This window comes from Myotis daubentonii, chromosome 5, assembly GCF_963259705.1.
Source record: "Myotis daubentonii chromosome 5, mMyoDau2.1, whole genome shotgun sequence".
Taxonomy (NCBI): domain Eukaryota; kingdom Metazoa; phylum Chordata; class Mammalia; order Chiroptera; family Vespertilionidae; genus Myotis; species Myotis daubentonii.
The window spans coordinates 45,304,585-45,371,185 of record NC_081844.1 but is presented as its reverse complement, the minus strand read 5'-3'; the positions used below and the strand labels follow the sequence as shown (position 1 = coordinate 45,371,185).

The window sequence follows — 66,601 nt, the reverse complement described above, 5'->3', positions numbered from 1 at the left end:
GTGTCCTGAGAGACCTGCTTAAACTCTATCCGTTTTGACATGGTGGAGCTTGTATTTCGCGGCTCAGAGGTAAGTTAAAGTAAATATAGGTGTAGGCCAACATTTTTGGTTATTTTGTTGTGGTGTGAGAAGAGAATGGGGTTTAAATCTCCAAGACCAATTAGAATTGATTGAGACAGATTTTTCCAGAGTTAAGGGTTATGAGCTAATAAGAAAGAAGATTAAGTACTGCAAAAGTTATTCAACAATTTCCACAATGTCATCAGTGATTATTCCCACAATAGTATCTAACACCTTTTATGCAAATCCAGTCTTTCATCAGGTCTTACACATCTGCATTAATTAAAACCTTAGAAAGAAGACTGTAAGTAAACAAAGGATTAGCTCAAATGATTCAAATGTCTACTTTAAGTGACATTTAAAATTTATATGCGTTAACAAACCACAGTATACAATTCAATTAAACATTACTTCTACCAGTGGCCATTCAATTGTCCTGAATATATTTATATATCTTTCTAATGCACTGGCAACATTTCTGTCCTATTAAGAGCAAATCAAAACCACCTTTCGGCTATTCTTTTTTGTTGTTCTTTTGTTGTTTGTCATTAATCCTTGCCAGAGGATATTTTTCCCATTGATTTTTAGAGAGGGAGGAAGGGAGTGAGGGAAAAAGGAAGAGCGAGCATGAGAGCAAGAGTGAGAGAAACATTGATGTGAAAGAGACACACCGATTGGTTGCCTTCCACACGGGCCAGGGATCAAACCTGCAACCCAGATACATGCCCTTGAACGGGGATTGGAACCTGAGACCCTTCGGTGTGGGCCTATGCTCTAACCAGTGAGAAACATATGGCCAGGACTAGGCTATTCTAATCCTCTGGAGCCCAAAGTGATCTTTCTTACAACAAAGTACTCTAGGTCAGTGGTCAGCAAACCGCAGCTCGAGAGCCACATGCGGCTCTTTGGCCCCTTGAGTGTGGCTCTTCCACAAAATACCACGTGCGGGCGCAAACGTACAATGCCATTGAAACTTCGTGGCCCATACGCAGAAGTCGGTTTTCGGAAAGGAGATAGACGAAACAAGTATACAAGACGAGTGTGGATGGGAGAGTTAGAGGGGTCGACCTCAGCAAACGTACCTCAATCAGATTGAGGACGTTTTTAGCAAAGGCCAGCTTAGTAGTACCCTAATTAAGTTAATAACAATGCACCTACCTATATAGTTTAAGTTTAAAAAAACTTAAAAAATTTGGTTCTCAAAAGAAATTTCAATCGTTGTACTGTTGATATTTGGCTCTGTTGACTAATGAGTTTGCCAACCACTGCTCTAGGTCATTCTTGTTTTGAGAGAGAGAGAGAGCGAGAAAAGCCATATATGATTAAGTTTCAGAATATTTATTAAACAAAATACAAATTCAGAGAAGGTGAAGAGAAATAAATCTTCAAATTGTTGGGGATATCAAAACAGAATCGAATCTTGCAGACAAGATTGGGAGACCTTGTATATGCTACTGGGCCTTTAGCATAGAAGCTTAGAACAAAGTGTTACAGGTGTGAATTTGCATAGTGTGTTTTCACACATTAAGAAGATTTTACGGAGTAGAAGTGAAATAAATTGAATTGGAAATTCTTTTGAATAAAAAGACACTGGTCACATTATAGGAATCCTTGTAGTTTATCCAAGGTAATCGCTGTAGCAAATTGAGAAATAGCCCTATAGTGTCCTAAACAAGGTGATTGAAGATAAAGAAGAAAAATAGGCTTTGCAGTGCCAACTATTGGCACAGAATAGAGGAGTAATCATGTGCTGGTGATAATAATATCAACAGGTACCACTATTCTAGATATAAATGTGCAAATATGTAGTCAAATTAAATAATTATGACCCAGTAATTTTACTCTTGGAGATATAAACATCTACACTAATAAAAGAGAAACATGGTAATTGGTGTACGATCGCTACCCTTTTCATTGGCTAATCAGTGAGATATGCAAATTAACTGTCAGCCAAGATGGCGACCGGCAGCCAGGCAGCTTGAAACTAACATGAGGCTTGGTTGCCTCAGTGACGGAGGAAACCAACATTCCCCGCCTGAGGCTCCAGGCCTCTGAGCCTGCAGTTTCAAACATTGTAACAAATACCACCGGACTTCAGCCAGCAGATTCGCAACATTGTATGCAAAGGCCAGAAACCTACTTTCAGCAGCGGAGGCCTAAGAGCTGGAGCCAAGCCTCAAAGCTAAAGCTGGCCCAGAATAAAAAAAAAAAAAAAAAGGAAAAAAGGAGTGGTTGGGAGTTCAGTCACCCCCAGCCTGAAAACAGCCCTCAGCCCCTCACCCAGACTGGCCAGGCACCCCAGTGGGGACCCCACCCTGATTCAGGACACCCTTCAGGGCAAACCAGCTGGCCCCCACCCGTGCACCAGGCATCTACCCTATATAGTAAAAGGGTAATATGCCTCCCAGCACTGGGATCAGCGGAGCTGTGAGGCCTCCTGGCACCGGGATCAGCGTGACAGGGGGCAGCGCCCAAATCCCCTGATCGCCCTGCAGCTCTGTGTGTGACAGGATGCGGTGCCCCAAACCCCCTCCCCCCACGGGCCCTGCTCTGTGTGTGACGGGGTAGAGCCATAACCTCCCCATCGGCCCTGCCCTGAGTGTGACAGTGGTGGTGCCCCAACCCCCTGATTGGCCCTGCTCTGTGGGTGATAGAGGGTGGCGCCCCATCTCTCCTATCGGCCCTACTCTCTGAGTGACAGGGGGGAGCTCCTCAACCCCCTGATGGGCCCTGCTCTGTGCGTGACAGGGGGGAGCTCCCCAACCCCCTGATGGGCCCTGCTCTGTGTGTGACAGGGGGGAGCTCCCCAACCCCCTGATGGGCCCTGCTGTGTGTGTGACAGGGAGCAGTGCCCCAACCCCTTGATTGGCCCTGCTCTGTGCGTGACAGGGGGTGGCGCCACAACCTCCCCATTGACCCTGCCTTGAGTGTGACAGGGGGTGGTGCCCCAACCCGCCAATCAGCCCTACCCTGAGCATGACTGAGTGTGGCATCGCAACCTCCCAATCTGCCCTCCTCTGTGCATGACAGGGGGTGGCGCCCCAACTCCCCAATTGGCCCTGCTCTGAGCCCGACCAGGGGCTGCACCTAGGGATTGGGCCTGCCCTCTGCCACCCGGGAGCAGGCCTAAGCCAGCAGGTCGTTATCTCCCGAGGGGTCCCAGACTGTGAGAGGGCACAGGCCGGGCTGAGGGACCCCCCCTCCCCCCTGAGTGCACAAATTTTTGTGCACCGGGCCTCTAGTATATGATATATATAATTTATATTTGATATTATGTGGTATATTATATATTTATATTATCTATATTTATATATTATATTATCTATATCTATATTTACCAGCTCTTTGATTGGCAAGTTACCCACACTTAGTGCTGCAGTTGATCTTTCATGTAAAATGGAGGTGATAATGAGTATTTACTCAATGGGTTGCTACAAGGATTAATCATATGCAATATGTTTAAAACAATGTTGGGTACATGGGGTACTGGGTAATATTAGTATTGTTCCCCTATTGCCATCTGGTGATATAGATTTTGAAAGGCAGCAGGAGTCCTGGTCACCTTTTATCTCAAGGTTTTCATGCTCAATAAATTTGATTAGCAGTTACTATGTATTACATTTAAAGAGATGTACATTTTTAAAAGGAGTTTTGTAATTTTTATGGTAGTGTTGCTAATACTGTTTTTTAAAAGAACTCTTTTTTTAAAGGCTTTTACATATTAAGAACTGCAAAGAGCTGTATTAAAGAATTTCAAATCTTAAAAGTTCATAAATTGGAAGGAACTTTTGGTAAACTCACAGAGAAGGGCATGTTGTACGGTAGGAACATTTCCTCCCACTAAGTTCTGGGACATTCTGTTAAGCATAAATCAAATCAAGTTATAATTGTTCATGTGTACACAAGTGTGCAAAATCTCTAGTAGTCATCTTTTGCATAATTCTTTTTTAGTTAATGCTTTTCTAATATTCCTGTCAAGTGCAAACAAAATAGGTTGGGTTGCCAGAGAAAGAACAACCTTTAACAAAAATACAAATGAAAAGGAGAAATGGAATGTGGGAGGTTACTGAATGATGAGTTAAATCTTTATAAAGATTCTTAGCATTGTCAAAAGATAATAAGGGCTGCTTAAAGCTTCATAATAGCCTCTTACGCAGACTTTGCAAAAGAATTGTCAAGTGAAAATGCAAGGTCCTTTATCATCTCAAAACATCAAGTTGCTAATGTTAATAACATTTAAAAAGGGCTAATTTCTTTTCCTTAAATATTTTCCTAAAAATCCCTGAGAATTCATTTTCCTTTATTACTCTTCTTAATCACCATCTATATATGTGCAAGGTATTTAAGTTCAGAAGAAATGCTTTATTCTAAACTATATATTATAAATTTGTTGTATCACAAGTCAGCCAGCTAGATATGAGATGCCTTAACAAGCCAATTAATTAGGAGTCATTTATTGTGCGCAGGTTCAGAGAAGATTACCTCAGTCAAATTCTGAACACCCAAAGGAGGAAGCATTCTCTTTTTATATTTTTTTTAGGTCCTCGTATAAGTTAATTTTACAGACAATTTGTAACCTTGAGTACGTATCATATCTAACAAACACCTTGTAACCTTGAGTGTATATCATATTTATACAGACACCTGTAACCTTGAGAATCATATCTATATAGGCACCTGGCATCAATATCAGCGTATCAGTTAGATGGTTAACTTGCAAGGTCAGACAATTAAGTTTATCTTTATATTCAAGCAAAAAAAACAAAGTTCTTTTACAGCCTAAAAATAACAGAGTTGACCTACAGAATAAGAGACTGTCTAAGAATAACAGAGTAGTTCAAACAGCAGTTTCAGACAGCAGTTTTCCAAAGGCGGGAATACTATGCTTCATTCCCCACAGGTTTTATGTAAATGAGTCAAATCATTGACTCTTGTGGGTCACTGTTGGGTAGGAGGTCATACTGGCTCCTGAGGACCTTAAGCTTGATAGAATTAATTCTCTGTTGAATAAAGTTAATAAGCCAGTTTATAAGACAGGGGCCCAGAGTGAGGGCCAGGAGTACATGCAAGAGAGTCTCAGCTTTAGTGGGTCTGACGAAAAGTCCTGGATTCTCTATTCTGCCAGTGCTGCCTTAAGCCGGGTGTGATGAAGCACGTCGGGATCCCGTCGACCTTGACTGCCGTGGGGGTGGTCAAGATGACGGTGTGTGGTCCTCTCCAGGTAGGAGTCAGTCCTTGGGTGGTAAATTTCTTTACCCAAACAGAGTCACCAGGTTGGAAGGGATGGACCGGATCAGAAGTTGCTTTCTGGGTAGACTGTAAAGCCTGTAACAACTTGAGTAAAGATTGGTTATGGATTTCAGCTTTTCTAGATTGGGTTTCCATATAAGCTGGTGAGGTGGGTAGGTCAGGGTATGGAAGAGTTACTAGAATTTGTAGAGGCCCCACTGGTTTTTAAGGCAGCCTCCTGGGCTGCTTTATCTACAGCCTAGTTTCCTCTTGCTTCTGGGGAGCCCCCTTCTCTCTCATAGGTAGAGGTGGAAAGACTTAGTTACATTTGGTAGCATTAGTTGGTCCATCATCCTTGCTCCACTCATGTCTGTCTTATTGCCTAACATGTTACCTCAAGGATCCTGGCTCTGAAGTCTTTCAGGGAAAATGGACGCCAGTGGGCTCCTCTAACTGCTTCGTGCTGAAGGAGGACGGAGTTTTCTTTCAGAGCCAAGAGATCCTTGCTGTCTGTCAGAGGGACGATAAGGCCTGGGCACCGAAGGAGGTGTGCTTGTGACCTGGTGGAGACAAACTGCCTTATAAAAATTAGTATTATTGAGCAATTATATAAAAATTGAGTATTATAGAACAGCAAGAGTTATAACAAAAATGGTTTGGTGGAAGGGAAAGAAAACATTCCAGTTTTAATAACTTCTATTGAAATAGAATTTTTTTTCCCCTTAAAATTATTCCTGTTTATTAAAAGAGCTAAATCAAGACTAATTTATCTATTGCGTTCAATTTGGCCTGATTGTTTGCATAAATATAATAAGAATGGTAACTGACCACCTTTGCCGGAATTTCTTGATTGAATCTTAATGTGCCCCGTAGGGCCAGGAAGCCAAGCCATCCAGCTGCCTCAGGCCTGCCTGCAGTATCTGCTGCGTTAGGTGAATCCCTCACCTGCAGTGACTCCATTTGGGCCAGCGCCTTAGGCTTCAAGGCCTATTTCAGTAGCCCTCCTACTCCTTGCGGCCTAGAGTGCATGGGGGCCCCACAGGGACACAGAGGTGCCCTTCTTGGTCCCCTTCTACTCTGACCAACCGCCATCGATGGCAGGGTATGGGCTTGGTGCTCCAGCGCCAGCCATCTTCAGGGCCCCCAAGCAGGATACCAGGCTTTCTTTATTGGCTTCGAGTGTTCAGAGTTCAGACAGGGCTCTTTAAAACATGACACTCCAGTCAAAGTTTTCAGTTAATAAAACCACTATTGAAAACCGGTGTTATTGGATCTATGCAAAGAAATGTATTGCCATGATTTATTAAAAAATTGCCAAATTTCGGAGGAATTATATAAGGAGAAAAATATACTGACCTGCTTTAAGATTTTCTGACTTTCCTTGCCAGTCCTTTCTATGGATTCTTCAGAGTAGTATTTTTCTAAATGTATTATAATCAAATAGTAACTGCCTTTAGATGACAAGAAGAAATTTAAAATGTGTCTATACTCAAATAGGTAGTCACAGCTGTCCCTGTGTAGGGTTCCCCCTACTTGACTTGTCTTTAAATGGTCTCTGGGAGGGGTGACATGCTCTCTCAGAATGGATTAAGGGAGTAGCTCTTCCACATGAGCTTTATCCCTTTGCAGGGTCTCACATGTCACAGGACCTCACAGGGTCTGTAATTCCTATAACAGAGGGCTGGTACTCACCACTTCCTTCTGCTCTATATAGGCCTCCCCCACTTTTCTGAAGTTGAAAGTTTGTGCCACCCCTGACATGGTGGGCATGGTCACACAGGCCTGCAAGGCAGTATACAGGCTGCCAATTGTCTCTCAATAGAAACTAAAACCTGGTGGGTATTTTTCTTTGCCTATTTGGACACCAGCCCTTTTGGCAACTGCATTCAAATCTGCAAGAGAATTAAAGGTTAATATAACATGTTTATATAATGAAGCCCAATATTGGCACTGTGGCCACTTCAGGCAGCCAAATTTTCTGCTACCAAACATGACACGCGGTAGGGCTATACAAACATCTCAGGGAGTTGACTAAAGTTCATTTTCGACCTTCCCACACAAAGCAAAAGTGTCTTTGTCTCTCTGGAGTCATGTCCATAAAGACACAGGCATCATCTAAGTCTATTATACAGTTTTGCAGCCGGTTCTTCTGTCTAGTCACAAACACAGTCTGTCTGATTTCCCTAAAATGTATTCTGGCATGGGAGAAAGTTGTTTTGCTTTGCACGGGCAGCTTAACCCCTATACAACTGGGCTTGGACCTCCATCTAGCAAACTGCAGTCTATAAGTTCAATATGCAGCCTCCGGTCCTTCTAATCTAACCCAACAGGGTCTCGGCTATTCTCTCAGTCAGACAACTCCTCTCTAGGAGCTTCCGAAAGTCCTGAAGGCTCTCCAGTCCATGGAAATTACCTTCCCTTTACCCTCTCCTGTTAACCGTGTTTATCAGTTACAGGGCATTGCCATCCCTGTCTTTCACCACTGCTTGGTTTCTAGTGGTGAGCCGAACATCTCCGGGGCTGCAGGGAGAAACAAGTTTGCATGTAGCAAAGTGCTCCGGTGATGGCTTGGGCATCAGGCCCTTGCCTACCCACCTGTCCTCTTTCCTGGCAGAGACTATGGCCTCCTCTGCAGGCTCCTTTGCCGGGAATGTGCCATCCAGCCCCCCTTAACCAGGTATCTTGGCCCACCCCTTGGTCTAAGAGGTTAACTCTCTTTATTTCTCGGGAAGAATTCAAAGTCCTGAGCCCTCCAACTCAAAGGAATGTCTTTTCTCCCATTAATTCCTTGCAGTATCAGAAGCTGCTGCTGAAGTCTTAACCCTTTCAGTACATTTGCAAACAGGGAGCTTTCACTAGCTCTATTTGTTGCTTTCACAGATCCTGGGCTAGCTGCTCTATTCCTGGGGCTGCTGGAAGGCTGGTAGCCGTCACTGGCTTCTGGTTTAACTGCTGTAGCCAGCAAGCCAAAGGCCTAAGTTTTGTATTGCTTCTTGTAAAACGCTCATTATTCACTGGGCGGCAGCTGGGCAGCTCCAGTGACAGGTAAATGTCTGCTGCTCCCACTCCCTTCTCCCCCCACCCACCCTTGTCATTATTGCTGCTGTTTGGCTCTAGGTGTCTGACCTCCCCTCCTGCTTGCTCTTCTCACCCCACCCCCCCTTACCTAGCCGCTCTTACTCTAGGCAAATGTTTCTGCTGGGATTGCCTGGCTGCAGCTTAGATATGTGGCCCCTCTACCTTCTTTTGCCTGCTCATACTTCTCTGGCGAAGGTCTCTGTCAAGACTTCTGCTCCCCGCTGCTCTTTGGGGACCTGCTTCCAAGTCCTCAAGAGGTGGGGAGTCAACACAATCTCCTGACAGGGCACTTACCCCTAAAGTCTGTCCTGATACCTAGTGTTTGGAGCACTGGCTCCTGCTGGGACCAGCACATCTTCTAGATCACCGGTTCTCAACCTGTGGGTCGCGACCCCTTTGGGGGTCGAATGACCCTTTCAAAGGGGTCGCCTAAGACCATCAGAAAACACACATATAATTATATATTGTTTTTGTGATTAATCACTGTGCTTTAATTATATTCAATTTGTAACAATGAAAATACATCCTGCATATCAGATATTTACATTACAATTCATAACAGTAGCAAAATTACAGTTATGAAGTAGCAACACAAATAATTTTATGGTTGGGGGTCACCACAAATGAGGAACTGTACTAAAGGGTCGTGGCATTAGGAAGGTTGAGAACCACTGTTCTAGATCCTGCCAGCGAAGCCAGGTGTCAGAGCAGCAAGGGCACAGCTGCTCTGAGTTGTTCTGAGTTCCTATATTTTTCCTTTTTTTTAATTAATTGTTTTTTGCAGTTTTAACCTTTTAACTAGTAAGCCAAATGCTTAAGTCCTTTATTGTACACTGTCAAATATTTATAATTCACTGGGCAACAGCTCAGGTGTCAGGTTACTGCCTGTCATTCCCCACTTTTCTCCCTGCTGCTGCTGCTGCTGCTGCTGTTTCTTCTGGTGGCTGTAGGCGTCCAGGGAATCCAGCCTTTCCCCCCACCCTCGCCCCCACCCCACCTTCCTTCTCCTGGCTCTTGGGGGCTGAGTCTGCCTAGTAACCAGCTCTAAATCACCAGGGCGGCTGTGGACTTCAGCTCCATCTCTCCTCCACTTGGCTCCTGGGAGTTTATGTGTGTGTGTTTTCCGAAGTCACGCCTGCCCCTGTCCTGACTGCTTTTTTCTCTTGCTACTAAAACCTTACTCTGTTCTTTTTGTTATATATGTAATCTTTATAAATTTCATACTTTCAAATTAGTCTTCAAACCTTTTTTTCTATGTCCTTCAAAAATGCATAACTCTGCCTTAGATTAGACCTTCTATTAAGTATCTTTACTCTCTGTCACACTATCACCAACTTGTAGACCTTTCTTTCTTTTATTCTTTAAAATGTATTAAAATTCTTTACTCTTAGCAATAATTGCCAAAAAGTAAACAGCCAGAATTTCTTATTAATATTTATGAACACACTTTAAATGTACTTTTTCAAGAAAATATAACTAGACCTTCTGTGATAAAACTAAGAGCAGGTAATTTAAAACTTGTCTAGTAAAAACTGCTTTATTTTTCCTTATGTAATTTCAAGTATATTGTATCAGTCTAATTTAGTTCAAAAATATTTCTTTTTGAAAGAGACAGATTTTTGGGTTATGTCAGGGCCCTAGAGATCCATCCCATAAACTGCCTTTTAGTTAAATTCTTGAAATATTACATTCGGAAAAGCTGTTAAATATACTTAATCTAAAGATTATTAAAACTTAAACCAGTTGTAACATTAAAGATTTGGTAGAATTAATTCCTTTTAATCTGGCCAATAAAATATTATATTTCAAAGTATCTCTGCTTGAACATTCTGGGGCAGGCCAAGAAGCACCCAGTAGCCCCACCCTACCAGGCTTGGAGGCAAACTTTTTTATTTTTAAACCTTGTCAGCCAGAAGGGAGATAACAAAGCCATAAATAAAAGTTGTTTGTCCTTTGAAATTTACTACTTTGTTGCAAATAGTTAACTTGAAAAGACTTCTCTCTTGCTTTATTTATTTATTTATTTAGAAGCAATCTTGAAACCTAGCCAGCCTTTATTTTCTCAGGGCTAAACCCTTTACAAATTTATACCATTAAATCCAAATTTCAACTAAGACAGTAAAATCATAAATCAGGGAAGAGCAAACCAAAACCCCTACTATAGATAGACAGAAACTTCAGTATCTAAATGGGCTGATTCCCTCTGTGATAGAGAGAAAATGTCTCTGAGAAAAACAAGTCTCTGTAGCGCTACTTGAGACCTTTGCAGATTATCACGGCATTCAGCCTTTAATAAATCAAACGTTTTTAGCCAGACGAATCAACAAAAGTGCAGAATAAATCAAAGTAGCTTTTGCTTTTACACAGGCTCCCACACTTATATTTATAGACCAGTTAATGAACAGATAATTATGCCAAGACAGACAACCACCCATACTCACACTCTCTCAGCAGACAAGCACTCTCGGAAGTTAAGCAGACAACCGGAACACTGCCCATTCCCCTGACGGATGTGCGGGCACTCCTGGTAGCCATGCCCCAGGACAGGATTCTCCACCAACACCTCAGTGAGAACCTCACCAGAGAAGTTACAACTGTATCCAGTCCTTCTTCCAGCACAAGAAGACAAGTCAAACAGACAGAAAAGTGAACTCAAAATTCCTTAATCGAGTTTGAATTCTTTCACCTCCAGAGGCTTTCTTTCCGAGGGCTCCAAAAGAATGCAGGGGCATGTCAGGTGTCCCTTGTCTGGCTGTCAAGACCATTGAGAAGCGTCTCCGGGACCCTGGAAAGCTTCGTTAGGTGGTACCTCTCCTTAGAGATCTTCAGGGCCTGGCAGCCAGGCCAGGGAAGCCGTCCATCCCAGGTGTCCGAGACTAGGTGCGGGTAGGCACACGTCTTTAATCTCATTGGCGCCTCCAAATATTGTATCGCAAGTCAGTGAGCTAGATACCAGAAGCCTTAACAAGCCAGTTAATTAGGAGTCGTTTATTACATGCAGGTTCAGAGAAGATTGCCTCAGTCAAATTCTGAACACCCAAAGGAGGAAGCATTCTCTTTTTATATTTTTTTTAGGTCCTCGTATAAGTTAATTTTACAGACAATTTGTAACCTTGAGTACATATTATATCTAACAAACACCTTGTAACCTTGAATGTATATCATATTTATACAGACACCTGTAACCTTGAGAATCATATCTATACAGGCACCTGGCATCAATATAAGCGTATCAGTTAGATGGTTAACTTGCAAGGTCTGACAATTAAGTTTATCTTTATATTCAAGCAAAAAAACAAAGTTCTTTTACAGTCTAAAAATAACAGAGTTGACCTGCAGAATAAGAGACTGTCTAAGAATAACAGAATAGTTCAAACAGCAGTTTTCCAAAGGCGGGAATACTATGCTTCAAATTCAAGTAAAAAGTATAAGCATATACCTTCTATTTCTTTATCAAATGATCGCTTTCATTTTCAACTATTTAGATACTTTTCTTGTTTTGTTTTTAGAAATAGCAAGGCGTGATTCAATGTGTTGATGGGGAAATAAAATAATAAAATATCTAAGATGACTCCTTTTTGTACGTAAGATCTAATCAGTTGCCTGTATATCTAGACCTGAACTGTCCAATGATAGCCACCTGCTTCATGTGACCATTGAGCACTAGAAAAGTGGCTGGTGTTAAATTCATTAAACAAGGAGGCCATTAGACTAATGTAGCTGTAATGCCAGGGTGGCTTACATAAACAACCCCAAATCTAAGTTTGTAAATGCCTCAAAGTTCAGAAATTGAAACAAGATAACCAATGACAAACGGGCTAGGCTTTTAAATTGGAGCCAATCAATCATTTCCTCACTCTGAAAGTCCCTCTTGAGCTCTTGTTGGTAGAACGACGTCCTGTATGGTGCTGCCTGATTGGAATGGATTTTCACTCAAATAAACTCTTAAAATGTTTATCGTATAACATTAGCCTGAATCGAGATGTGCCTCAGGTATAAAACATGCACTGGACTTCAAAGTCTTGGGGTGAAATAAAGAATGTAAAATGAGCCCAGCTGGCATGGCTAAGTGGTTAACCATCAAACTCAGAATAGGAGGTCAGCCGATCAATGATTCTCTCTCATCATTGATGTTTCTCTCTCTCTCTCCCCCTCCCTTCCTCTCTGAAATCAATACAAATATATTTTAAAAAGAAGAATGTAAAATGATTCAATCATAATTTTTATGTGGATCACATGTTGAAATTACAGTATTTTAGATACATTAGGTTAAATAAAACATATTGTTAAAATCAGTTTCACCTGTTTCTACTTTTTAAAGAGTTGGCTACTAGATACTTTTAAATTTAAAGATTTATATCACACATGACTTACATTTATTTCTGACATTATATGTCTATTCAACCATGCTGATAGATCATCCTTGCAATTTTCTAAGTAGACTTTAAAAACATTGCTTTGGAGGAAAGCATAGTTATCCTAATGCATCAAAGAATTACAAACACCCCATTATTTAATATCCTATCTATTCTATACTTAAAACTGAGGATACAAAGTCATTAAACAAATATGTTTCATAAACATTTTTCCACCCACAAACGGACACCCTGCAAAAGGATTTGGACTCTAGACACACTTAACTCCCAAATCTTCCCTGCTGCTGACTCTCTCAGTTACTGGTTCGTTTTGACAGCCCACTAGGCTTTCTCGTCAGTTCGTAAATTTGATTTCTACCTACTTTCTGAGACTGATGATACTTCCTTCAAATCCTGCCTTCCCTTTGTCTCGGGTTCCACAATATGAACCCCTGACTCCTCATGGACCAACCTACTCACTTACATTCAGAGTTGCAACTGCCCAGGAACAAAAGAATCAGTAGCTGTCTTAGCCTGTGCCTTACACTGTAATGAATTTACACATGAACAACCAAAATCCCTTTGGTTATATTCTCTGTACTAATGCACTCGAGACCCGTGTGCACTCACAATATCAGATTTTGGTGCTGTAATTACCCAACTTTATGATTGCATTATATTCATGGGTGTATATAAATTATATTGAAGGTTGTTTATGTCATATCATGCAGAAAAACACAAAAGAGAAGGTATTTACGGAGGTGTTCTAATTTAATTTTTTAAAGTTGTTATAATAATTTCCCCAGCTTTACTGAGGTATAAATGACAAACAAAAATTGCATATTTTAAGGTGTGCAATATGATGTTTTGACATATGTGTACATTGCAAAATGATTACCACACTCAAAATAATTAATATATCTATCACTTTACATAGTTACCTTTTCTATGTGAGTAATGAGAACACTTAAGATCTACCCTCTTACCAAATTTCATGTGTATAACACATCGCTATTATTAACTAAAGTCATCTTGCTGTACATTAGCTCTCAAGAACTCATTCGTCTTATAACTAAAAATTTATACCCTTTGACCGACATCTTCCCATTTCCTACAACCCTAACAACCACTTTCTAATTTCTGTTTCTATGAGTTCAACTGTCTTGGATTCTACACGTGAGATCATTAAGTATTTATCTTTCTGGTCTGACTTATTTCAGTTAATATAATGCCCTCAAAGTCCACCTGTGTTGTTGCAAATAACAGGATTTTCTTCTTTTTAAAAACTGACTAATATCCTGTTATATATTTGTATCATATTTTCATCTATGGACATTTAAATTGTTTCCATGTCTTAACTATGGATTTCTCTTTTTTTAAGGGTGATGTTTGTAAGTTAATCAAAAATGGGCAATAAATTATATTAGTACTAATTTAAAAATTATCTCTGTAATACTCACTGACACTTCCTGTCTTTCATTTTAAGAGGTTATGTTCTATTTGAAAGCATGGCTACTTAAAATAGAGGCACATTTTCTCCCCTTATTGTTAAAGAATCAAGAACACAACTCTTTATTAAGGAATTTAAACTTAGGACACATAATTAAATAATATTACAGGGTCAATTTTTAACAGAAACACATGCATTAACGCTCTTATACACTAATCTGGATTAGTCATTGTGATTTTAGCTTAGAGTAAAAAAAAAAATCTTCACCAGGTGCTTGCCCCACCCAGTTTTATTTCCTCGAAGTTAGTTTTAAAATCCTTCACTTGATCTACCCACTGTTCCTGGACTATTAGAGAGAGAGAATGGTTAAGAGTTTAGATTGTCTTTCTAAGTATTCTCAAAAAGGCCAGGCCCAAGTCATAGCATCACTTCCCTGGAATTTTTACCAAAAACTGATGGAATTTTGAAGTAAGAATTGTTTAGGTAACCTCTTGTCCAGCTCCTTTTATACAGATTAAGAAACTGAATCTCAGGTCCTTGACTCTCTGTCCAGTGTGTGTGTGTGTTTTTTTTTGTTTGTTTTGGTTTGGTTTATTAACGCAAAATGATGGATTCTTCAATTTTCTACTTGTAAATAAACAGTACTCTCATATTTGTATTGTATAGCTTCTAACATGAACTACATAAAACTTAGTTTGCCTACAATCATTCTGTCCAAATAGTTTTTATTACAAAATGCCCATTTTAACAAGTGTACATTGCTTCCTAAGATTTTAGAAGAAATATTTGGGTGAAATTTTGAACTAGGTATGTGTGAATGAATTTCATGTTACACAAATGGACAAAATAGGGTAGAGATAATTATTTTTATGACATTCCTTTGAATCTGGAGGCCGGTGGAAGAGATGGATTCAAGGTTGCACACAGGAAGTGCCTGTCAGTTGGGAGCAGAGGTGGTGAAATGCACTTGTAGGAGACATCCTATGTCTTTCCCTAACAGCATTCTCTGCTGCCCCCGAGAGGTTCTATGAGTCATTAGTGAGGGCTGCAGAAAGGGAAACATACTTAGGGGTAAGCAGATAAGTAATGATATTTCCCTACGAATTCTGCACCCATTTACAATGTGGGCTTTCCCCCACACACACACCACCAAACACTTCCCAGGACACCAGCTGGGTTTCCTACAATTCAACTCAATTTTGACACTATCTTCTAAGATAGCAAGTTTCATCCTTTTTCATCTCATGGAGCACATAAACTGATTCCTAAAATTCTGCAGCACACCCAAAATCTATATTTTTCACCAATCTGACAAAAAGGGGTATAATTTTTATTCATTCACACTGGATGGCAATTATTGTGTTGGCTGTTGTCATTTATTTGACAATCTAAAGGAAAAGAGGTTTAGTGTTGGCTGCCTCCTGCACACCCCACACTGGGGATCGAGCCCGCAACTCGGGCATGTGCCCTGACTAGAAATTGAACAGTGGCTTCCTAGTTCAGAGGTCGATGTTCAACTGCTGAGCCACACTGCCAGGCATATTGCATGTTTTAAAAATTCTTGCAGCACACTGGTTGAAAATCAGTCTTCTAGGAGATAGTATCAGATTCCACAGTTGAAGAGCTCAGCCCTAGAAAACTGCCCCCACTTCAGGGGCCCATTGCAAGTCTAGGTCATCTTCTGTGCTTCTGACCCACCTGCTATAATTCTAACATTCCCACAACACCCAATTTTGGTTTGATTAATCTGCTACAATGGCACACAAGCTCAGAGAAATCGTTTACTTACTTAAAAGCCTATTAACTCAAGAACAGCAAGATGGGAGAGATGCATGGGGCAAGATGTGAGGAAAGGGTGCAGAACCTCTCTGCCCACCTCTGCAGGCACCACTCTCTCTGCATCCTCACTGGACACTAATCTGGAAGCTCTCCAACTTGGTCTTTTTGGGCTTTTATGAATGTACTAGAGGCCCAGTGCACAAAACTTGTGCACTGGGGTGGGGGGAGTTGGTCCCTCAGCCTGGCCGGCACCCTCTTACAGTCTGGAAGTCCTCGGGGGATATCTGACTGCCGGCTTAGGCAAGCTCCCCACCTCTGGGTGAGCCATGCTCCCTCTTTGGGAGTGCACTGACCACCAGGGGGCAGCTCCTGCATTGAGCATCTGCCCCCTAGTGGTCAGTGTGCATTATAGCAACTGGTTGTTCTGCCTTTTGGTCGATTTGCATATTAGCCTTTTATTATATAGGATCATTGCACATATATGATTGATTAGATCACTGGCCATTGGTAATGGGTTTAGCCTCCAACCTCTCTCCCCGCCTTGGAGGTCAGAGGCTGGGGTTGAGAAGACTGAAAGTTCCAACCTTCTAAACACAAGAGTGGCTCCGCTGGAAACCAGCCCCCATTCTTAGGTGCATGCCAAAAGTCATCATTAATATAACAAAATAAATCTTTGTCATTTTCACCACTTAGGAAATTCCAGGGGCTTTAGAAACTCGTGTCAGAAAATGAGACAGGAAGACCAAATATATTATAATTTGTTACAAGTGACAATATCACAATATAAAATCTTCAGAAAAGACAAATTCTAGGGACAGAAAGTAGATTAGTGGGTGTCAGGGGCTGAGGGAAGCGGTTAACTTGGAGTGACTGGTAATGTGTATAGGATGTAATTTTAAGATAATGCCAATATTCTGTAATTAGGTGGTTGTACAACCCTGTGAATATACTAAAACCATTGAATTGGACACCTTAAAAAAGTGATTTTTGAGAGTATCTGAACTGTATCTCAAAAATTTTTGAATATAGCAGACTAGAGAAAGCTAGAAAATGAAATTGTCAGAATGCAGTGAATTTTTAATAATTATAAAATCTAGTGGCAGGTGTATGGTTGTACCCTGTGCAATTCCTTTAACTTTTCTTTATGTTTTCAAATATTCACACACAAAAATGTTTGGGAACAAATTTCACAGAAACAATAAACAGAGAATAATACTTTTTTAAAAAGCCTGCATGCAGTAGTTATTGGGGCCAATGATTGGTATTCACTAAACTTTGGAATTAGGAAGATGGCCTCATGCAAAGCAAACTTGATGCATAGAATACATCTGCATATGAGAGTTACACAGGAAACTATAGACACTGCGTGTAGGCCATGTGGACCAAAGAGCATCCAGTTTAAGAAAATGTCTTAACAAGAGTTTATTTGAGTCAAAATGACCACAGTTGCTGGGAAGCAAAATTTCAAGGAACTGGGAAAACACTCGGAGAATGGCTATTTGCAACTTATTTTATACATTAGAATCAAAGGAGGAGATTTAGGAAGGATACATGAAATCCATTGGTGGTAGATTAGGGAGGCAGGAGAAAGCAAAGCAAAGCAATCACTGGGGTTGGATAAAAAGTAAAATGGAGAGACAAACACTTCTTTTACACGGTGGGTACAGGATACTTAACTGAACATTTACAGCACATGGGGGTGGTATTCTAGGAACAAGATAACAATGAGGGGTTCTGTGGCCTCTTGCTCTGGTGAGGTGGGTGTGCCCCGAGGATCAGGAAAAGATTACTCTGACATTTCAAAGGTATGTTATCTTAGATGCAAAAACGCAGTATACAAACCTTTGATAAAGACAGAACTTTGTCAAAGAAGCTACAGGCCTAAGACGTGACTACCCTCCATGCCCTGCCTTTAGTTAGGAATTTTTATGTTCAGACCATCCAATGTGGTTAATTTCAGTCTCTGAGTTTATGAGGCCTGCCATGCCTTCCCTGAGCTTGACAGGTTTAGTATGTGGCCCCTTTTTCATCCACAGCTACGAAGAGATGCAGGTCTTTACTTCCATGGCACTAATTCGTCTTTAAACTAGAGCTCCATAAAATCCAACTGGCCTCCCTACCTTCTCACCCCACTCTGTTGTCCCTCTCCCCTCTCCTTCTCTATGTAGTCTTTTCCTTATCTTGAGTATGTTTTATCACTACAAATATCACACTTTTTTTATTATTTGTATATGTGTCTTTCATTCCTAAAAGACTGTGAGCACTTCAAGAGCTGCTGTCATTGCATATTAATCTGTATATTCCTTCCCTCCTCCACCTCCCTTGCCAGAACTAGTCTTGTTTCTGTCATTTTGTCAGTTCTAAAGAAAAATCACATTTTAGAATATGCCTAAGAGGAGCATTGAACTTTATAACAGCAATGAGTCTAAATTGATTTTACATTTATAATAGTAAAATCATAAAATCTAAGTACAAAAATAGCATTAATAAAGTGACAACATTCATATCACGTATGTTGATGTAAAAACTGTCAAGAGACAAGTGGAAAAAATAATTTATTGCAGATTCTTTTATACATTAACATGGAACGTCTATACATATATCGATGTGTTGATATGAAATACTAAATTTAAAGACAAACATTTTTACACAAAAGTAATTGCACTATATTTTGTAAAGATAGATATTAATAAATTATGGAGACATTTAAGAACAGACCAATTATTCCAATAGGAATGCATTGGTTGTTGCAATTAAACTAAGTTATCTGAACATGATGCCCTAGATATAATCACATCCTTCTGAACTAAGAAAAAGAAGTTCACTTCTGAGAATAAAAGGCCAGGAATGGCTCTGATTGACAGAGTGTCCCAGTTGTATTCTTGGAAGTGGTTAGAGTCCTGAACCTGTATCCCAAGCTAATGTAATAGCTCACGGGGGAAGAGTGCAGTTTTCTGTGACCACTGAGTGTAGTTAATGAGATTTAATACAATACAATACAAACAATAGCATTTTACAGGAATTATAATTGCCACATGATTTGAATAAGCAACCAAATATTTTAACAAAAGACATGTGTGTTCTATATTTCTGAAGGGAAATTGACACACTTCAAAATAGTCCCTATTTTCTTAGCATGATATACTAATTATTACTTTGGGAGTCTGAAAATAAATCATTTTTTTTCTCCCTAAAACTTACAATCCACTCCTTTAGAAAACGATTCCTATAATGCTATACACCATCATGATATAAAGTTTGTTATATGTTATAGTCATTAAAATATACATATACATATATATGAAGCATGAGACAGATTTGGTCAACCATGATCTGTATACACAAGGCCAAATACTGTTCAGTTTCATTTAACTAAATTCAACAAATACATATTGGGTGTCTACTACTTTCAAATTACCATGTTGAGTAATGCTTGTAGTAGATTTTAAGACACACGAAGCACATATCATCCACATTTAAGCCAAACTTTAGATCATGTATTAAACCTTGAAAAGAATCCAAAGCAGAGCGAAAGTTGAGTAATGAGTAGTGAAAGATATACCTAAGAGATAGGCTTGGGATCACTGAAAACGACAAAAACAAGAATTTGTATCCATCGGTAACAGCTGCTCCTAGGCTTGCCAGATGTTAGGGGATAACCGGAACCTAATCCCCGTCTTCCTCCCGCAGTCCAAGATTCAGTTATCATCCTGGTTTGTTTCCTTGGGAAGGGGGAGACACAAGGGATTCATTGTCAGTGATGATAAAGCTGACAGCACCCTTCAAAACAATCGTTTCCTGTAAGAGTGGGACCTGCATTCCTGTCTACCGTTTTTCTAAGACATTCATTCCCACCATAACTCTGGGTGAGAGAGGGCCACCCAACTACAAGGACCAACACTCGAGGTACAGTTAAACGTATCAGAAAATATCAGTAAGCATGCCAACCCCAGAAGTAAGTTATTTAAAGTAAAAACAGCTGAAAGAGGATACAGATAAATATTTTAAAACTCGTCATTCCATTCCTTTCAGGACTCGTTATATGCTAAAAGCATTTTCAGGGGATGTATACATATAGGAAAAGAAATGTAATCAAGTAGTCTCACCCCCTCTACAGAACCAATACAGCAATAGGGGAACAGAGTGTCCAACTAGTTTCTGATGCCACACACTGCGAGTGGGAAAGGCTGGGCTTGGCCTGCATGTGTGCCAGTTCACTGGCAGTCATGGGATTTCAGCTCTGGGGCCAGTGTTCTGAGGTCCGCTCCAGCACGTGGGTTCTGGCGGGAAGACAACCACAGCGCTAGCACGAACCTAAAGCTTTCCTACAAAATCATTTACATTCTGGAAAATTATAAATCACTCTTCTCTATAGGTAACACACCCAAGGGACCAGAATTGCCAAAGATTCCCCAAACAGTTACAGGGAGATCTTTGGCCCTTAGAACGATCTAAAACCTCATGGTTGCCCAGTTGGTGTTGCTCAGTGGTGAGCATTGACCTATGAACCAAGAGGTCACTGTTCGATTCCCCTTTCCCTTCCCTGAGTTGAGGAAACAAGGCCAGGGGATTCCCTTCACAACCCACGCACCTCAGTTGTGTTTGAGCCAGATGACAGAGCAAGAACAAAAAATCAGGGCTTCGCCATCCAGTGATTTGGGTTTTAATTTCAAAAGCCAGCAACCACAAAGTATCCCTTAAGAAGTATAGGGTGGCCCCCAAAATGTATACACAGATTTTGAATAATTATAAAGGCAGTGTTTATTAAAATACATTTCATTTTCAAAATTGAGCTATCAGCTGTTAAAGTGTGCATACATTCCGGGGGGACACGCCGTATTTACTTGTCTAACTGGCTCATTGGCAGTGCAGTACTTTGGCTGCTTTACTTAAAAGTTTAATTCCGGAAACAAGAATTCTTTTCAAATGAAACATGTTTTCAGTGATTAAGCCTTAACTCCCCATTTTTATAAACTGTCTTGAAAAAGAATTAGGCTCTGATTAGTCATACCTCTGTCCCTGTATTTTTTCTGGATAGAAACCAAACTTGCATTGGTTCTTTCTTGCCCTTCATGGACACTGGGCCTCTGTGCTCCAAGAGGAACTGGGGGTCTGAATTTTCTGGTGTCATAAGACATCTGAAAGACAGCGAACAGAGAGTAGGAAGAGAATTAGGGAATATGGTTGCATGGAGAGAGAGCGTGGCATGCACCAAAGCTATAGAGACAGCAAGGACCACACACTAAAATTGTGCTGAAACGTAGTTCAAGATTTTAGGAGCAATGATCATATTAGGAATTTCTGAGATGATATGCAAACATTTAAAGTGAGAGTCATGACGCAGTCTTGATACAAATTAAACAATCCTAAGAGTGACGATGATAACTGCTTAACGATAAACAAATTCACTCAGAAAGTTAAACCACACTCAAACAGACATTTTCCTTTCAAATCAGTAAATACCAAGACGTGTTCTCTTACCTGTATGTATATTCAGACACATTTATTTTTCCTTTTTCTCCCGTGGTTTCTGTCCTGCTTGTGAGGTTGACAGTATTTCCAAAAAGACAGTAGCGAGGCATCCTCTGCCCTATGACTCCTGTGACCACCTCGCCAGTGTGTATCCCTATTGTTATCTGCGGGAATCAAAGCTTTGCTTCAGTAACTTTAATCACTAACACACTAATATTTATTTATTTTGTGTTATGGAATAATGTAGAGTCACTATACAAAAATCATAAGAATTTCCTAGAAGAACTCCAAATGTATGACGGACAAAAATAAAAACGCTCACAAAATCCATCTCCCAAGAGAAACATTCCTTTTCTAAAGACTTAAGATTTCGAAGATATGACTCTGGCAACTTATGAGACACAAGAAAGAGATTTTAAGAAAAATGAAAAAAAAAACACCACCAAAAACCAGAAGGGACAGGAGGTTTTATTTCATTTTCATAACTGTCAGTACATGGGGTAGACTAAGTAATTTCAGATAAGTGGAGAGATTTGTCATCTCTATGAAAAAATGTAATACAATGGATTCTTTAAAATATTTCAGTCTTTGCTGTGAAGATACCCGTCCTTGTACATAATTTTGTGACTGATCAAGAACATGAATTGGTTGTCTACAGAGGCTCACTACCATTAGTGTGATATCTATTTTATTCACTAACCTGAACAGATTCACCATCTACTTGAACTTGGCCAGCAATTTCCATCATGTCCAAGGCCAGGTGGCAAATGGATCGTGCATGGTGGATGCACGGCTCTGGCAAACCACTCACTGTCATATACTTATCGCCAACAGTCTCCACCTAACATAGCACAGACAGTCAGATGTTTATTGGGTAGCATAAATATGACCGCTTCATTTGCTATCCTTCTACAAAAAATTACTTGTCCAAGGCTATCAGTAACTTTAAACTCTCCTCCCACTTAGTTCTGTAAAAACTTTAACAACAGCCACCTGAAACTTTGTCATTGTTTGAAATGTATACACATGGCATTTGAGGTCTTTGATTATAGGCAGGTGTAGACACAGCATTATTTTTCCTCTTGTAAGTCCTGATTTTGCACCTCAGATACCCTTATAATTCAGTAAAACAATGTATTGCCTTATTCCCTCTCCCCCACAAACATATCCAAGCAGTGAAAGTTTAACAGCACAAGAGCCACTGCCTGAAGTTCAATGATTTATCCTGGTCCTTAACCATTTATTTTTATGATTTGCTCACCAAGTGTTACACTAAAGCTCAGAAAACAACTATAAAATAAATAGTTCTCAAGGCACTTATATGACTCCAGATGCCAGTGGATGGCTTAGTTAACATTCTTTCCTTTACGAAGCAATATTCCACTGACTTCATTTTTCCAATATTATCATTGCTTCTCATTGAAACCAAGGGCAGCAATGCCGCATGAATGTTTATCTTCAGGTTGGTGCTGTCTAAACTTCCAGCACACTTCTCATGCTGCAGGACTTCTTTCCCGTATAAAACATTTATACATTTCAGCAAAAATGTCTCGTCCAGAGCACAAAAACGAGTGCTACGTTTATATTCCGTGTGCTCAGATTTGTTCAGTGAGTGCAAAAAGCTGCTGAAGATTACGTTTTAACTAGGGAATCATCTGCTCCATGCATGTTGGTACAAGAAAGAGAATGCTTTATAGCAAGCATGTCAAACTTGTGGCCTGCGGGCCACATGCCTGGTGTATTTGGCCCGAGTTAGCCTTTGAGTTTGACATGCCAGCTTTACAGCCAGAGGTGATTACTTAAGGTAATGATAAGTATGGGACACGTGGAGGTTTCCTATCTACGGTGGCTACACTCAGAGAACTGAATGGAGTGCCCCTAGAGGGCAGGGTCTGACAGCACCGCATCGCCATAAGGTCAGGACTTGCCTTGTACACAAATGGATTTTTCCTGGAATCAGTCAGTGTGTCAAATCTGGTGTAGAGGTCATTGAGGAGGTTGACAATCTTCATGGCCCCTTCCCCAGAGGCATGCTTGCTACAGAAGGCGTTGAAGCCCACGATGCCACTGAAGAGGATGGTCACATTGTCATATCTTTTAGCAGGCACCGGACGCTTGTGTCTCAGCTCATTGGCAACAGATTGAGGAAGGACGGAGTACAGCAACCTGTTCAGTGGGATCAGGAAAAAGCCGTAGTAAGGAATGCTGGGACTAGGTTTAGTGCTTCTATTTACCATTTCATAGAACATTGGTATCATTTGCTCTGTGAAGTCCTGGCTTCTCATAGGGAAACCTCTATAGCTAGCATCAAATGTTAGCTGCTTTTATGTCAAAACAAGACATACAGACAGTATAAATCATTTGTCTGATTTGAATTACATACAATTCCCCAAGGCCAAACCAACGCAAACCAGATCAAAATAAGCCAAACAAACACCAGACCAAACAAAGAAAAGTCAGTTTTCATTTCTAGGCCTGTGTTCTGACTCTGCTGTTAGGATAGTCACCGTATGGAAGTTGTCACTACCAGCCCTGAAAACACGGCATGACTAGCACACGGGGAGCATGCTTATCTCTCCGGAATGAGAAACTGATTTCAATTGTTGTAAAGCAATATTGAGAGGAGCAGATTTCCTCCAATCGCCTTCATCCCTCACTCTTCTGTGGAAGAAACAGGTGGACCTTGGTCTAGACAAGAAAATATTTTGTTTCTCTAGTCGACACTGAGACTGCAGCAATGGCCTCAGGGACCCTACTGAGGGGACAAGTGTGGCAAACACAACAGGAGAAGGGTGATCTCTGATGAATTTACAGGGAAAGAAACAGAAAGCAGGGAGACTGAGGACTCGGCATGAGGGCTCAGAGGGAAAAATGAAGCCTCCTTCCTTTTTCTTCTCTGTAGTCAGAGGGCATAACGTGTGACATTGAATGTACAACATGGAGCTGCGTGCACATTATTTTTCCTAGCTTTAGTGGAATTTCCCCAGTCTTTCATTTTTAACTTTCAAACAGAGAAAATTTCATAAACTATTTTAAATCTATATTTGAATATTAAATGTGAACAGTAGGACTACTTGGCTTTAAAGAAAAGAAACAGTAAAAGGGTTTATAATTAAATCACCTAGAGAAACAAATGTCTATAAAAAATGAAAATACTAAACCTGGGTGTTTTTCTAATATAACAGCCAGAGCAGAATACTAACTTGACTTTGAATCTTTGTCCTAAGGACTGTCTTACGTGCTCCACAAAATTTTATGTTTTTCATGGATAAAGTTGTACCACAGACCAATAAAACATACAGTTTGAGTTATTTTTCAAGCAGTGGAAGGAATGTGAACTGTCTGTCCTATATATTTTCTGAATTTTTCAAAATACACGAATAGATTAAGGGGTTCGGTTTAGGACTGTGAGGAATGTTAAGTGGTCTCAATAAATAAATAAATAAATAAATAAATAAATAAACAAACAAACAAACAAACAAACAAACACAGCTTTCACCTGCATTATACAAGGGCCAAGACAATGCATTAAGAAGCTGTGGAAAAATACAAGCATTAAATGGCGTTCTCTGTTTCATCCATGCTATGAATAAATAGCTAACTGATGTTTTTATGTGTGGGCACAGGATCCATCCATGGGCAACTACACATTTATCAATGCAAAAAAAAAAAAAAAAGCATAGAAAGTGATGTTGTAACCAAGATTGTAAGTGCTCAGGTAGAGTAAAAGCTCATATGGAAGTAAGACAGAGGAGATCAATTCTCCAACAAGATATCTTCCTGTTATATAAACATTAAAATGAACATACAAGGCCCTGGGTAAAATATCTTATGAACATCAGTGACTTAGTGCCTTTCATTATTATAGGCAAGCAAGGCCAAGTAGTATGCCTGATGTGTATTTAAGTGAATTACTGAAAATGAACTACTACTTTAATGCTACTTGCCCAAAATTTCATAATTTCATCTACCATTCATAGAAAAATAATTATAGCCTTATACTTCCATTTTTTGATAATGTTTGCCTTTACAAATATAATTGTTGTCATTACAGAGGACATTACAATCTGTCAGATTCATATCAGCCAATTCCTAAACTAATTCAGTCCAAGAAAAGAAATCTTTTAAAATATAATGGCCAACTCTAAGTTCTGTGTGCAGTGTAACCCTCAGAACTTGGCCAGCCCTTGGCGCACAGAGGATGCTCAAAATATATTTCTTGTATAAAGGAAAGAATGAATGATAGTTGGATTTCAAACATCTGAATTATTGTAATAATTTTCAGAGAGATGTATTGGCATTTATTCTTTCAGCTTGATTTGTAAAAATAGAAGACATATTCCCACCACCATTGAGACTGATTTATTTCTGTATGCATAATTTCATTTTAAGTGATATGGCAGAGTTTATCTACTACTCTGGAGCTATAATGGCTCTCATGCCTTTTTAGTCTGACTATTGATCTTCACTGTAGTAGAGTCACTGTATGCCTAGCAGTCGTGCAAAGTTACAGGCTTACGTGTCTGTCTTTTTCTTTTCATCTTCCAGTGCTCTTAATGTGAGCTGCAGTCTGTCTGTCAGAATTTCCAGCTCCTGGGTCAGTTTGTATTCCTCTCTGAATTGTTCCCCCAAAAGAACGAGGTCCCGTGTGGCATCGTGCAGAGGGATGTCACTGAGATACAGGCCTCTCCTCGTCAAATCGTCCAGATTCATCACACTGTTATACAGAGAAATGAGGCACAATCATTCCAGCTCACCCACATGACAACACCAATGTTGATTACTGTCAGGGAGCATACTTCTGCCCTCTCCTAACATTCTAAAGCTTCTCGGGTGGAAGGAAAAAAAAGGAGAATCATTATTCATTCTTCTAGAGATTTCAAAATCTACCAAAGAGCAGTAAACTTAAAATGCATTTTTGCCAAATTGTACTTTTAATCCTATTAGCCTACATTGAAAGACAATGTAGATAATCGCCCTATGCAACCTGCTCAAGTATTTAACACAAGGCTGTGATTTATTATCACATTTACTCTCATTATCAAGAGATGAAAAAAATTGATCCCCACTCTCTTTAACAGGGATATGTGTGCTTCTTCTGAGAAACTTGTTCGTTTCTTCCTATAGATTCTGCGACTCCTGTGACTGGTTGCTTTTTCCTTTCAGACATGATGATTAAAAGTTTACAACCAGATTTATGACCCATCTTCTACAAGTATTTTATGTATTTACTAGAGGCCCGATGAACGAAATTTGTGCAAGGGGCTTGGTCTCCACCACCACAGCTTCATCCGGAAGGACGTCCGGTCTAATTAGCATATTACACTTGTATTATTATAGATGACTTTCTGACATATATTTTTATATGCTATTCTTACTTTTGATTCTAATTTCTTATCTACTCTTATTTTCTTTGACTTTTGTTTCTCATTTATTTGAATCAGTATATTAATTGCTGAATTTTATGCATCTTTGCAACTTAAGTCATTTTTAGAAACAACATAATATTTATTGATTTAGTGTAGACCTGGTAAATAAGTAGCCTTTTAAAAAATGTTCTTAAAAATTTAATCTTTGGTTAAAATGTCTTAGGGTTATATTATTGGTATGAATTCTTTAGGTGTAAAGTAATTACTTTGGGACATTTACAATAATAATTTCTCTAAGATGACATAATTGAGATTTTCCTGAAGAATGATGGATTGCTAAAATGCCCCCCTGGAATACATTTTCAGCAGAAATGTCCATATTTCAAAGCAAAAATTAGCATGCCAACATAGAGATATAAAATGATCAAAACATTTACTAATGAAGCACATGGTCTCTTTAGATTTTGTTAAAATGGATATGTAAGTAAAACTCACTTGCAGAAATAGACCTTTCTGGTAAGAGGCCAGATAATCTGCTAACTCGCATAGGACTGCCCATGAGCAGAGAAAAAAAAATATTATATGCTTAAAATAAAAATGAATGGTTATGGCCCTTGCTGGATTGGCTCAGTGGATAGAATGTCAGCCTGCAGACTGAAAGGTCCCAGGTTCAATTCCAGTCAAGGGCACATACTCATGTTGTGGGCTCAATCCCCAGTAAGGGGCAGGAGGGAGCTGATCAATGATTCTCTCATCATTGATGTTTCTCTCTCTCCCTCTCCTTTCTTCTCTGAATCAATAAAAATGTATTTAAAAAAAGAATGGTCATGAAAGTTCAGACTAAGTTAAAAACAATCAAATTATGTCTCATTTTTTTTAAAAAATTATTTATTATTTTGTCAAACTATCAAGATTTTTTCTAAATTTCAACTAATTCTCTTGAAATTATTTTAGAAGTAAAACTGCTCTTAGTTGATCTCTTAAAATTCAATGTGAGTATGTCTTTTTTCACACAGGGACTGGTACCACATAACAATCTGCATGTGTGTCACTATGTAACTAATTTCTGCATATGATAGTTAAGAAATAGACTCCAAATTTTCTGCTCTGTTTCCATAGAAACCTTCATCACCATGAATAGAAACTGTTCCTATTGAGAAGCTCTCGACTACTAAAGTTCTACTTGGGAAGAAGCAGAAGAAAAAAAACAATATTGACGGCAGATAAATACATAATTAGACCAATGCAGGTTGTTAATAAAAAAATAAAGTTTATGTTCCCTACTTTTGTCTTTTTGAAATCTGTTTTTATTGATAATTTTAGAGAGAGAAGAAGGAAAAGGGATAGAGGTACACTATAAAATCGACTTACACTTCAGAATATGTAGACATGATTGAATAAAATGCTATTGAAATCCTTTGTTAGCTAAGGATGGGTTCTTACCAGTATATACATTATAATTAACCTAAAAAGCATTACCTTGGTGAGCACAGAAAAAGTATGCTGTCTGCTTCAGGTAAGTAGATCATTTGACCCTTGAGACGTAAGCAGCTGATCTCAGTCCCAGTCAGTTCATCTTCACATTCTAATTTCTCTACATCCAACAATCCTTCCTTGAAAAGGCAAGACAAAACCGTTACCTAATGCCTTTTCCCCTACCTAACAATTCAGCAAAAGGAAGGACACATAAACCTCATTTCCCACCAAACCCTAAGGGAGAATAAGTGCACCAATTAGAACAAGGGAGAGATTTCACCAGAGTTCTGCCAGGGCGTAAACATAGTGGTTCCATTACAAACACTGCAAAAAACCGAGTTAATTCTCTCTGAGCACAGAAAGCCAGTAGGTATACTACTGTTCACATATTTATTTAAAGCTCCCATTATTATTTCTGATTTTCCAGTATTGTTCCGATATAACACACTGTCTTAAACACACACACACACACACACACACACACACACACACACACACAAAAAAAAAAAACAAGCCTCACCACTCCTCACCCCTGCATTCACAGAACAAGTGGAAATAATTCCAAATACATAAAGTATGTGTACATAGGACCTTTGGGAAGGCTGTAAGAAGGATGAAGTGTGTACTTCAGGACACCTTTGCTCTATCAATCCCAAAGACAGAAACTGTGAGATCTGGGTACTGCCTAAATTATCAACTGAATGAATATTTTATCACTCCTATTTCCATTACAAAAATGGAACCAAGAATAACAGACACTTGAAGGAAGTGAGTGAAGTTTAAAAAAAAACCTTTATCAGTTCTTCTGACTCCTAAAATAGGACATCGCAGCTATACCGGGGCTAAAAGATGTTGGATTAATATGTGAAGCGAGGTTGTCCCAGCGAGGCATTCTCAACACTTACTTTTGTCAATGCTGACCAGGTGACAGTCTCATTACTCCTCCGGAAAATAAAAAATCAACAGTGTCTCCTTTGAAATAGGACTCCTTTTGAGGTTTGCTTCTGATCTAGCTATACCTCCTCCAACTTCTAGAATGGCATAATAGCTTCTTTCCCCCCAGAACACTTCTAGTATGTAACTCACCCTTCTTACTCACATTTAATAAAACAATATCTTGCTTACCTTGCTTCTCAATACGAAAACCGTATTGATGTGTGACAGGATCCCATGGAAACTAATGTCAATATGAGGACGGACCAGAGAGAAGACAGACAAAAGGCTGCAAGTGCCAGGCTGGAGCTAAAATGTAGATAAAAAGAAAAAGAACACCTATTTAAAACAATGTTTATTTTATATTTTTAGATTAATCAGCTCAATTGTATATAAGCACAGAAATATATTATTTTGTAGGAAAGTTACCTCAACTATGGACTCATATCTTGACCTATGCAACTCGGTGATTAAATGGACATCAAATAGTTTCATGAACATAAAACCTAATATGGATTCAGATGACCAATATTCAAAAATAATCTCACAAAAATAAGAGAAGTATTTTCAATGGAGAATGGAAATTTCTCTTTGAAAATGTAGCATGACCTATTAAATGCCAATGGCTTAAAATGAAATTTAAATATCAAGACCCTCATCAAACACAGTTTATCAAGAGATAGTTAATAATAATAATAATAGGAAGCAGTTACTGATTGCTTATAAGGGACAAGGACAGAGAGAGGCCAAGTAACACACCCCAGCTAATAATGAGGTAGAGCCTTAGCCAGCATAAGAGCCCAGGCTTTTGGATTTATAGGTTTATGCCTGATCCCATTTGGGCTAATCCTGGACTATCAAGTCTCTTTAATTACAAGTAAAAATTATTTCTGGATACATGTCATGCACAACTCCAAAAGTTGGTAGAGTAGAAAGGAAGGCTTTTACAACTGGGTGAGCATAATGCCAATCAAACGAGATTCTCATCATGGCCTCCACTGCTGTCCTTTGACGCTTGTTCTACCCAGTCCCATGATAAGCTCTGTCGTTTTTAGTGTTTTTTAAAATTCTCTTCTTTTCCCTGAAAATGTCAAAGGTTGATTTTGAAAGCTATTTTCAGATAGTAGATATCCAGTGAATATTCATTCAATGAATAAATAAGTGAAAGTTGATTGTTACTAGAAAGTTATCCGTTATCTCATTTTTAAAAAGTATAGCATTCCCACTTGCCGTCTTTATTTTTTTAATCCTCATGTAAGAATATTTTCTCCATTGAATTTTAGAAAAAGTAGAATGGAGGGAGGAAAGGAAAAAGAGAGAGAGAGAGAGAGAGAGAGAGAGAGAGAAACATTCATGTGAGAGAGATACATCATTTGGTTGCCTCCCGCACAGGGAGGGATGAGCTTGCAACCTAGGTATGTGCCCTTCACCAGAAATCGAACCTGAGACCTTTCACCCTTCAGTCCATGGGCCGACACTCTAACCACTTAGCAAAACCAGCCAGGTCAGCACTTGCCCCGCTTTTAATAGAAAAAAGAAAAAGAAAAAACCTGTTGTAGGAAAGGTAGCATTATGTTTAAATATACTATGCTCACATTTATACAATTTATGTAATATACAATATGCTGCACATCACCTAATTTAGAGTAAAAAGGTAAATAAAGGAATGTCCACATGTAACAATAGCTCCTTTATGGCCTTTTGTCTCAGTCCCCAATGAAGTGGGATGTCGTTTACCTGGGGAAGCACTCTGTATATGGCATTGCCACACTGAGTGACCACTAGGTCCCGGTCAAATATTATGTGGAAAGGAAAAGCTTTGCAGAAGGTGTAGGGGCTGATGCGTGAGTCCTGGGTACCATTTTCTTCAAATCTGTCAAGATCTTCATAAAAATCCTCTTCTTTAGACTCTTTTTCTTCAATTAAAAATTGAGTATGATCACATTCTTCATTTCTTTGCTGAATAACCTGGATGTCAAAGGGGAAAATGGTCTTAATTGTCTGCATTTCAATTTACTTAAAAAGGCCTAAGTACCTAAGAAACTGGTTTTGAGAATTGCATTTAGAGGGTTAATTTTAAAAATTTAATGTGTGCAAATGCTACACATGCCTAAAATAGAAAACATTGTCTGGACATTCATTTATGAAACTCAAAGACTGAATAATTATTCACAGTAAAATTATGAATCTGTTATCAGTCCCCTAGTAGCCTGTACAGACTCTGGTAGAATTGGAGGAAAAGCAATCTCTTATCCTGGTGTGCGTAGCCTCTAAGCCCGGCACATTACTATAATGAATGACCTACAAACTATACAAGTAGTATTATTTAACATGTTAAAAATAATATTTGCAGACAAAAATAAAATAATAGATGCACATATTTAAAAATACATGAAATGTCATTCTTTTACCCATCAACTGGCAAGTACATAAAATTACAATACCAAGTTGGTTAGGATACATTAAAAAATAAGGCTGAAATAGGGTGTTCCTCTCCCCACTTTTCTCAAATTTGGGGCCACTGAAAAATGGCTCTTTGGGCTGAATATGCTGAGCACACAAAAAGCAGCTCACTGGAAGAGACTGTCTGGATTAAATATAGAAAAATGATGGTTCTCTTTATTGCATAACTAGAGGCCCGATGCATGAAATTTGTGCCCTGCCCACTGGTCGTTTGGAAGGTCTTCCGGAAAGTCATTTTACCCTCTGGTCTAATTAGCATATTAGCTCTTCATTATATAGGATTGCATTCATATCTTGAAATTCTCACCTAAAACTAACAATTCGTATTATCAATAGCAACACCTTTTTAAAGTATGAGACCTGGCTTCTTTCAACAAGTAATATAATTTTTTTTTTTAAAAAAAAAAAAGTAAAACTTTTAGTTCACAAAATAAGATATTCCAATGATATTTCAGGGATAGACAAAAACCCCACAAAGAAACAATGCACAATAATATAATATCTAATTTTATATTATCATAGAATTTGACTGTCCGTGTTATGGAGGGTATTTTTTTTTTTCTTTGTACAGTGGGGCCTTGACTTACGAGTGTCCCGACTAATGAGTTTTTTTGAGATACCAGCTGTCTCTCGGCCGATTTTTTGAATTGAGTTCACAGAGTAATTTGAGTTAACGAGCTCCTTAATGAGCTGGGTCTCAGAACGAATTAAACTCATAAGTCAAGGCCCCACTGTATTCTGAAGGACACAGCTTAGCCAGTCACATATCCTCCTGCTTCCCAGCTACTGGGTGCTCACAGAGAATGCAAACTAAATTAAACAATGTATAAAAAGAAAAATCTGCTGAGACAAAGGGGAAAAATCACCTGTATTCCTATATATCCTTGCATTCCAAGGCCAAGCATAAACTTCTGGTGATGCCAGTGTTATGGTTTATACTAGTACTAGAGGCCCAGTGCAGGAAATTCGTGCACTGGGGATGGGGGTGGAGTCCCTCAGCCTGGCCTGTGCCCTCTCACAGTCCGGGACACCTCGCTCCTTACCGCCCGCCTGCTTGCTGCTCCCTATTGCTTGGCTCGCTGCTCCTTAGTGCTGCTGCAGAGGTTCCCGCCACCTCCACTGCACTTGCCAGCTGTGAGCCCGGCTTCTGGCTGAGCAGCGCTCCGCCTGTGGGAGTGCACTGACCACTATGGGGAAGCTTCTATGTTGAGCATCTGCCCCCTGGTGGTCAGTTCATAGCAACCAGTCATTCCACCGTTCGGTCGATTTGCATATTAGGATTTTATTATATAAGATATGCCTTTGGTGAGTTCCACTAGCTGCAAGAATTAAAGGTAAATTCACTGAGCACCACTTTTAATATTCTGCCATCTCTATTTAGAAGTGTCTTCATTACTGATCATTACCTTCATGTCGATTTCAGTGCCATGTATTTGTTGAGCTACCGTTTTAATGATTCCGATGACAATATCCTGAAGTCCTTCTCTCTCTGAGTAGTAGTGCAGAATGAGTCCTTTGCCCTTATCTGCATCAGTGCACCGAAAGGAAGGTGCACGCATGCCTGGGTAGATAGTAGCAAGGTGGTCATGCAGAGCATCGAGGTTCTGCAATGAAGAGGAAATGGTGATGAATAAACAATGCTCCCACAATGGCAGCTGACTCCTGGAAAGCAAGATAAAGACAGAAGGTTCAATCTGAGTTTAGTGGGCAGATCAGCTGAGTAAACATTCACACAGCACGCCCTTCCCTTGCGGCACAGAGACATCTGTAAGGCAAGAACCACAGAGAACTTGAAACTCAAGAAGAGTAATTAAAACAAACATCTGTGGCTATTAATAGTTAATGCATCTTAAGAAAAGATAAATAAACAAGTGGGGTAAAAAAAAAAAAAAGGAATGACTGAAGCAGAAAAAAAGAAACATAGTTAGGGCTAAAGCAAAGATATACGTATTTATAGGTTTGGGGCAGCTATATATGCATGACACTATCATTTCATGGTAACATAGCAGTTTACCCAATTTTTCTAAGACTTGATTTTTTCTGATAAAATGGAGATAACGAAAATGATATATATAAAACACTAAGCACATCCCAGGTGCAGCAAGCAAAATAATGGTGCTCCCCCAAGTTTCCATGCCCTAATCCCTTTGAATATGATACCTCTCCTGGCAAAGGAGATTTTGCAGATGGGATCAAGGTTATGGATCCTGAATTGGGAAGGAGGTCCTGCATGATCCTGGTGGACCCAGCTAATCATATGCGTGACTGAGACCTTCAAAGCCAGGACCCTTTCCTGGTTATCGGGACAGAGAAGTATAATGACAGAAGGTCAAAGAGATGGTGGCATGAGAATGATACTTTGTTCCAGGTTCTGAGATGTAAGAGACTTATGTGCAAGGGTGGAGCGAGGCCTCCAGGGCCTCTCAGCAAAAACATCAGTTCATCCCCATTGCCTGTAGGGGCTGCTATTGTCATGTAAAATATGACAGACACGAAGTATTGGAAGTTAATATATAAACTACAAGCCGCTTGAGTCCCAAGACTATTTTACTTGGTTAAGTAGTACGAGGAGTTCTTCCTATGACAAGTTCTTAGGATAATTCTTTTCTGAGAAGGGAAGACCTGAACACATAACCCTCCCAGATCCCATCTGGTGATGTTGCAAAAAGGTTATGAGAGTCCTGGCTGGTTTGGTTCAGTGGATAGAGCGTTGGCTGGCAGACCAAAGGCTCCTGGGTTCGATTCCAGTCAAAGACGCTACCTTGGTTGCAGGCTCCTCCCCGACCTGGGTCCTGGTTGGGGTGAATATAAGAGGCAACCAATCAATGTGTTTCTCTCACATCAATGTTTCTCCAATGTTTCTCTCTGTCTTTCCTTCTCTCTTCAACTCTCCCTAAAGATCAATGGAAAAATATCCTCGAGGGAGGATTAACAACAACAACAACAACAACAACAACAAAACTTTATGAGAAAATCTGGTGAGGAAAAAAAAATGACCAAAGAGTTTTATACTTATCTCCATTTCCCACAATGCCAAAATTGAGCTTGTTGCTGCATTTAGGTAATTACTTAATGTCCTCAGGTTCAGTACTGTGTTGTGGCTCATTTTAAAGGAAAAAAGATAAGTCAACCAATAATTTGAAAAATATATTTTAATAATATTGTTTCAATTTTCCCTCTGTGAAAAATTGAAATTTGTAATTTTCAAATACAGCAACGTATTTATATCATAAGTCAATATGCCTATATCATTTGCATACTCATCTATTTTCATCTTGTTCATATTATATTAACACATTTCTACATGCAGCTACGTCATGAGTCACAAAGAGGTAGACACTTTAGTCCTGGCCGGGTTGCTCAATTGGTTAGAGCAACGTCCTGATAAGCCAAGGTTGTCAGGGCACATACAAGAAGCAACCAATGAATGCATCAATAAATGGAATAATAATTCAGTCTGTCTCTCTCTCTCTCTCTCTCTCTCTTTCAAAAAAGCAATTTTAAAAAAATTTAAATTAAATAAAAGATAGGCACTTCATCCTAAATGCTGAGCCATTTTTATTTAAATAAAGGTATAAATGTTGCTAATAGCATGTTGCTTAATTTATTGCTTCAAAGCAAGTGGGAAAGCAAAACATTTGAAGTCAGAATGTTCATCTTTTAGTCTTTGCGGTAACCAACTCTCCAGAGATTTACTGTTTTATTGAATTTACTGTTAATTAAATGGACAAGCTAAGTGCTTTCCTGCAACATGAAAGCTTTAACACCACTTAATGCAATATTGATTTTCTTTAGATAGCATCTAACATAAAAACACTCTTGGGATTTCTTAAGTTACAGCTTTCCTTACTTGGTTTTACTCTTTTAAAATTGAAGTGATTGCCACAGCCTATCTAATATGAGAAATGGAATTTGTGATTAAAAATTAAATTATTTTCATTTGAGTACACTTATATTGCTAAAAATGTATCTTCACCATAGATTAGAATTTTTTACAGCCACATTGAAGGCCAAAAAAAGATTCTCAAAATAGCTTAGATAAAACCTTGACTACATTTTATAATATGATTTATACAAAACTAATCATTTATCCACATGGCTGTAGCAATGTATTTTGGAGAATAAAAGTTTTATATTAAAACTGATATTCCATGTGTTGTTTTTTTTTAAATATACCCGTGGAAGCAGGTATACAAAGAAAAAACTATACACATTACAAAGAAGTATATACATTATGGGGGGGGGGCGGACAGATTGAGCAAGAAAAAGAGAGAATTCATGGACAACAGTGATTGTTGGGGTAGAGGGGGTGTGGGTGGAGATAGAAGAGGGCATAGAAGGATAAATGGTGATGGAAAAAATAAAATTTTTAAAAAGGAAGTATACACATTAAACATAAGAAAAAAAAGTGAACACATACATATATTCTATCACAAGTAGATTCCCAAGAATCAATAAAGAAAACCTCAAATGTGCTTCCCCTTCATTCTTCTCAGGTTTATGAAATTAGGACGCAGGAAAGGGCTAGAGAGCAGGCCCACCATCTTTTTTGCCTCACGATGCCAAAAAGTTACTCTGAGGTTTTCGTTTTGTTTCTTAAAGCCCTGATATCATTTAACCGGTTTTGGGAGAAGCAAAATAAATGTACTTTTTCTCAGGTCCATGAGTCCAGTTCATCTTGTCACCTAGCGCTTATCATTTGCAGAAGAAAAACGAGTGCTGGCATCCGGGAGACGGTATGGAGTGGTCCATGTAGCACATTCCACAGATGGAGGCAGCCAAAGAGAATGTATCCTTCCACCGAGAAACACTGAAGTTCTATATGTTGAAAGATCTTGGAATGTTTCTACATAAATGCAAATTTTCTTTATAATATGCATGGCAAAGATGAGTGCATACACAATTACAGAGGCAAAATTTCTAGAATTCAGCTACTTCTTTTTCTAGGCTTCCAGGGCATTTAATTAAAAATCCCTAAAATCCACATAAGTGGGCAGAGTAAGACCTCGCTTCGAAAGTTTTGAGACAGAGAGATGTTTCCGTCTCTAAGAATCCGAGAGGATGGGAAAGTGGGAGCTATCTGTGTTATTTGAGAACGTTACTGGCACTTAGATCTGGAAGAAATCTTAAGATCAGTCCTTGCAAACATCTTTTTTTTAAGGAAAAAGGATGGGACGCAACATTTCCTTTCTTTTCATTCCTCACACTTCTGACAAACAAGACCAACGCCAACATTTACTTGTGCGAGTCCTGTAATTTGACAAATATTTTAAGTTTTATAAGAAAGGAGTCATCTTAGAATTTGAACATGAGAAATTTAAGCAGGCAAGACCTCAATAAAGTGGAAAACACAACCCCATAAGAATGGTCAGCACCAAGGTCAGGGTGTGAGCAGCATGAGGTCAGAGTAAGGAAGTTGACTGTTCCTGCCTTTTCTCCTTGGAGCTGCTCCTTGAGAAATAGCCCTCCCACTGAAAAGATACAGAAAATATTTTTTTTTCTTTTAACAAATAATGTAAGATTTTAAAAAAAATTATACCAGTTACTAAAATTCTTTAAATAATAACACTTTTGAAATTACATATAGCTATCATTACCATCCTCTCAAGATAAATATTTTAAAGAAAAAGGGCAAGTAATTATAGAATTGCCTGTGTAAAATATTTCACTTACGCTATAGCTCTTAAACTCATGTGTGTGTTTTTTTTTAAAAAAATCCCTGCCCTGGCCGGTTTGGCTCGGTGGATAGAGCGTTGGCCTGGGGACTGAGGGGTCCCAGGTTCGATTCCAGTCAGGGGCATGTGCCTTGGTTGCGGGCACATCCCCAGTGGGAGGTGTGCAGGAGGCAGCTGATCGATGTTTCTCTCTCATCGATGTTTCTAACTCTCTATCCCTCTCCCTTCCTCTCTGTAAGAAATCAATAAAGAATATTTTAAAAAAAATCCCACTTATATAATACTGTATTTGACGATCAATATTATGAAAATATATACCAGCTACTCAAATACTTATCTTCCTTTAAAGTCCTCACTTGTCCATTTAAAAACTGCAGGTTACAGAAATTAACGTTTTGGATGTTGAAAAAAACAGGTCCTTTGGAAATCCAAAAGTTAAAAATAAAATGAATGGAGCATTTTTTTTCTAAGAAACATTGTAAATAATTTAGGGAAGTATTAGAATTTCACAGCTGTTCAGGAAAATCCTCACATTTCCCAGAATAACACTTTGGACAAACATTTAAGATTTTAGATCGGTCATCAATCCCAGATTGTTCCTGGTGGGCTGGCCACAGCTCTGTGTTTTGGAAGCCAAAACATGGAGTTGTCGTGACCTGGAAATCCCACTACAGGCTGCACAGAGGCTTTGAGAGGAACCCCCACGTATATGAATTGAGGGAATGGGTGAAACCGCCCACTGAACGAGCCAGTGTTTCCAGTAAACTCTGACAGAATATTTGTAGTATGATTCAACTGAAATTTCTATGCATATTTAAACAGGCCCATAATTTAAATTCTAACTCTTCTCTCAGATTGCATTGGCATCCTTCGAGGCTTATTTTAATTTCATTTCACCTCTGTGAAATCACTGGGTAAAGAAAATATAATGGGATAATAACGGAACAGCACTAAAAATGAATTGGTAGCCCTGCTGTGGACTGACTTGGGTTCCATTCCTGAAAGCCATATATTATCTTATCAATGATAGCCAATACTCAAAGCTTCCAACTCAAGGAAATCAGTCTAGTATGTGGCTGTCTACTCCTCTATATTCTATCTATGATTTATCTCTAAATAAAATTACATAGTTTCATCTAAAAGGGGGTGTTGTTATTCTTAATAAAACATTTAAGCCCTAACGGGTTTGGCTCAATAGATAGAGTGTCAGCCTGCAGACTAAAGGGTCCCAGGTTCGATTCCAGTCAAGGGCATGTGCCGGGGTCCGACCCCAGCAGGTCCAGGGGTCCCCAAAGGTGTGGACGGAGTCGGCGAAGAAGGAATGACACGGAGACAGCGTTCAGTTGATCAGCAGCCTAGCCAGGATCTCCAGCCAAGTTCTGGTCTCGATCTCCAGAGAGGTTCTGCTTAGGATCTCCAGAGAGGTTCTGTCCAGGTTCTCCAGTCAGGTTCAGTCACCAGGTTCTAGTCAGGCTCTCCTGCCAATCTCCGCAGTCAGGTTCAGTCCAGGATCCCCTGCCATGCTCTCTCACCAGGCTCCGCCTCCAGGCTCCAAGGCCAGTCCCTGTCCAGGATCCTCCGGCATGCTCTCTCCAGCGAAGTTCTTCTGTCTCTAGAGAACGTTCTGTGTAGGTTCTGTGCCTAGGCTCTGTCTCTCTTGGTCCTGTCTTCCAAGCCCTGTGTCCTAAATTCTGTGTTCTGAGTTCTGAGTCTTTCTGTCTTGTTACAACTGTATTTATACCAGTTGATTCAATCCTATCAATCTCTATTACAAAGGTTAGGGCGTTTCTTATCTCCATTCCAGGGAGAAAAGATTATGTAGTTTAAGCATGATTGTTCGTAGTTAAAGGGATTAATTACCCGCCTGGCACTTAGTTGAGGGGTTTTATTCCCTCCCTAACTTCAGGGGAAAATCCCTACCTGGGGATTCAACCTTTCTCGGAGAGGTGACCTTGGTTAAAACACAGCACCAAGAAGGTGAGCAAACATATTAAGAACCGTATGCCATATATGCCAGGTCCCTTGAAACAGCAAGGATGGACCGGCTCCCGGCAGGCATGTACCTTGGTTGTAGGTACAGCCCCAGTAGGGGGTGTGAAGGAGGCAGCTTATCGATGTTTCTCTCTCATCAATGTTTCTAACTCTCTATCCCTCTCTTTTCCTCTCTGTAAAAAATCAATAAAATATATTTTATAAAAACATTTAATCTTGAGGCTATGGTCATATTTGCTTCCTATTTTTACACAAAGAGCACATCTTCTTAAAAAAATAAAAAGACAGATATTCATTCCCAGATAGACAGATTGTATCTGTGGAGATACCATCATTAAGGGATTATACATGGTCTCTGGGCTTCATGAAGTTTACATTCCAGCCCAACAAACAGGAAATGACAATACAGTATGAGAACAACTATGGCTGGGAAAATAAATGTACTATGAAAACATGAGAAATGCCAATGACCCAGAAGAAGTAATTTGACCAGCAGGATAAACAGAATTTATTGAGGTGAAAAGGAGCATGAACAGTATTCCAGATAAAGGAAAGAGCAGATGCAAAAACTCAGAGGATAAAGAGAGCAAGATTTAAAAAAAAAAAAAGTAAAGTTATGTTTGGCTGGGCTGCAGAAGAGGGAGAGGCAGAATGTATAGGGAATGTAAGTGGTTTCAGTCATTTTAACTATTTTTGACATTGCCCAATGAGCAATGGGGAATCACTGAAGGGTTTAAGAAAAAAAAATTCTTTTAATGGTATGATGAGATATATTTGCATTTCAGAAAAGTCATAGAATAAAGATGAGATTGGAGGAGTCATGAGAGAGATAGAGAAATCATCCGATCTCTACACAGAAGTGTAGGGGGAATGAAGAAAAGTGACAGAACTCCCAAAATCCGGCCCCATGTAGCTATTGGCTATCCTATTAACAGTGCAGCCCTGGAACAGAGAGGAACACACCAGAGGCGGCTTGCTCTCTCAAGGCACCATGACGACCTTAGCAGGTGGCCACCATGAGCCAACGTAAAACAAAAACAATGTGAACGTTTGCTGTGCTGTGTAAACGTGGCCACTGAGAGAAAGATGGAATTAAGACAGAGAAAATGCAAGTTCAGACTTTGTTGATAAGGTGACAGTTTTTTAAAAAAATGGGAGATGTATTCCAAAATCCAAAGTCTTAAAATACTTTCAAATATCACACTGAAATCCATCTGACATAATTCATTGAAATGCAGCCTGTCCCCGTTTAATTTACACATCTCCTGGCAGCCACTCCATTTGGAAGGGGCAGCGTTCTTGGACCCAGTAGTTAGGTAAATCCGCGGCAGGCGATCGCAAATCAGTTTCCATCTTGATTTAATGCTGTTTTAAGTTTATAAGAAAAATGTCACTGTGTAAACAACAGACATTTTGATTAAACACCAAAGTTCTTATTTTGGCTGTTAAATCAATAATGCAGCTGGACTGGAAGTCGTTTACATTCCCTCAAAACTGGGCTTCGCTTCAGCTACTATTGCACTGACATCATTTTCCAGCAAGATCTGGCGGCTCTAGGCAGCCAGTTTGGAAATATCCTTTACAAACAACCACATAATTTTCAACATTAACACATCAAGAAGAAGGTCTCACAAATGGCCTCTGCTTAAAATAGGACAGACAATCCAAAAATAGTCTTTCATCGAATGTGTGCTTCACTAGTAAAAATCTTGTAAGGTAATTTTATCAGGAATATAAGACAAAGGCGTTTGGTGACGTTATTTATCTTGTCCTGCACCTGAAATTGCCTTTGCAAGGCCTCTTACTTTCCTTTCTCTAGTAGATTCTTTAACTAATTAGTTACATTAATTAATATGTAACTCAGAGTTATGATTCTCAAATTTGCTTTGGTGGCAGAGCACCTGTAAGCCAGCGGGCTTTTTACTAAAGAAGCTCCGGATAGAAAGTCATAGATACTGGCATACTATTTAATTATGCTACGCAAAATTAAGGAATTAAGGAATGCTTTGCAAAAAAAAAAATAATAAAAAACCATGTTATAGAGCCAAACATAAAACCAAAACTAGTATCAAATACTATACCATTAAAAAAAAAGGCAGTTGGGCCTGCCCAGTGTGGCTCAGTTGTTGAGTGTCAACCTGTAAGTCAGGAGGTCATGGTTTGATTCCCAGTCAGGGCACTTGCCCGGTTGCAGGCTCGATCCCCAGTAGGGGGTGTGCAGAGGACAGCCAATTCTCATCATTGATGTTTCTATCTCTCTCTCTCCTTCTCTCCTTTCCTCTCTGAAATCAATAAAAACATTTTTTTTAAAGGCAGTTGGATACACCACAATAGGCCATGATGAGTTTTTCAAAGAACCTTAATTTACAACTTGCATATTTATAGTCATCAAAAGTTAAAAGAAAAAATATGAAGCAAAAATGTTAAAAATGTATTCAAGACCTAATAACTATTATTTTATTGAATTGCAAAAAAATGTCACTATGATTCCATTTCAGCAGCAAGACACTCTCATACAGCTGGCTGAACAACAGAATGCTAGAATCTATGTTAAAGAATCACGAATTCAGCACTTTTAACAAGACCTCAAATCGCTTACCTGTAGGAATTCTCTGACATTAGATCCCAGGACGCGCAAGATTGTATCATAACCAGATTCTTGACAAAAGACAAAAAACATCTTCCCAAACATTTGGAGGATTTCTCCAGCGTTGAGATCTATTTTATAGGTTTGAAAGAATAATAAAAACAAAACATATACGTAGACTATTATTAATGGGAAGAAGGAAGATAACTGAATAACAACAAAATGTTAAATATCCTCAATTTTTATGCTTAGTGAATATACATCACATGAAAAATTTCTGGCCAGGACAATACAATGAAACCTGAGAAGACAATACATTACCATGCTAACACTGTACATTTGTACTTAATAGCAAAGCAATCAGTTTCTCAGCTTCCATGACAAACTAGTTAATTAATTTTAAGCTTTTTTAAAATGTATATTTAATTTAGAACTTATTTTTTTCTGAAAAATACAGGAAGATCCTGAAAATCATCCAGAATGCACATGACAATATTTTGGTATAGAAGGATTTTTCTTTATCTAAATACACATATTAATAAATTGGTTGCATATAGTATGTACCTAATACCCTGCTTTTTTGTTTATATCCAATTATTATTTCTTAAAACTTTAAGATTTTTTCTGTAATTTCAATCACTACCTCACTCAACATAGAGATGCAACATTTTATTTAATTGATCCCCTTATTCAAAATATAAGCTTCTCTAATTTTTGATACTATAAGTAACCCTGAAGTGAAAGCACATAAATCTTAATGCAAATAAAACTAATAATTTTCTTTGGAAAAATTCTTAAAAGGTTTAAATATTTTTTAAGTGTCTGATTTATTTTTAAACTCTATCCTTGACTACACTAGATAGTTAATTTTCAAAAATTGACAAATTTATATGAAAAAAATCATACTTGTTTCAATTTTGATTACAAATGAGATTGGATATTTTCTTCTTATTATTAACAATTCACCATTTTTCTTTGTAATTCTTATATTCTGCAATAGATAGTATTTGCTCTACTAAGTTATATTTGGCAAAGCTAAAAAGCTTTTTTTTAATATTCTACCCAAAGCCTAGTTATAAATTAAGTACTTTGAGAATAAGAGACACTACTTTCAGAAAGACTTGTTTTTATAAAGCTATTTTTTTTAACTTTGCCTTCATTGCATAAGTTTTGTCTGACATAGATCTATTTCCTGTTTCTTTTACCAATAGCTAACAAAACTTATTATAAAAGAGATTTGGGAATCAAATTTTCTCCATTCCACAATGCAGAAATGAGTAATTATTACACTGTGCAATTCTGTGCTGTTGACATAGTAATGTATTATTACATTATTGAAATTACTACATTAAGAAACAATAATTTATTTTTTCTTCCCCAACGTATGGCTTTCTGTGGGGAGGGGCAAAGAGCTCCTCTATTCTCTAAAGAGTTCGTAAAAGGAGAAATAGACTGAGCATAGCCTCAGCCTAACATTATATGTAAATGTCTTCCCATCAGGGTTGTGCAATGCATAACCTACATCCCTGTACATCCTATATAATACTACTAAAAGCCTAATATGCTAAATGTTTGATCAACTGGTCAGCCGTTCAACCAATCAAAGCATAATATGCTAATGATACGCTAAGGCCTCTCAAATGCTCGCTCTGATGTGCACTGACCACCAGGGGACAGACAGTCGACTGGTCGACCAGTCACTATGATGTACACTAACCACCAGGGGGCAGATGCTACGACTAGTAGGTTAGCTTGCTACTGGGGTCCGGCCAATCCGGATTGAGTGAGATGGGCAGACATGCCCGGGAGCCCTCCCACAGTTCCTCCCGGCTGGCCAGCCTCTCACATCTCTCCCTGTCCCCAGTCATGCACCGGTGGAGTCCCTTGGCCTGGCCTGCACTCTCTCGCAATCCAGGACCTCTCGGGGGATGTCAGATAGCCAGTTTCCTCTCAATCCCACAGGCCAGACCGAGGGACCCCACTAGTGCACGAATTTGTGCTCCAGGCCTCTAGTCACTATATAATGGACTATGCATTCCTTTGCCCTTGTATGTGTAACCTGGCCAAGGAAGGAAAGTCACATTCAACTTACTGAGGACTTTGCTTGCAGCAGCAACCAAATCATAAGTTTTAGAATCATCATATATTATTCTGACAAGAAACTGTCCTTCTTCATCTAATTGTGCCTCTTTTCTGGAAAACAAAAATGAGAGAGACAAGAAAAAAAGCTGGAATAAAAGAATAGGTTCTACAATTACAATGATTGTATAAATAATGGTTTTATATCTGAAATATAACTTCTTTTTGGCAAATTTGTTTAAATCAATGTGCTGTACTTAAAAGTCTGGTGGTTAAGAGGAAATTATTTCACATCCCCCTCCCCAAATTAAAAGGACATAGGCTAAGTATATTTTAGCAGGGATGACATTTCTATAGTACTATACTACTTTAACACCCAATCCAACACCTGATATTAAATATAACCAAGAAATAACTTTTGGCTTAATAAATAGTTAGCAAATATTTGTTTAGTTCCTATATATGCCAGTCATTGTTCTAGGCACTGGGAATACAGTGTTTAGTAACGTAAACAAAAATACCTGATTACCTGGAACATTCATATTCCAGGAGGGGAGACAGAAGGGGCATAAAACTCGTAAGTGCCAAAACCGGTTTGGCTCAGTGGATAGAGCGTCGGCCTGCAGACTGAAAGGTCCCAGGTTCGATTCCGGTCAAGGGCATGTACCTGGGTTGCGGGCACATCCCCAGTAGGAGGTGTACAGGAGGCAGCTGATCGATGTTTCTCTCTCATCGATGTTTCTAACTCTCTAGCTCTCTCCCTTCCTCTCTGTTAAAAATCAATAAAATATATTAAAAAAACAAACAAACAAACAAAACCTCCTAAGTGACAAATACAATGGTAAGCTGTGTGAAGAAACATAAAGCCGGATAGTGGCATAAGGAATTCAAGCACAATAACTGGAAGCTCACTGAGTAGCCGGAAATGGAGTGGAGTCTGAAGGAGCTCTGGGAGTGAGCCATGAGCCAGTGGGGACGTGGGCAAAGGGATGAGTACATGCAAAGGGCTAGACAGGAGCAGCCTGGGGAGTTGTGGGAACAGCGGGGGCTGGGGCTAAAACAGAGGCAGGCAGAGTAGCTGTCAGCGAACAGAGCCGAGAGGTAACATGAGGTTGGACGTTGGAATGACTGACGTTTACTTGAAAGAGATAGAGGGTCCTGGTACTTGTGATATGAGCACTGAGACTCGTGGACCTGGTTAAAGGGATCGACCTTGCTACTGCGTTGAGAATGGACCAAAGGGCCTAGGACAGAGCAAGGAGACTGGTGAGAAGGCTACTGCCAACATTCTGGCGAGGAATGCTGCTGACTTGGTTCAGAGCAGAAGCAGAAAAGGGAGTGAGAAGTGGCCCATGTTGGGATATATTCTGAAGGCAAATTCAACATGATCTGCTGAGAGGCTGGATGGAGGGTGTGAGAGAAGGAAAGGACACAAAGATGACTAAGGTTTTGGCCCGAGCAACTGGATAGATGTTGTCCCCAATTCAGATAGTAGCTGAATTGGGAAAGACTGTTGGAGGTGGACAGGGGGGTAAGATAAAGAGCTGTGTTTCAACGTATTAAAGTTTGCGTGCCAAGTGTACTGAAAACATCTTCTAACACAGTGGTCGGCAAACTCATTACTCAACAGAGCCAAATATCAACAGTACAATGATTGAAATTTCTTTTGAGAGCCAAATTTTTTAAACTTAAACTATATAGGTAGGTACATTGTTATTAACGTAATGAGGGTACTCCTAAGGCTTAGGAAGAGCCATACTCAGGGGGCCAAAGAGCCGTATGTGGCTCGCGAGCCGCAGTTTGCCGACCATGGTTCTAACATATCCTTAGCCTACTACATACAGTAGCTCAAAATATACCCAGTATTAATGAAAGGGCTTTATAGTAACTGTTAATAGTTGTCATGGTTGTATACATATATCTATTTTGATAGGCTTTGGATTGTTTTTCTCAAACTAGTGTCCAAAGGGGACAGAAAATCTATTGTCCAAAATATTGCCAGCAGTGGAAGAGAAATGACAAGTTCCCAGATACTGTTCCAATGTTCAATTCACAAAAATACGTGGAGTTTGGATATCAATCTCTGACGCTCAGTCCAAATCTTCTAAATTCTTGTACACTGCCAGGAGAATACAAGAGAAACTAGCCACTATTGTTAGGTAAACTTTCAACACAGTAGCTCGGAATAGCTCCTTAAATGCTGCCAAGGCCGGCCACATGGAGTCGCAACCACTTTCTCTTCCTCAGAAGCTATGCTACCACAGCTGCTGCTCATGGCTTTGCCAGTGTCTGCTCAAGTGAACAGTTCAAATAGTGGCATGTCTTAGGTCCAGGTGGGATGGAGATGGTCTTTAAAAACCCTGTGTCCTTCAGAGCAGATCATTTATTTGCTGGCAGTTATGCATAACGGTGCATGTGGCAAAAAAGAAAACACAGCATAATTTTGTAGGCACAGAAATTTCAGTTCAGAGCCCCCAATCCAAATGAACTTGAACAAGTCAAATAGACCACTTCAGCATTAAAACCCCTCTTTTCTAAAATGGGAACAATTATATAACCCACAAGTGTAAAGAAATACAGTGCGAAAGAATGTTCTAAGCAGTTGAAAAATTATATATATTACTAATGACCATAGTACTTCCCTTATCTATATATACAAACATTTGATGTGAAATCCTCCTCCCTTCTGCTGCACAGACACAAACACATCTTCAAAATCCTCAAATCTTTTTAATACTCAAAGTCAGTGAAATATCCCCAAATCATAACAATATAATCTACAAACACTGACTTATCTTTTGATAAATGCTATTATGTACCTTATGCATTCTAATTTCTATTTGTATAAACATACAAAATACTGATGCTCCTTGACTTATGATGGGCTTATGTCTCAATAAGTGACCCAATAAACATCATAAGTTGGAAATATAAGTCGAAATATTTAAGTTGAAAATGCATTTAACACACCTAACCTAGCCCACCTTAACTGTGCTCAGAGCACTTACATTAGCCTACATCTGGACAAAAATCATCTAACACAAAGCCTATTTTATAATAAAGTGTTGAATATCGCATTTATCTGATGGGCTACAGTATCTGGAAAATGCCGGCAACGCAGTACACTGTAGAGCACCAGCTGCTCACCCTCGCCACCACGTGGCGGCTGAGCTCACTGACACTCTCAGCATCACTAGCCTGGGAAGAGAACAAAATTCAAAATTTGAAATGTGGTTGCTACTGAATGCATATCGCTTTCCTCCCATCACAAAGTCAAAAAATCTTATGTCAGACCATCGTAAGTCAGGGTCCTTTTGTATAAGAAAAAAGCTTAAAAAAATTCCTCCACTATCCTGAGATACACACTGTTATTCAACTTGTTCATGCTTGAATATACTTGTATAAATAACACACACTAGACAATACTGCTTTCAAACCCCCCTTTCTTGACTACTATTTGATAGACATCCGTTTATTATTAAGTATATTTCTATACCTTGACTACATAAAATTGTATTCTATACACATATGAAAGTTTTAGTAGATATTTAGATTGCTCTTATTTTTCACAAGTGCAAACAATGTTGTGATGAATATTTGGGAGCTAACAATTTATATTTCTGTGTAAAATAGGATAAACGTTTGGAAATGGAGTTGCCGATCTGAAGGACGTGGTTAGACTAATTTTTCTCACGTTGTCACTAATATCTTGTAATGCAACAGCATTGCTCTACAGGCTGAAATTTTAAAGCCTCTGATTTAGGGCATCCTAATAAAATATCAATTGATTTTAGCTAAATATATAATAAAATACAAATTAGTTCATGCTTTCACTGTGCCCTATTCTGTTTCTTCCAGTGGGGATAAATCAAATGACATAACTTCTGGAACCGTCTCAGTTTCTTGGAAGCACCAATCCATAGCACCCATTACGTGAATGATGTACAAACAGAATACAAAGTCCCTCTAAATAAAATAGAGGAATGGCCACTTCCCTAGAATTCCCCTATCCGTGAGTCAAGACACCCTTTCTTTCCTAGCTTTCCTTTTAATGAAATAAGCTCCCTTATCTTTTAAGCTTTGCTTCCTGAACTGATCAACCCAACATGTTCCCTGGAGGAAGGTTGAAATAATAAATGAAACAGTAGGACATGAAAGGAAATAATCACTTCCATTAAAACTTTCACACTGAATTCCAATGACTTCTTCAAAATATTTAGGATTCCTTGTTTACTATATTTATGTTTAAAATCTTTGAGAGCTTTGGGTCACTCTTTATTCTTTCCCACCAATGCCCTCCACCACTCCCCACTCCATACCCCACCTCAGGGAAGGGAGTTTTGCCACAAATATTTGAGCACCTATTATGCCCTGGGACTTTTCTAAGCACTTTAAATACACCAATGGACAAAATAAATGTCCCTGTCCTCATAGAGCTTACATTTTAGCTGGCAGAAACAAGCAATTAACAATAAGCATAATATATGCTCAAATTTTTTAATCTATGATGAGGTGATAGATGCTACAAAAGAAAGTAGATGAGGATAAAGGAGTGAGAGCAGCACTTAGGAGCAAGGGGCAGAATGCAATGCTAGATGTAGTCAGCTTGGAGGCTGCCTGGAGAAGTTAGCATCAGAGCAAAGACTTCAGGAGGCAAAATTGATCTCTATGACTTAATAATCTTTCGGGACCCATTTCCCTTCTTTCTGTAGCCCATTCTTCATCTTTTTCCCTTATCAGAGGAAAAGCTAATTGGAGATATTATAATAAACAGTTTAGGGAGACTTGATTGAATACATTAAACTGAACAGAATTTACAGTGCAAATGGAGTAATAAACAAAAGAATTCCAGGCCACATGGTCATTGAAGACAAACTCTCACCTGGGGAAAAATGGCAAATAATTGCATTCTATACATTTATAGCTACAATAACTGTTTAAAAACTGAGTATTTATAAATGAAAATTTTTCCAAGTAGCAATTCATTTCCTAGCTACTTTTAGAGATGGCTATTTGTTATAGTTTAAACTGATCATTTATTTGCAGCACTTACCCTTCCCCCAAAGGGTAGTGTGCATATATCCTATATAATAAAAGGCTAATATGCAAATTGACTGAACGGTCACTATGAAGCACACTGACCACCAGGGGGCAGACGCTCAATGCAAGAGCTGCCCCCTGGTGGTCAGTGTGCTCCCACAGGGGAAGTGCTGCTCAGCCAGAAGCCCGGCTCACTGCTGGCGAGTGCAGCAGTGGTGGTGGGAGCCTCTCCCTCCTCCGTGGCAGTCAGACATCCCCCGAGGGCTCCCGGACTGCAAGAGGGTGCAGGCCAGGCTGAGGCGCCCCCCAAGTTCACAGATTTCATGCACCAGGCCTCCAGTATATATATGTGTGTGTATATATATATATATATGTATATATATATATATATATATGTAAGTATATATATGTGTGTGTATATATTTATACATATGTATATATTTTGTGGTTTTGATTTATGATTTTTTGATGTTTGGTTTTTTAATCACTGGTGCCTAACCCAAGTGCCTGGAGTAGAACATGCATGCATTCAATAAATGCATGCATGCTTTAAAGTAAGTGAAGGAATGAATTAGTTACAAATATTTCCCCATGAGTTTCCAAAGTCTCTACTAAAAATCAAACAATCAAATATTACTGTCAAAATATTGTTCTATTATTTAAAAAAAAAATGTATAGCTGACTGGTGTTACTCAGTGGTTGAGCATCAACCCATGAAGCAGGAGATCACAGTTCGATCCTGGTCAGGGACATGCCCAGGTGCAGGAGGCAGCTGATCAGTGAGTCTCTCTCATCCTTGATGTTTCTATCTCTCTCTCCCTCTCCTTTACTCTCTCTGAAATAAATAAACACATATAAAAGATATATACATATATATATATATGTATGTATATATATGTATATATATATATACAATTTGTCAGAAATATCCAGGCAACATTTCTAACAACTTTTTACTTAAGGAGATATTCCTTAACTCCAAAATGTGAATGCACAAAACTGAATTAATATTCTGAACCTGAGCTCCAGCTATTATGCACTTTTCAAGTAAGTTTAGTACTCTAAAGGATTGCTGGCTTTTAGGTAAATACATTCCCTTGGAAGTATGAAAATATGAGTATTCTGAAGTGGGAGATCCTTAATACAGGCATCTGAGAAAGGAGTCTCAGAACAGGGTGTGGTCTCAGGCAGAAAAGGTCAACATACATCACACAATCAGCCCAATCAATGACAGCTCAAAGGGGTCCTGATCCTTTAAAAACCCTTATCACAGAGCATGCCCTACAAACAACAGTATGTAGGTGTTGTCTGGTTAATAAATCCTGGGATGTTCCATTGTAGTGAGCTGTAAAGTACATCATGAATGCTGGTTTGTGTCCAGCCATTATTAAAATTAAAATCTACCAATATAAAACACAGATAATAACTATAAGCAACATCTTAATTAAAAATGTATATATATTTCTGTGAGTGGGTGCAAAGCATTAATGGCTCTCAATTTTCAATAACCCAATCCAATGATTCCCAATGAGTCTGAATCCCCAGAAGGGCAGACTCTGGTTTGAGAGAGCTGCCAAGGAGCGAGGCCCTTCACATGCAGCGATGGCTTCCTGCTTGGGTCCTCTTTCAGTTGGCAAAGGTCAGTCCTTTCCATTCAATGTGTTCACTCATCCAAGGACTGTAAACAGTAACAGTAAATGCTCACATGAGTGACATAGATTTTGGCAAAGTAACTTCACTCTTGATATATAATTGCATTTTTTTCTGACTGTGTTCAGCTTACCACGTGAGAGTTTTATTAGTAATGGCTTGAATTTTGAAACCATATGCACAAACATTTCAAATGAGCCCTTTTCAGTAGCTTCAGCAGACAAATGAATTTGCTTATTAGCCACCCATTTTATCGTCAACTCGTCTCCTAAGTACATCCGGTCACAGCTCTTCTAAAAATAAAACAAATTGCTCACAATTTCTGAGGCTCTGATTTCCTGTAGCAGATGTGCCAGTTGGTGAATCAAACCACCTTTAAAAATATGACAAGCAGCCTGGCCCTTGTGGCTCAGTGTTTGAGGGCCAACCTCTGAATCAGGAGGTCACACTTAGATTCCCAATCAAGGCACATGCCCAGGTTGTGGGTTTTATCCCCACTAGGGGGCGTGCAGGAGGCAGCTGATCAATATACTCATTGATGTTTCTATCCCTCTTCCTTCTTCTCTGAAATCAATAAAATAAATAAATAAATAAATATGACAAGCAAAATAACCTGTGAAAGTTCTTGAAAAGTTCAGGGGAGACAAAAACAAAAATGGGTGGTACTAACACACATCCTTGTTGTCCATCTCCATGCTCATCTGGTTGTCTTTGGAAAAGAGAAGGTCATAGATCCTGCTTTTGGGGGGAAAGCACATAATATGACCATTCCAAGCCCATCTGTGTCCACATTCCTGCTCTGATGATTAACAGCTGAGTAGTTTGGACACCGTTTTAAAGTACAGAAGCTTCACTTCCCCAATTTATAAAATGAGAATAATAGACATCTATTTTCTGTGGTGGTTATTGTGAGAATTAGGTGTAGAACCATATGGTAAGTGTATATATATATATGAATTATAAAAGCTATATATGAATTACCTTTCACATTTTAATTTCCAGAGAATAGAGCACATGTACAGTCATCATATATATATATATATATGTATATACGTATGTATATATATATATATATATATATATATATATATAGAGAGAGAGAGAGAGAGAGAGAGAGAGAGAGAGAGAGAGAGGCTTTCCCCTAGGCCACCAATTTTCAACCAGTGTACCAAAGAATTTTTAAAACATGTAACACCTGATTATTTAGTCGGGGAAACTGACCTCTTTTCCCTTAGATTGTCAATAAAAAATGACAACAGCCAACACAACAACAGCCATCTGGTGGGAATGAGTCAAAATTATACCTATTTTTTTGGTCAAATCACCAAAAAACATGTTTTTTTGGTGTGCCACAGAATTTTAGTAATTAGTTTAAGTGTGCCATGAGATGCAAAAGGTTGCAAATCCGCTTTTCTAGGCAATAGTTATAATAGTTAGATAGAGGCTAGAGGCTAGTGAGACAAGAGAGATAATCAAGTAGTAGAAATAACATAATTATATACTGTTGCATGTACAGTGAGAAGTAAGTACAGTTTTGGACGTAAAGGAAGGCTTCCTTAAGAAATAACATTAGTTTTGTCATCTCAAAGCTGAGCCATATTTAAGTTAATGGGAAGGGTGGAGAGAGTGAAGAAAAGGAGACACTTCTAAACTCAGGCTTTTGTTATCCTAACGCACGTAAAAACTCAGTGTGCAGCAGGAACAGAGAACTGGCCCATGAGGCTACAGTGCTGACAGCGACTGCGACGTAAGGACTGAAAGGTCCCACGTTTGAGTGACTTGAAGATTGACCACAAATAATTTCAATAAAGCAACAATTTCATATTGCATGATTCAATAATGATGGGCAAGTAGATCAGAATATGCGATAAAAGCAAAGCTGCAATAACAAGGAATAAATACTTGGAGTGTTTACCTTTACTGGGAGTAGAAACTTCTTTAACCTCAATATCTTTGATATAGAAAAAAAAGCGTTCAGTTTTGCTAGGCATAAACAAAGGCACCATTTCCCCCACTGTTTCCTTTTTAATGAACGAAGTGGCGAAGTAGCAAATGGAAAAGCTGCAAGTACTCAGGTCTTCTGAGTTGTCAGCCTCTGAACTGGGCCAGCCATACAGATCTCTGTAAGTGTGTTTTCCTGTTGACGTCCGCAGAGTATCCACCCAGAACTATCACTTTCCAACACCATGAAGAGAAACATTTGCTATGGAAAGAGTCGAAAGGACATCTGTTCCTTGCAGACTACACCAACACCCAGTTAATGTTGGCCACAGTTAGGTCTGGGTATGTAGATTTTCTGATTTATCCTCTGGTGCTCATTTTAATGACCCACCCAATAACATGCTTCTATGATTTCTTTTTTAATTCTCAAAAATTGCAGAATGCTAGGAAATCAAAGACCCAGCTTGAATCCCATGATTGCCTCAGATCATCAAAGTAAAACCCTGAGATAAGACCAGGTTTATCTCCTGGGCTCCATGCTGCTCACCTGACATGGCCCAAGTTCTGAGAGAGTCCTCTGCAAGTGCTCACTGATGGGTATGTGAAGAGTTTACACTTAGATATTTACTTTTACCTAAAAGAATAACTTCAAATGTTGGTGATGTACTGGTGATGTGCTTATCAGCTAATGTACTGTGCCTTCTTTCATCTTTCAGGTTAACTGGCCTATCTTTCTACAGAAAAAGGTCTTGATCTAACAATTACCCAGTTTATCTATTTTTAAGAATCTCAATATTAATTTGTTTATTTGTATTGAGGAAGTTTCTGGGTACAAAAATTAAGATGGTTCATTTTTGTATGTATACTCCATTAAGCTCCTATTTCTAACTTAAAAGGAATAGTAAATGGCACCAAAAGAGCTGGATTGAAGTACTGACTTCAATGATAAAGCTGACTTTATCATTAAAAAAATAAAATTGAGCCGAAACCGGTTTGGCTCAGTGGATAGAGCGTCGGCCTGCGGACTGAAAGGTCCCAGGTTCGATTCTGGTCAAGGGCATGTATCTTGGTTGTGGGCACATCCCCAGTAGGAGATGTGCAGGAGGCAGCTGATCGATGTTTCTCTCTCATTGATGTTTCTAACTCTCTATCTCTCTCCCTTCCTCTCTGTAAAAAATCAATAAAATATATTTTAAAAAATAATAATAATAAATAAAATAAAATAAAATTGAGCCTAGTCAGTGCCACTCAGTGGTTGAGCGTCCACCCATAAACCAGGGGATCAAGCCCACATGGCAGGTTGTGGGCTTGATCCCCAGGAGGGGGTGTACAGGAGTCAGCTGATGGATGTTTCTCTCTCATCCATGTTTCTATCTCTCTATCCCTCTCCCTTCCTCTCTCTCCAAAATTAATAAAAATTTAATAAATAAAATTGAATAAAATAAAAAACACTGATTGGAGAACCAAGATGGCGGCATAGGTTAACGCCGGAGTTTGCTGCTCTGAACAACTACTTCAAAAGTGAAACTAAAAGACGGAACGGACATGACGCAGAACCACAGGAACGCTGGCTGAGTGGAAGTCCTACAACTAGGAGGAAAGAGAAACGCACACGGACACTCAGAGGAGGCACAGTGCTGAAGTCAAATTCTGAGGTGCGGAGTGCGCGGAGCGGGCTAGCGCCGGAGGGCGCGGTTGGCGTTTTCAATCGGGAGAGAGTCGCAGACTCTGAGCTCCAGATCTAGGCGAGTCTTTAGGGACCCAGACTCAAACGGGAGAAGCGGGACTGTCTGGCTTTGGTCAGAGCGAGTGCAGCTTTCTCTCCCAGCTTTGCAGCGGGTGCTGGGACTCAGAGAGGCAGAGCCCCTGGGGACAGGACTGAGAGCCGCCATAACTGCTCTCTCCGGCCCACCCTGTTGATCCTGTGTGACCCGCCCCGCCCAAGCCCTGCACAGAGGCATTTGCCGGATAGCCTCAGGCAAAGGCTAGATTAGCACCTCCCTAGAGGACAGAAGTTCTCTCACTGCTGACACAGCTGATTCTCATAGCCACTTGGCCTGGAGGTCAAACCCTCCCTGGAATTAGCTACAACAATCAAGATTTATCTATAAGACTGCGAACAAAGACCACTAGGGGGTGCACCAAGGAAGCATAACAAAATGCGGAGACAAAGAAACAGGACAAAATTGTCAATGGAAGATATAGAGTTCAGAACCACACTTTTAAGGTCTCTCAAGAACTGTTTAGAAGCTGCCGATAAACTTAATGAGATCTACACGAAAACTAATAAGACCCTCGATCTTATATTGGGGAACCAACTAGAAATTAAGCATACACGGACTGAAATAACGAATATTATACAGACGCCCGACAGCAGACCAGAGGAGTGCAAGAATCAAGTCAATGATTTGAAATGCGAGGAAACAAAAAACATCCACCCGGAAAAGCAAAATGAAAAAAGAATCCAAAAATGCGAAGATAGTGTAAGGAGCCTCTGGGACAGCTTCAAGCGCGCCAACATCAGAATTATAGGGGTGCCAGAAGATGAGAGAGAGCAAGATATTGAAAACCTATTTGAAGAAATAATGACAGAAAACTTCCCCCACCTGGTGAAAGAAATGGACTTACAGGTCCAAGAAGCGCGGAGAACCCCAAACAAAAGGAATCCAAAGAGGACCACACCAAGACACATCATCATTAAAATGCCAAGAGCAAAAGATAAAGAGAGAATCTTAAAAACAGCAAGAGAAAGAAACTCAGTTACCTACAAGGGAATACCCATACGACTTTCAGCTGATTTCTCAACAGAAACTTTGCAGGCCAGAAGGGAGTGGCAAGAAATATTCAAAGTGATGAATACCAAGAACCTACAACCAAGATTACTTTATCCAGCAAAGCTATCATTCAGAATTGAAGGTCAGATAAAGAGCTTCACAGATAAGGAAAAGCTAAAGGAGTTCATCACCACCAAACCAGGATTATATGAAATGCTGAAAGGTATCCTTTAAGAAGAGGAAGAGGAAGAAAAAGGTAAAGATACAAATTATGAACAACAAATATGCATCTATCAACAAGTGAATCTAAGAATCAAGTGAATAAATAATCTGATGAACAGAATGAACTGTTGATTATAATAGAATCAGGGACATAGAAGGGAATGGACTGACTGTTCTTGGGGGGGAAAGGGGTGTGGGAGATGTGGGAAGAGACTGGACAAAAATCGTGCACCTATGGATGAGGACAGTGGGTGGGGAGTGAGGGCAGAGGGTGGGGCGGGAACTGGGAGGAGGGGAGTTATGGGGGAAATAAAAAGAGGAACAAATGTAATAATCTGAACAATAAAGATTTAATTAAAAAAATAAAAATAAAAAAAATAAAAAACACTGAGCTCACTTGTATGTGGAAGCTAATAAGAACAAACTCAGAGAAACAGAGAGTAGAGTGACAGTGACCAAGGCTTGGGTGTGGGAGAAATTAGCAGCTATTGCTCAAAGGGTACAGACAACCAGTTATAAGATTACCAAGCTGATTATCCTATATAATAAAAGGCTAATATGCAAATTGACAGAACTGCAGAACAACCGGTACCTATGATGCGCACTGACCACCAGGGGGCAGACGCTCAATGCAGGAACTGCCCCCTGGTGGTCAGTGTGCTCCCACAGGGGGAAGTGCCAGCCACTCAGCCAAAAGCCGGGCTCATGGCTGGTGAGCGCAGCGGCGGTGGCAGGAGCCTCTCCCACCTCTGCGGCAGCACTGATGTCTGACTGCTCATAGGGAGCAGGCCTGAGCCATCAGTAGGACATCCCTCAGGGCTCCCAGACTGCGAGAGGGAACAGGATGGGCTGAGGGCCCCCCCCCCCGCCCCATGCACGAATTTCATGCACCGGGCTTCTAGTAGCTAATAATACTGTATCATAGGCTTGAATGTTGCTAAGAGAGTAGATCTTAAATGTTCCCACCCCAAAAGGAAACGGTCACCCTGTGGCACGATGGCGGTGGTAGTTCATGCCAAGGTGGCAGTCACTTCACAATGTATAAATGTATCCAATCAACACATTGCACACTTTAAACTAAGCTGGTGGGAGTGGGGGGACTGTGCTAGAGAGGCCCTTCCTATCTCAAATGGGCATTGTAGTACTCAACTGACATGACAGAGAAAGGAATTTTGGAAATATCGAACAGCGTTTATTATATAAAGTACCACTAATATAATAAAACCTACATGTGCAAGGGTATAGCGATTTACTTAGCCTCATGAATATGAAACTCTGATTAAAACACAGTATACTATTTTGTTTGCATTCATTCGTTTTGATAAAATGAATACTGAGAACATATGCTGCATTTTCAAACAACAAATAGGAGTTGAGGGAAAGAAAAAAGAGTCAAAATGACAATGAAGTTGCTACTTTTCCTAGAGTGGTGAAGGAACATTTAGTCTGGTGTAGTACATACACTTCAATGAGCTACTGCTATTTAAAGGAGAGCTTCATATCTTTCAGGTGAGCTGGGGAAGGGAAAAGTTGAAACACTTTGATTCTAGAGAAAAATAATAGCTACCATTTATCAATGTTATTTTTCAAGATCTGTGTTTAGCACTATTCAACATATTACAACATTATAGAGTAGGTATTATCTACTCCTTATATACAGTTGAGGTAGGTATCTACTCCTTATATACAATAATGTGCCAGTTTATTGCGAAGGGATGTGCGACTGCCACGTTAGCAATGGCTACATGGCCACTAGCTCCTACAATAAAGACTCTCTTCTACATCCACAACGTCTCATGGCTTCTTCATCTACCACCTGGCATCCAAGAAAGTCCAGCCCCTGGCAGAGGGGCTCAGACCTGACAGTTGGCATAGTTGGGCAGGATCAGGACCTGTGGACCTGACAACGATACAGCGAGCAGAGAATAAAGGAGGAACTGAGTTCCCAACAGTTAGTACAGCGAGCAGGGTTCGAGGAGGAACTTGCTCTGACACTTGGCACTGTGTGCCCGATTCAGAAGCATGTGTGGGTTCAAGGAGCGAGTGCTCCCACATGATTATATCATTCACTTTTCCATCCTCCAAGTCCAAAACACAGACTACGCTCTTTAAAAATAAGATTAACTAGAGAATGAAAGGATGAATCAATCAATGAAAAAATCAATGAATGCCTGCCTTCCTATAGGTAAATTAGGTATATAAGCATACTAAGTATGTATGTATTCTTTATACAAAGATGATGATTGAGAGATTCTAGAGAAAATTACTCCAGTATTTACCAACTGTCAGTGTCCTTATATCATTTTCAAATCTCATACCAAAATTTTGATCACAATGTTTATCTCTGATCTTTCAGTAAAACAGAGAAGGGCTGATCAATGCACTATGTAGCACTTAGGCATTTCAAGTCAGTATTTGTTCCTTAGTCTGCTCAACTCCAGGCACAATAGTTTTTACAAAGGTGTTTTTATTTGTTTTTAATAGACATTTAATCATCTTAGATTTTTTTTCTTATTTGAATCCATCTTTACGTTCCAATGACGTTAAAAAACCTAAAATCAAATCCAGTAATTTGATCCAATGATTAGTTTTGCCAGGACTAATGAAAGGGTAACATAGCTGATTAAACAGAGTATGTAGGTACTGTTCTAATATATATATCTTTATTTCATGGGGTTTTTTTTTCTGAAATAAAGATTGGTTTTTCTCTTCCCTTGGAAACCATGACTTCCAAAAAGGACTATCTGAAAACTGAAAGGAAACCAACAAAAGACTTGAAGTAGATTCAGAGATCTCTTTTGCTTTTTAACATGTATTTATGGTCTAGATCAGAGGTGGACAAATGATAGTCAGTTGGTCAAATTCAGCCCACTACCTGTTTTTGTCTGGTCCAAGAGCAAGGAATATTTTTTACATTTTTAAATGGTTACATCTTAATAGTTATATAGACACCTACATAATATCCTCAATATTGACTCTTGGCCTCCAGCACCTAAAATATTTACTATCAGACCTTTCACTATCTACCCTCCATCTAGACCATTTATCTTTTTCTTAAAAAGGGGAATTTAAAGTTCTTGGGAAATGGTTACATTGTTGGGAGTGTAAGTAAATGCTGAGTTTACAATGAAGCAATTTTTGGCTCTTATCCACTTAGAACGTTCTGTCTGGAATCTGTTACTTGGGATTTTATTTGCCATTAAATGTTTGGCATCCTTTCTCATGAAGAATGGATGGCCATTTCCTACTAAATCAAAAAAGTATGATGTAAATTTTGTAATCATCAATGTAGACAGTTTCTCAAAGACCAAAAATGAAGATGGAGGAGTATGGTACTTAATGAGACAAAACAAGTTTTTTCCATAAATTCAGTTTTTCCTAAGAAGCTGAAACTGAAAACATCTTGCACCACTGACTACAGTGATCCTCCTTAGAGCTGGGGGTGAGGTCTGGAGAAAGGAATCAGAATCTCCCAGGGAGCATTTTAAGATTAAATTTCTCCAACTGCTCCCCTGCCCTCAGGCAGTGAGAATCTGTTTGGATAGGCCAATGTTCTTCCGGGGAGCTCTGAGTAATAATGCCCCAGCGGGACTACCTGGGTTGGAAACCAATGACCTGCTTCAGTGCCCTGAACTATGTTCTCTGGTTCAGATACTAAACTATACCCAAGACAAGATGGGCTCCATCAAAAAGTATGTTTGGGGAAAAAAGAATCAAAATGAACACCTGGATTGTAAAGGCTAGTTTACCTAATAGTATCTCCCTTTCAAGAGCACATAATCCTTGAGATAATTTTATTAAAAGAGAGAGAGAGAGAGAGAGAGAGAGAGAGAGAGAGAGAGAGAGAGAGAGAGCCTGGTGTGGCTTAGTGGTTGAATATCAACCTATGAATTAGTAGGTCAGCGTTAGATTCCCCATTAGGGCACCTGACCCGGTGATCCCCAGTAGGGGGCATGTAGGATGCAGCCAATGAGTCATCATTGATGTTTCTATCTCACTCCTTCTCCCTTCCTCTCTGAAATCGATAAAAATGATATTTAGAAAAAATAAACACCCATATGATTTGTTTCATTTTATCATAAAAAGAATAATTTAAATTGTCAACATTTGAGTAGATTAAGAACACTGTTTAAAGCAATTTAGAGATACATTAGGGCATTAAAATATTGATGTTTAATTTAAAACAAATAGTTTTTTAAAGTAGAATGTAACAATATTCTTAGTGATTTGGCAGAATTAAGTTTTCACATCAGTGTAATTTGTATATTTTTAGATATTTTTACTTTCTCTGGGGAAAACATAGCCAGTACAAGCAAATAACTTGATACTTAATTTTTTTAAAAATTTTGATATATTTCTCTATGACATAAAATTTCCCATCTCTGTATTTAACAGTAATCTAAATTGATAATGGGTAGGGTACATTCTAAACCTGGTTAAAATGCATAACAACTGTTTAACCATATACCCATACTTTATTGTGCTCTCAAAATTCTAAATATATTCATTGTCATAGCATATCCACCAGAAAAAAATGGGGATTTGTAACTTACACATGAGAAAACATCGTCTTCATAAATTTACAAAGAAAGTGGCTTAAAAATAATCCTATACTTTTTACATTGTTTAAAATCCTGCTCTTGATATCTCCCGTATACCTGTCCACTAAGCAAAATAAAAATTCTGAAAGCATTAATAAGATTCACAGAAAATTCAAATCTCAAAGTAAGCTTTAGTGTCAACATTCTCATTTGATTTAACTGCATAATTGTCAAACCTCCACTTCATTTATAATATGTACGTGTGCTCTCAGGGTAACATAAATGCGGCTTATGGATAGTGAAACGATGCTCATTGATACAGGCCCAAGAGAAGGGAACGTTGCATTTTAGTGTTTCATATTTAACCCTGGTCATTTCCATGGAAACTATTTATTTAAAAAAAATCCCTATCGTATAACTGTATAATAAGCCTAATGCTAATAACTATAATGTATTTGGGGGGAGGGGAAATAGCATGAAAGCATCACCTACTTGATATACTAAAATCAGGGAGAACAGAAAACACGAGTACGGAATAGCAATGTGTTCCCCTTTGCCCACCCAGGTAACCACGCCCTCCGCCTCCATTTAATGGGACAGATTAGATTGCAGTTCCAATATGAAAATCCACAAATACGGTTTTGTTGTAGCTAGTTGGTTTGGGTCATCTATGCAATAAGTTTAATGCATATTTCACTAGAACAAAGGGAAAGGCCTCTGTTAAATTGAAATGCTCAATATGGCCACAGAGACGGTCCATCGTTTCAACAGGTTTACGAGTAAACTCTCAGGTGCCTGTGGTCTTTCCGTCCCATCAGGAGTCCTGGGCTCCTAGTTCCAGCCTGAAACTAGGATGCCCTCCCACAACTGCCAGCCTCCACCTTAGTCCAAGCAGAAAGGGTGTGGGGGGGGGGGAGCGGGGGGGGTTAATTTGGGGAAAATAAAAGGGCATACATTCCAATTCCACATTATTTCAAAATGAATAAATGCAGGTGATATTCACAGTTGCTCAGGAAATAGTCTCACGTTTTAGCATCGTGAAGAGGCGTCACTCTGCTTATGTCTGCGAGGTGCGTGCATGTGCCAGGAGCCGGGTCTCCCGTTTGTGTCTAAGGCCTCTGGGAACTGGAACGTGGCGGAGGCCCGTGTGGTCCCCGGGGCCCTTCCCGGCGTGGGAGCCGCGGGGCCCGCAGAGCCTGGGAGCGCCCGGCGCGGGCAGCGCGTTCCCACGCTCGGGCGGGTCCCGAGGCCGTGCCGACCCGGAGGCTCCTCTCCCTCCTTCCCTGGCTCTCCCCTCCCAGCCTCTCCCCGCCCCGGGGCCCCTCCTCCCAGGGTCCCGGCCCCGGAGCGTGGGAGCGCAGCTGCGGCCGCGAGCGGCGGGCGGAGGCATCTCCGCGATGCGCGTCCGCGACGGGCGCAGGCGGCGGAGAAGGAATCGAGGAGCGGGAGCAGCTCCCGGGGCCGCCCGGGGCCCCTCCACGCGCGGCGCCGGAGCCGGGCCCGAGCTCCAGGAGCCAGTCACTTACTTGATGTCCTCCCACACCTCCGGGCCGTAGTTGCGGATCACCAGCAGCTCCAGCGCGTGGTTCACGAACCCGTACTGTGGGGACAGAGGGAAGCCCGCGCGTCAGGGACCGGCTGCCGATGGAAGAGGCGCGAGGGCGAGGCTGCCTTGACTGCCTCTCGGCTGCTTTAACTTTGGGTCCAACCTATTCGGGGTGCTCGCCGCTAAAGAGGGGTACCTCTGGGTCGCCACCCACGCCACCAATAGGGGGCAGATCCTCTCCATCACCGCCCACCCCACACCCGCGCCACCTCCTTACCCCGCTCACCTGTCACGGCCAGGAGCAGGCTGGGCAGCGGGGAAGCATGGCAGAGGGGACGAGCCCTGCACCCCCCCCACACCCCGGCTCTCAGCCTCCCTCACCCGCTGGGCCCTCCTGAGCCGGGAAAGCCCCGTGTCTCGGCTGCATCGCCCCTTCCTGGGCTCGGGAAAGCACGGCGGACCCCTTGGAAGCAAAGGCACCCATGGCCCCCGCGCGATCTCCCCTCCCCCACCTCACCCCGCCCCCCCCCCGCCCCCCCCCCCCCGGCGTTCCCATCTCCTCGGACGCGGGCAAACTGCGAGGCTGCTCCCGCGACAAGCGGTGCGCTCCCCGGGCCCCAGCGCCAAGCTCCGGCGGCGCGGTCGGTTCGCTTGGGCTTCCAGGCCCGGTCCAGCTGCGGCTTGTGGGTTCGGCCTGAGCCGGCTGAGAGCACTCACCATGGTGTCTGCGCCCGGGGTGGGGGAGGATGCCCCTGCGGAGAGGCACGGCCGAAGGGACCCAGGCGACGGAGGCGACAGCGCAACAGGACCCCAGCGGCAGCATAGAACTGGAATGAGCGCAGTGGTCTCGGTCCGCCTTGATTGCCACCTCTTCCCGGCCAATAGCGAGTCGAGCCGCAGGGGGCTGGCCGCTGCCTCCTAGTTTTCAACCAATCGACGGCAGAGGAGGGAATTCAGATGCTGTCACTACTGCTGCGCTCCAGGTCTTCCCGCCCCCGCCCTAGTGACAAGGCTTTCATTCGAGGCCACAACAATGACGATGGAGAAGCTCCAGTTTTGTTCCTTGCATGAATTTTGGGGGCAGGAAGAATGCAACTATTGTAGTCCCCCCAAATATATTCTTACCCAAAGATCTACCCGCAGAGGTAGCAAAAACTGAGTAGAGGTGTGTGTGTGTGTGTGTGTGTGTGTGTGTGTGTGTGTGTGTGTGTTTATCTTGCAATGCACAAGCCTTAAAAGGAATAAGCCCTCGTGGTCAGCATCCCTCTTGTTTAATGTCATCTTGCAGATAAATATTTCCTTTGTGGCTTGGTCCTGCAACAGTTTATGGTAAACTGAAAGCTAATAATACTGAGCTTCACACATTTTGCTTTCAGTCAATGGGACTAGTTGAGTGAGTTAGCTAAAATTTTCAGCAATGTAGCTTGGTGAGCGTGGTGTCAAAAGAAACTGCCCGTTACTAAACTTCTCTACAGATCCAGTAATGATCTGTGCTTGTTCCTGGTGGGATGCCTGGTCCCATATCATGGCCAGGAACCATGATCCGAAGATTTTGACTGTCCAGAATTTGGTCTCTGTTGTTGTTTCTCAGAGCTAAGTGATGAACTGTAAAAGGCCCAGTACACAATGAGTAGGCTTTTAATTAATCTTTCCCCAGTCTATAATCTACAAGGCATTTGGATTAGTTAATGCCCTGAGCCTCACCACAGGGATAAGAAGGAACTGATGATTAAAACTCTGTGCTTGGGGTACATGGACACGATGGATGAGGGAGAGGTGAAAAGTGAGGAAGGGAAGGCAAGCGTTGCTTCCAGATCACAAGGGTCAAGTGGACCTGAGAAGCCAAGATGATATTCTATGATATGAGTAGTTAGCTGTGAGAACAGTTTCAACATGGTGAGAGAAAAGGTCAAACCTATAAAACTACTAGCATCCATACCCAGGGACCTATCTTGAGGCATAATTGGTTCAGAAATAATTACATAGGAAACAAATAAAACAATGACAAATTATAAAAGTACTAATGTTGAATAGTAAATTATAAGTTTACAACGACAATGGTGAAAATATAAAATAAATTAGAATCTTTCATACCATGGAACACTTTACTTTGTACAAATATCAAAATATTAAACCATTATGAATATCAGCTGTTAATTTTAGTTATTAAAATAGCCCCTTGCTCTATAGAGCCATGAAAACACTAGATACAAAATGACACAGAAAGAGAAACTGACGTGAGAAACGTTGATTGGTTGCCTCTCATACCCACAGCCTAGGTATGTGCCCTGTCAGGGAATTGAGCCCGTTACCTTTCAGTGTATGAGAGACACTTTAACCAAATGAGTCACACCAGTCAGGGCAACCCTTAATTTTTTAATGGTAATACAGAATAAGGTGTCATTTAGATAACAATAACACATATACATACACATTGCTATAAAATGCATAGGAAATTTTTTTATCTCTGTTGTTTGTAATTAAAACCAGTGGCTGCCCTAGTTGGTTTGACTCAGTGGATAGACCATCAGCCTGGGTTTGATTCTGGTCAAGGGCACATGCCCAAGTTGCAGGCTCGATCCCCAGTAGGGGGCATGCAGGAGGCAGCTGATCAATGATTCTCTTGCATCATTGATGTTTCTATCTCTCTCTTCCTCTCCATTCTTCTCTCTAAATAAAGTAAAAATATATAAAATAAAAATAAAAAACAGTGGCTGAAGGGACCAAGGCTTTTACTTTTTGCATTATGACCTTCTGTATCTTTTGATTGTTTTCTATTCACAGGTAATAATTTTATTAACTTGTTAAAAAGACATTTTCTCATTTTTTGACCTGTCTTCCTTTGAACAGCAGTAGAGTGAGCTGTGGTGTCCTGAACTTTAGACTCTTGATAGGTAAAAACAGGGAAGAAAATTGCTCTCTAGTGATGAAAATGAAGAAAGTTCACCTTGAGAAAGATGAGAGCAAAAATGAAGAATGAGCACCCTGCCAACTTTTTTTCTATCTCTGAAGTTCTAACTTCCACCGTCACTGTTCTTTTTGACCAGTAACTCTTTGAGCGTATCGCCCTTTTGTCCAACACCTACATGCATTTGTAAAGATGTTATACTGTGTGTGTGTTTTTTCTAACTGTCTTATATTCACTCAGAATCTCAAGGAAGGTCTGTTCACTAAAACTTTGCCAATTTTTGTTTGGCCCACAAGATACTACAAAGGATCTGCCGATCAGGGAGAGAGGTAGGCCACCAGCCATGGAAGAACCCAAAACAGGTCACTATGCTTCTGTAAACGCCCTATCCATGGTCCCTACGGCTGACAATGGGGCATAGAAATCAGATCACAAGTTGGTTATGCCATATTTTCAGAAACAATAAATTGCCCTTTTCCCTGTATGACCCAAGCTGAAGGGAATCAGGGAGGAAAAGGAGAGGCCTAGGGAATGGCTTAGCCAGCCATCGTGTCAACCTTAACTATTTGAAAATCAGTCCAATGCATAAAAATTAAATAAATCAAAAGGCATACATGGCTTTCAGAAATGTCCACTGAAATGACTCACATTTTCAGCTAATAAAAGTAAATTAGTAGCCTGGCTGGTGTGGTTCAGTGGTTCAGCATCGACCCATGAACCAGGAGGTCATGTTTCTTTCTGGTCAAGGTACATACTCAGGTTCGATCCCCAGTGGGGAGTGTGCAGAAGGCAGGCCATCGATAGTTCTCTCTTATCATTGATGTTTCTATTTCTCTCTCCCTCAACCTTTCTCTCTCTGAAATCAATAAAAACATATTAAAATAAATTAGTTGGGCGGTTTAAGTATTAAATACATATTTAATAAGATCTAATTTAGAATGCATTTTGATGGACCTTTAACTATGATTTCCGTTGTCTCTATATGATAGTTCTCCCATGTGACAAAGAGCATCAAACTGGCATACAGAAACAAAAAAACCTAAACTGGTTTAACCAGATTCAGTGAGCCTTTAATGGTGCTTCACTTGAGAATCATCCATACCCTATTGAAAAGATTAGAGGGTAAAACAATATTCACTCCATTGGAATAATTCTAATGCTATTTAGTGGGGTTTTTTAATGCCTTATTTCTAAATAACATTTGCAACTTACCAAGTACTTTCACACACTTTGTCCCCTTTTCATTATCTCATTGGTTAGGAGGGAGATAGTGTTTTGCTCATCTTGGATGTGAGGACCTGAGGCCCAGAGGAGTGAGGGATTCCTCACACATTACTAAGGGCCATCCTTTGACACATTGACCCTATTGCAGATCTTAGATCCCAAACCCATAACTCTTTCCTTAAATATAATTATTTTCTCTTTATGTGTCTGACAGTTGATGTTTAATGCCAAATAGAGTATACAAAAGTCAAAAGAAAAGTTATCTACAACTTGATAACTATGTAAATTGGGGGTCGGGGGAACACATGATTTCCCTAAATTTCACTTTACTTATCTGTAAAACAAATTTAAATAGTAATTTTATACCTCCTGTAAAATGGGTACATTACAAATACTAACTTTTATAGCTTCTGTAGGATTTTGGTAAGGATCAAATGAGTTAACATATATGTATGTATTTTATATAGAGTACAATTTAATGCACATTGGTTTTACTATATTTATTATATGACTGTCTGAATTATATAAATTTTTAATATTCTTCATGTGAGAAAATACCATGATGGAGAGGAGAAAATGCGATTCATAAGACTTCTGGTCTTCGGTCCTACAGTGGACAAGTTACTGAGCTCATCTAAACCTCTGAAAATAAGGCAATCGTGAAGATGAAATATGATGATATACGTCAATGATATATTACAGTGCTTGACACATGGTAACTGCTCACCAAATGTGAACTTGATAATCCATTTAAGAAA

The 66,601-nt window shown here is 39.9% G+C and overlaps 1 protein-coding gene across 1 annotated transcript; it reads right to left on the bottom strand.

Moving 5' to 3' along the window:
* Positions 1-18,489: 18,489 nt before the first annotated feature.
* On the bottom strand, positions 18,490-62,571 carry GUCY1B1 (guanylate cyclase 1 soluble subunit beta 1). The gene is made up of 14 exons (XM_059697697.1): positions 62,429-62,571; positions 61,692-61,765; positions 44,011-44,111; positions 41,931-42,049; positions 33,071-33,268; positions 30,939-31,169; positions 29,394-29,510; positions 28,272-28,405; positions 25,943-26,140; positions 23,352-23,589; positions 22,124-22,264; positions 21,433-21,587; positions 20,963-21,089; positions 18,490-19,673 (listed from the first exon to the last, which is right to left on the bottom strand). Exons 1-14 carry the CDS (start codon positions 62,429-62,431, stop codon positions 19,650-19,652), a joined length of 1,860 nt encoding a protein of 619 aa, XP_059553680.1. The 5' UTR covers positions 62,432-62,571; the 3' UTR covers positions 18,490-19,649.
* Between the last annotated feature and the right edge of the window lie 4,030 nt (positions 62,572-66,601).

Bases quoted from the DNA above. Each gene is read 5' to 3' on its own strand.
- GUCY1B1 (XM_059697697.1), bottom strand. The intron at 33,269-41,930 runs GTAAGCGATTTG...TCTTCATTGCAG, and splicing joins ATGTCAGAGAATTCCTACAG to AACCTCGATGCTCTGCATGA. The intron at 19,674-20,962 runs GTATGACTAATC...CCCCTTCCCAAG, and splicing joins GAAAAAATACAGGGACAGAG to GAAACAAACCAGGATGATAA.